Source organism: Clarias gariepinus, chromosome 24 (assembly GCF_024256425.1).
Source record: "Clarias gariepinus isolate MV-2021 ecotype Netherlands chromosome 24, CGAR_prim_01v2, whole genome shotgun sequence".
NCBI lineage: Eukaryota > Metazoa > Chordata > Actinopteri > Siluriformes > Clariidae > Clarias > Clarias gariepinus.
The window spans coordinates 10,490,706-10,561,810 of record NC_071123.1 but is presented as its reverse complement, the minus strand read 5'-3'; the positions used below and the strand labels follow the sequence as shown (position 1 = coordinate 10,561,810).

General features: G+C 37.7%; 1 protein-coding gene and 1 pseudogene across 3 annotated transcripts; one reads left to right on the top strand and one right to left on the bottom strand.

Moving 5' to 3' along the window:
• Positions 1 to 38,263: 38,263 nt before the first annotated feature.
• Positions 38,264 to 56,512, bottom strand: tbcelb (tubulin folding cofactor E-like b). Of its 3 annotated transcripts, none has more exons than XM_053484887.1 (9): positions 56,422 to 56,512; positions 54,221 to 54,388; positions 53,846 to 53,998; positions 53,533 to 53,672; positions 52,460 to 52,641; positions 51,956 to 52,212; positions 48,229 to 48,355; positions 47,923 to 48,039; positions 38,264 to 40,912 (listed from the first exon to the last, which is right to left on the bottom strand). In XM_053484887.1, exons 3-9 carry the CDS (start codon positions 53,982 to 53,984, stop codon positions 40,588 to 40,590), a joined length of 1,287 nt encoding a protein of 428 aa, XP_053340862.1. In that variant the 5' UTR covers positions 53,985 to 53,998; positions 54,221 to 54,388; positions 56,422 to 56,512; the 3' UTR covers positions 38,264 to 40,587. The 3 variants fall into 3 exon arrangements, with proteins under 3 accessions (XP_053340862.1, XP_053340859.1, XP_053340860.1); XM_053484884.1 differs by having other exon boundaries at positions 54,267 to 54,388; XM_053484885.1 differs by having other exon boundaries at positions 54,272 to 54,388.
• LOC128512584 (tubulin beta-4B chain-like) lies at positions 55,748 to 69,119 on the top strand (annotated as a pseudogene).
• The last annotated feature ends 1,986 nt before the right edge of the window (positions 69,120 to 71,105 follow it).

Sequence of the window (71,105 nt, the reverse complement as noted above, 5' to 3'; positions counted from 1 at the left end):
ATGATCAATTAATGAAGGACTGATGATTAGCAGCACCTGGCTGCAACGTATCCTCTTAAATCTGGTGGAAGCAGTAAGGGGGTACTCAGTATTGCCCACATGTTTTTGTTTGTTTGTTTGTTTATTTTTGTCTTCAATTTTGTTCAATAATTGCTAAATATTCTTGAGATCTAAAAACAGAGGTTATATTTGCCTGATACTAAGACCCACTATGATCAAACGATTTTTTTATGCTTTTACACAAAAAGACAGAAATAAAAGATGGGGTACTAACTTTTACACATGACTGTTAATATGATCATATGACTTGGCTCAAACAGTTACAAAATAGTATAAAACCCAGTTTCTCTTTATGTATCACAACACAAATTATATATTAAGAATTTAAAAAAGCGTTTTTTTTTTTTTACGTTTAAAACGCTTTTTTTTGTTTTTTGTATTCTTTTTTCTATCTATCAAAATTTTCCCCTTTCCTTTTTTTCATTCAGTTATTTAAAGTCTTTTAAATCCATAACACTATACTAAACCATTAAAAAGCATTTTTGTTCTCAATATGTGACTTAACATACTGAGCTGCAGCCTAACTATATTGTGGATACTGTAATTAAAACTTAATAAATAATTTTCCTTAGTTGTAAATTAACTAAAATTGCAGAAGGACTGCATGTTAAATTACAGCTCTTTTATTTATGCTTGGCCCATTTTTTGGTATGTGCCAACTTTGACGAACATGAACTAGGCATATCAAGTCTTACTTGTGCGCCAACATAAAAGGAAACTGACCGAGAGGACAAAGAATCGTTAAAAAGCCTCAACGGCATTTCTGCATAAATGGAATAAAAGGAAGGTTTCTTGGTCAAATGAATATCAAATGACTAGATTCTCATGCGATGTGAAGCTGAGTTCCACCCCATTGCAATCATTAAGTGGTCTTAATAGGCATGAGGATGTGAAGTGCATGTGAAGAGACACATGAACCCAGAAAGGTTTCAATGTGGTGGGTGACCCTATTGTAATCTAAGCAGGGAGAAAGCTGTCCTGGCTGTGTGACTGAGACGGTGTGACCACAGCCAAGAATTGGTGTTTTATGCAGGAGTCAAAAATAAACACATTGTCGATTAGGCCAGTCCTGGTTAATTTATTATAAGGTTCTAGGAAAGACTAAGGCAACATTTTCTTCTCCAACTACATCTTTTATTATCTGAATGTTAAAATGGGAAAGGAGGTTTGTGAATTTTATTTCTTTTGGATTGGACTTTTGGACCACCCTATGTAGACTGAGATACAGTGCTTTGAACAATACCAACGATGCTAACAGCGGTGCTAGTGGGTACAGACAGAAAAGGGCTGGTCAGAGACTTCACTATCACTACCTGACACACTTGACCTGACACACTTCCAAACCGATCAACAGATGATGCCATTTCACACTTTCTTCACATAACACTAACCCATCTGGACACTAGAAAGGGAAATTATGTTAAAATGCTGTTTGTTGACTACAGTTCTCTGTGTCAGTGGATATCCAGCTTCCTAAATGACAGACCACAGGCAGTAACGATGGGCAAACATTTCTCAGCCTCTCTCACCCTCAGCACTGAAGCCCTCCAAGGTTGGCCACTTCCAACTCCACCACCATCACCAAGTTTGCTAATGACACCGTGGTGGTGGGTCTGATCACTGACAACAATGGGATGGCCTACCTGGAGGAGATTACAAACCTGGAGAACTGCCAGAGAAACAACCTCCTCCTAAGACAAAGAAATTGATAGTAGACTTTATAACTAAGCAGGAGAGGAACTACCAGACTCATCAACACAGTGTAGAAGAAGTACGACAGTGTCTCTACCACCTTAGATGCCTGAGAGACTTCAGACTAGACTCCAAGGTGCTTAGAAACTTTTACTCCAGCACCACAGAGATTATTCTGACAGGAAACATTATAACAAGAACACCACACAAGGCTTAACTAATTGGACTTGCTTTGTGTTGGAGCATAACAGACTAATACTAGTGCACATTTGCAAATTTACTGCTATACCTACAGTACATGCTATATCTTTCCTTCTAATACCCTTTTTATTTTGCACATTCCATATGCAAAATAGGCTAAATTGGCAACCATGGGAGAGTTTCAAGGAGAAAGTCACTGCTGACCAAAAAGAAAACAAAAGCTTGTGTCACATTTGCCATAAAAAAAAAACATCTTGATTATCCCCAAGACTTTTGGGCAAATATTCTGTGGACTGATGAGACAAAAGTTTGGAAAGTGTGCATTCTATTACACCTGGCATAAAACTAACACAGCATCAAAGGCTTGTCAAAAGTGCATTTTGTATTTTCTTGGGTCATCTTTGTGAGACTGTAAAGATCAATTTCTTAGGAATGTGTATTGTAGCCCATAAGTGGTAAAAATACTATCTAGAAATATACAAGATTTTTTATTTCTGAAAAGCAGTCTCATGCACATATGCATAACGCAAGAAACAATATGATGAGTTAAAAACTTTGAAAATCTTGATGTGGAAAAATACCACTGACCCTTCTTTTCAACAGTAATAGTGTAGCATACAAAAAAGTAGCCGTATTCCAATTCAAAGACTTAATCTTTTTCTGACTTGACCTACTGTATCTCTAAAATGATCTTTTGAAATAACTTTTGGAAATGATTATTTCTTTTTATTGCAGGTTCAACGGAGTAAATGATCAGCTTGTAGGTGACACAGCTCTTACAATATGTCTCTGACCTCCCAAAAGAGAGTTATACACTCACTCACTTATCATCTATACCGCTTTATTTTGTATTGCGGGGTTGCGGGGGCCTGAAGCCTATCCCAGAAGGCTTAGGGCACAAGGTGGGGTACACCCTTGACAGGGTGCCAGTCTATCGCAGGGCACATATACATACACTCACTCACACTGATTATCACACCATGGGCAATTTGGGAACGGCAATTAACAGAGTACTACAATGATTTATAAATTCATTTTATAAATTAATTTGATTTATGAATTAACCTATTGACATACAATTCACTGGCAGATTTTTATTTGTTTATACCATACCATATCAACTGGTACCTTTTATTTGTAAACAGATTGCTTTATTTACTGACACTTTGACAACAGGATCTCATCTCCATCCCGTATGCTGAAGGAATGGTGGGCTTGGGCTCCGTACATACCCAGCTCTCTGTCAATGTAGTAGATGTGCATCTTATTAACTGGGAGCTGCACAACAGGCCTGAGGTGCTTCTTAAGATCATCCAGCTGCTTCCTGTCACCCCCAAAATGCAGGTCAACCATGGCCGAGCTTAGTGAACACAATTCAATATCTGCCAGTCGTGCTAGACGCCTGTAACGGGCAACAAGATTGTGAAACCTTTAAGGGGCAAAAAAACAAAGCAACTTAGTCTTTTAAGTCTGTTAAGCATTTTCAAGTTTAAGTTCAGTTCAAGTTCAAGTAGGCTTTATTGTGATTACAACCATATACAGTTAGTACACAGTAAAACGAAACAACGTTCCTCCAGGACCAAGGTGCTACATGCAACATAAATTTACAACATAAATTAACAGAGACACTAAACTAGCTAACCAAGAGGCCTAGTTAACTGGCTAGCAGAGACAGGACAGAGAGACCTAACATAAATTACAACATAAATTAACAAAAACTAACTAGCTAAGTATAACATTTTTATAGACAACATAAAGTGCACGTGCAAATGGGCAAACAAGAGCAACAACAAAGTGACAGTGCGCAACCACGACATAACAGAACATAAAATATGGTGTTGAGGTAGTGGGTAAACATAAACATTCCTTAAAACAGCAGCAAGAATTGAGGAATTAGTGCAAAAAGTAGTCCAGTAATAATCATTGTGTAAAAGAGATAAACAGTGAAGCATTTACAGGTTGGTGGGTACGATAACTTGGTGGTGAAGGTCAGTGGGTCAGTGTGTCTGTTGATTAGTCAGTCCAGTCCCAATATTTTGAGGTAGTTGAGTTAAGCTGTGTGATAATGTTTGTGTTTATCAGTCCAGTCCCTTTTTGTTGAGGAGACGGATGGCTTGTGGAAAAAAGCTGTTGCACAGTCTGGATGTGTGTGCTCGAATGCTTCGGTACCTTCTTCCAGATGGCAGGAGTGTGAAGTGTGTGTGAGAGGGGTGTGTCCGATCAGCCACAATGCTGGTGGCTTTGCGGTTGCAGCGTGTGGTGTAGATGTCTTCAATAGAGGGCAGAGAGACCCTGATGATCTTCTCCGCGGTCCTCACTATCCGCTGTAGGGATTTGCGGTCCGATATGGCACAATTCCCAAACCAGACAGTGATGCAGCTGCTCAGAATGCTCTCGATAGTTCCTCTATAGAAGGTGGTCAGGATTGGGAAGCTGGGCCTTCCACCACCTCTTCTCAGAAAGAAGAGACGCTGTTGGGCTTTCTTGTGTAGGGAGCTGGTGTTGAGGGACCAGCTGAGGTCCTTCTCTAGGTGGACACCCAGACATTTGGTGCTTTCGACGATTCCCACAGAGGAGCCATTGATGCTCAGCGGAGAATGGTCGCCTCGTGTCCTCCTAAAGTCAACAACCATCTCCTTTGTCTTGTCAACATTAAGAGACAGGTTGTTGTCTTTACACCAGTCCGTTAGCCTCTGCACTTTCTCTCTGTACGCTGACTCGTCGTTCTTGCTAATGAAACCCACCACGGTCGTGTCATCAGCAAACTTAATGATGTGGTTCGAACTGTGTGTTGCTACACAGTTGTGAGTAAGCAGTCAGCATTTTAAGTATAAAATTAAATTTATCAGTGGAACAGGTGCTTTGACTATGTTTATTGTTGAAGTGACTTTAAATTGTAACACGGAAAATACATTATGGACAGTAATGTCCATAATGTCATATGTTCTAACCATTCAGCATTCAGAATCACCAGCATACTAATTATGTCCTGATTATCTCTCATCATCTGCAACTGTTTCTCTCTGGTTCATGTCTTATTTTTATTGCTTGAATGATTCAGAGGTCGCAGTGTGACAAACAAAAAAAAAAACATTCCTTTGAAACAGGTTGGATACAGAGACAAGAATAAAAAATGAGAGCTAAAAACTTGCCAAAAATGAGAGCCAAAATAAATCCTTTGGGAAGCATGGAGAACTATTCCTTAAAAGTAAATGTACAAGAAGGTCTGGCTCTTTGGAAGCAATACCGTGGAACCTTGGATTACGAACATAATTTGTTCCGGAAATAGTATATTTAAAACCAAATTGTCCCATAAGAAATAATGGAAACTCAAAATTTTCGTTCCACAGCCCAAAAAATAAATACATACAATGCATCCAGAAAGTATTTACAGCGCATTACTTTACTTTACTTACTCCACATTTAATTTTTCCCCCCTCAGAATTCTACACACAACACCCCATAATGACAACATGAAAAAGTTTACTTGAGATTTTTGCTAATTTATTTTTTAAAATATTTTTGAAAAAGCACATGTACATATGTATTTATAGCCTTTGCCATGAAGCTCAAAATTGAGCTCAGGTGCATCCTGTTTCCCCTGATCATTCTTTTTTTCTCTTTTTTTTCTTACAGAAAAAAAAATCTGCTGCTTTGAACGTCCCAATGAGCACAGTGGCCTCCATCATCTGTAAGTGCAAGAAGTTGCACCACAAGGACTCTTCCTAGAGCTGGCTGGCCATCTAAACTGAGCAATCGGGGAAGAAGGGCCTTAGTCAGGGAGGAGACAAAGAACCCTAGGGCAACCATCTCTGCAGCAATCCACCAATCAAGCCTATATGGTAAAGTGGTCAGACAGAAGCCACACTTTAGTAAAAGGCACATGGCAGCCCGCCTGGAGTTTGCGAAAAAGCACCTGAAGGACTCTCAGACCATGAAAAACAAAATTCTCTGGTCTGATGAGACAAAGATTGAACTCTTTGGTGTGAGTGCTAGGCATCACTTTGGAGAAAAAAGGAGGCCAATACCATGCCTACAGTAAAGCATGGTGGTGGCAGCATCATGCTATGGAGATGTTTTTCAGCGGCAGAACCTGGGAGGCTGAACAAGAGTTTTCCCGATGGGCTGCTGGCCAATGTAAGCTGGCCCAGTCAGTACGCAAATATATAAAAAAAATAACGTAAACCATAATATTGCATCTCTTTCCTTTTCATATGGATGAGTGCGTCGATTGCACGGCCGCCGCTGACAAAAAGTGTGTTGTTGCGGGAGAGGTTGATTTATGACAGCTGTTTACGGGAGTGTAGTCAAATGGAGGAGATGCATTGTGGGTAATGCGGTCCGGTGTGTGTGTGTGTAAACGCAAATGTGAGATGTAAGCTGGGTTATATAGCTAGATATAGAGTCTTTCTTTTCTTTTCAGTAGTTTTCAGTCCGATTTAAGTGCGGGATCCACCTGAAAGATTGTTCTATAAACTGCCAATGCAGCAAATAAAAGAACGGGCATGGATCGACCAGTTTGTCCATTTCATCATTACACAAGCATGAATTAACGGGCTGTTATGCTGCTGCGAGCAACATTAAAAATAGAGTGGAGAAGCTAACAGTGTGTTTATGTTACCGTGCATGCGGCTGTATTGCCCTCCCTCAATATTAATTAAACATCTTCACTTTTAATTTACAGGGGGAGAGATATTGATTCTTTCTCAATGCAGCGAATTTCTCTGAGCAAATTAATAATAATTTACATGAATGAAAAGGAGAAAAAAAAAGGTGGAGCTGAAAATAAGAAAGTTTTGGAGGTAAAAGCTTTAAAATGCTTTAAATAAACAGATTATGGCTTTAGCGTGAGGGGAAGTTACAGTTCTGCAGGCTCTAACGACTCTGGGATAGCGAGTCTGGATCCAGCAGCCCACTGCATCTCACATCATAATACATTGGCTCATTAAAGTGGAGGTTAATTTTTGAAACTACTTACTATTAAAAAATATATAACACAATACAAAAACTTAAAAAAGTATCACTGAACATACAGTATATTGGGTCATATTTGTAAAACAAAGAAACAAAGGAAGGAACAATAAGACAAATAACATTTAAAATTACGTATAAAGACAATATTTTTAGTGTCCAGTAGCACCAGTTTCTTAGAGACCCAGGAGGCTTATAAACAGTTTGACAGCAAAATGAGACAATTTGGCAGTATTGCGATTTATTTATTTATTTCAAAAGATGCAAGAAAATACTGCCAAAATGTATCATACATGCTGTTAAAAATTTTTTTTGCATTGTCTCTTATTGAGTCACAAGAGCGTTAAAAAGCATTCATCATTCAAGTTATTCAGATCAGTGTAAAGTTAGTATGATTTTGAAAGTGCTGTAACTCCACCTGCCACAGTGTCATCCCAGTGAAATGTCTCGGATTACTTTGCTGTAACCCTGTTCCCTGAAAAGGCGGGAACGAGATGCTGCATGAAAACGCCATGGGAAACATCTTGTCATGTTGCCAGTTGTGAAGCATCAAACACGCCAAATTTTTGGCTTATATAACCTCGGTCGGGTGACGTCATCTGATAAGACGCAACTGCAGGCCGCACTGCATCGCCGCCGCACTGCAAGGGTCTGAACTCCAAGGTTGTGTAGCGTGTGCGCACAAGGCCGAGAAGGTCTCAGAACTATGTCTGGCTAGCTGCCTCGAGGACCCGTGGGCCCGGAGTAGCATGAACATCCAGACTATAAATGTAACAAATGTGTGCGGAGAGGACAACCCTCCACATCACACACTTGCTGCAGGGGAATACCTCTTGCTAGTGCAATAGATGAGGCAATCCCCCTGGTTGAATGAGCCCTGATTCCTAGAGGCGAAGTGAGCCCACGCGCCTCATAGGAGAGGGCAATAGCCCAGTGTAGTGGCGGCTGCCCCCTGGTTGCGGCCCTTGAACATGTAAAAGCTTGGTTCCCAAGAGAGACAGGGGGCTGCGTCCAATTTTAGATCTTCGCTGAACCGCTATCTCAAAAAGTACAGGTTCAAAATATTGACTGTCAAAATTTTTGTTTCACAAATCCAACCAAGAGATTGGTTTGTGACAATAGATCTGAAGGACGCATATTTTCACATAGAAATTTTGCCACAACACAGAAAGTTCCTAGAGATCTTTGAAAGTGATGAACAGTCACTCTCTGGTCTAGCTTGATTTCCTTTAAGGTGTTGAGAATAGATTCGACACAAGTGGGAGACAACTGTGCCCGCATATTGGTCGAATCCCATGTGACACCCAAGGACGTTCTCCTCTGAACTGGAAAGAGAACGCTTTTTGTGGTGTTGAGTCTCGAGGTTCGCTTTGGGGGGCGACGCTTACCAGTATTGGTTTGTTTCATTTGGTCTAGCCCTTTCACCCTGCACATATAGTATTGTGCATTCGTATTGTGAACTACATAGACGACTGGCTGATTCTGGCCCAGTCCCACGAGCTAGCGCTTCGACATCGGGATGTCGTCCTAGCTCATCTCCGTTCCTTAGGATCAAGACTCAACACCACAAAAAGCATTTTCTTTCCAGTTTAGAGGAGAACGTCCTTGGGTGTCACATGGAATTCGACCAATATGCGGGCACAGTTGTCTCCCACTTGTGTCGAATCTATTCTCAACACCTTAAAGGAAATCAAGCTAGACCAGAGAGTGACTGTTCATCACTTTCAAAGATCTCTAGGCCTCATGGCAGCTGCATCCACGGTGATACCTTTGGGTCTTCTGCACATGAGAGCATTTTAGTTGTGGATGAGAGCCAGGGGATTTCACTTAAGGGCCAATCCCCGAAGGAAAATAGGTGTTTGTGGGCTTTGTACCCTTTCTATGTGGTTCAGACCCCGGTTTCTGACTTTGGGACCCACTCTAGGTCCGTCTTCTCATTGAAAAAGTAACGACAGACGCTCCCCTTACGGGCTAGGGCACGGTCTTCTCAGCAGTTGAGAGGCTACCATGTCCTAGTGCGGGTGGACAACACTACGGTAGTCTCATACATAAATCTCCAGGGCGGACTGCGCTCGCGCCGCTTAAACAAGCTAGCGCACCAGGTTTTGCTTTGAGCACAGGACAAGTTCCTGTCCCTCAGGGCGATTTACATTCCCGGGCATATGAATGTGGGAGCAGACTTGCTATCCAGACAAGCTGTGACACACGGGGAATGGAAACTCCACCCCGAAGTAGTCAGTTAAATCTGGGAAAGATTTTACGTAGCAGAGGTGGACCTCTTTGCCTCCCGTGGAACAGCACAATGTCCCCTTTACTACTCTCTGACTCCTCCAGCTCCCCTGGGTCTGGATGCAATGGCCCATACATGGCCCAAATTACGCCTTTATGCGATTCCTCCAATAGCTCTGCTCCTGGGAGTCCTGGAGAGGGTCCGTCGACAGGGTTTGCACCTCTTATTGATAGCACCTGTTGGCCGACCAGAGTGTGGTTCTCGGACCTAATTTCTCTCTTTGACAGCACACCCTGGGTGATTCCAGTGAGGAGGGATCTGCTGTCATAGGCGCAGGGGATGCAGCACAGATGCTGGTCTTCCAGCCAGCATAATTAAAACTATTCTAAGTGCTAGGCCTCCCTCCACTAGAAGAACTTATGCCTTTAAATGGAATGTATTTAAAGGTTGGTGCATGGCAAAACATGTAGACCCAGTCCACTGCCAAATTGTTTCAGTGCTAGAGTTTCTGAAAGAAAAGTTGTCCTCAGGCATATGCCCGAGTATTCTCAGAACATACGTAGCCGCTATTTCGGCTTGCCATGTTCTGATTGATGGGGTTTCCGTGGAAACGTCTTGTGGAACACTTGCAAACTGCGTAACTCGCAACCCAAGGGTCTACTGTATATAAAAAAGTGAGGGGGCGTAACAAAAATAAACAAAAATAATCCTAAATTTTTATTTAATACCATAGCTAAATTAACTAATAACAAGAACACTGCAGAAGTCTCCACAACAACAACATATAGTAGTGAGGAATTCATGAACTTTAAAATCATAAATATTAGGCCAAAAATTCAGGCTTTGAAACCAGACAATTTAAGTGATACAGATGATAAACTAACCACATCACATTAGAACCTAGAATACTTTACTCCCCTTGAATGATTTTTAAATTATTGCTGCTACTTTAAGAATGTCAAATGTTTACTGTTTCTCCTCCTACCTCAACTCATACCTCATTACTACAAAAAGTACTGAAACATGTTACGTAGTTGTGTCACTCTGTAGCTTTTTGTTTGCACATTTGCATAAGCACTTTGCTGTTGTCTATTGTTGTCTTTTTTTTGTAGAGAAATAGTTTTAGGTTAACTTGTAAAAAAAAAATGTAAATCTGTCATATCTGCACTAGTCAGCTAATTAGGTCTCTTAGTTGCCTAGCTGGTTCCGGTAGAGTTGTGTTGTCAATTCATGTTGTTTCATTCAACGTTGTTTCGTTCCATTGTGTACTGAACTGTATATGGTTGGAATGACAATAAAAGGCCTACTTGCCTTGACTTGACTACTTGACTTGAAGAGAGTCAATTAATTCCACTCATCTCTTCTTCAAAATCGTCAACCTGTGTATTACTGTATATCCTATACTGACACATTTTCTCAAGCAGAGAGTACCAGCAATAACAGAACCCCTGTTGAAAATAACAGTTCACTCAACAATTGGTATGTTCCAAAATCCTTTAAATTAGCACTTATTAAACCGCTAATTAAGAAACCTGACTTTGACCCCTGTCAGCTGTCCAATTACAGGCCAACATCAAACCTCTCCATTATCTCTAAGATTCTGAAAAGGGTAGTAGCGCAGCTGTTTATATCCACATGAAAATTGTATAAACGAACTGTATCAGTCAGAATTAAGGCCACATCACAGCACAGAGACAGCCCTTGTTAGAGTAGTAAATTACCTCCTTTTGGCCTATGATAAGGGTTGCGTTACTATACTTGTGTTACTCGACCTCAGTGCAGCTTTTGACACTATTGATCATACAGTATAGTATTCTCCTTTGCAGATTAGAAAATGTAGAAGTAATTAGGGGAACAGCCTATTTGACTGATAATCAGCTTGTACGTTTAAATGGTGACCATTCTGCATGTCAAGTGGAGTTTGGTGTTCCACAGGGTTCAGGTTTATGCCCACTGCTTTTTTCTCTTTACATGCTTCCTCTGGGCAACATAATTCGTAACCATGGTATTAGTTTTCATTGTTATGCTAATGACACACAGTTATACAGCTCAGCAATACCAGATGGAAAAAACAGCTTACTAAAATTGAGCAATGTGTGCAGGACATAAGAGACTGGATGTTAATTAACTTCCTTCTGCTTAATCCTGATAAGACAGAAGTTCCAGTCAAAGGACCACAAGCAGCTAGAAGCAAGCTTTCTGATCACATTGTAATCAGGACAGATTTGTTCCATCAAGTGCAACAGTGAAAGACCTTGGTGGTTTTATAGATTCATTTGAAGCTCATGTGGAAAATATTACCAGGGCCCAGTTTTTAAAAATTTTTAATCTGGGTCAAATTGGTCCAGATTTGGAAACCCATCTTTTGCTATCCAGGAATAACTGATCTATCTTACTTATATGACAGTTGGGTTGGATCACTGTTATCCAAATATCAAATTTCAGGGTTGCCAAATCCTGTTTACCATAGCCTTAAATGAAACTAACAGTGTACCCTACTGGCTTAGCGAAAAAACAACAGGTAGGCAAAATACCAGTGGCCACAAATAACCATTGTTTGTTTTAATTGTAAGAAACAGAAACACTGCAAAAAAAAAAAAAAAAAAAAAAAAAAACATTTCAATTTTTTTTAGTTTGTTCTAATGTTAAATAACAAAACTTATGACCAAAAAATAAAAAATCATTTACAGGACAGACACCACCACTTTCCATCTTTGTCTTTAGGAAATGTATCTCCATCTTCACTTTTTTTTTGCTGCAGTTGGGCAAGCAAGATTTGTTCTTTGCCCAGTTCAATTTCTACTTCTGCTCTCTCGGTTTCCCGCTTAAGAAGTAACTCATAGCTGTCACCATCCTTGTATGTAGCTAAGGTATGTTTGCGTTTACTAGGACATCTTGGACTGTCTTCACTACATCCACTGAGGATCTATCTTTCTCCCAAGTCACTGTGGTTAAGTCTAGGACAAACATTTCCTCTGCAGGAGAATTTTGCTTGCATTCTTCTGGAGTCCTAGTCTCTGTAATTGTGGCCTCTCCATCTGCTTCTATGCCTTCAGTGCCATGCAGAGCCTCTGATTTTTCTTCTCCGATGATATCAAGTACCATATCAGTGAAATCACCCCTTTTACAGTATATGGCTTGTTACCTGTTTGGGGGTTCTCGACTTCAGTAAGGTCTTTTGTCGCCTTGGCCCTAAGGTTCTTTCTTTCAACATAACTTGTTTTATGGTCCTCCTTTGGCCAGATCCCATGGAATTGACATGAATGTTTATGTCCTCCCAAATATTGTTTTACTTTTTTAGTCACTTCTCCACCCTTTGCAGAACTAAACCTCCTACTATTGAGGCAAAATTGGCTCGAACACCCTCCAGCAGTGCACAGGTTTCTGCCACTGTAAAAATAGGCCCTTTTGATTGGCTCCAACTCTTTGGTGTAGCAACACTGATCTTAAAAGCCTTGAGCATGATTGCTTTGGCTTGTGCTCAATTACTGTAGGCTCATTGCTTGTTAATGGGTGACACCATTTAAAGACATCATGTCTTTGCACTCACTTCTCTTGCCTACAGATGCATCCACATGGCGGGTATTTTTCATTGTTACCGTAGGAGAAGGTACCGTCAAAGGGTGGATGCTGAGCATGCAAAACCACTTGAGCAATACACATCAGAAGAACTGTATGGACGTTTTCGTTTTGGGAGAGATGACATCAAGTACATTGCAGATCTTGTCAGGCCAACACTCCAACACCAAACCCAAAGGAGTCATGCTTTATCCGTGGAGGAACAGTGCTTAATCGCTCTGCGCTTTCACGCATGTGGGACTTTCTGCCAAGTAATTGGCGACAATATGGGAGTAAGACAAACAACCGTGAGTAATGTGGTGAAGGCTATGTCTGTAGCACTGGGCAGTCTGATCAATTAATTTTTTTACTTTCCCAAGCAGTAAGTTTATTTAAATAGAGAACATGCCTAGCACTATTGGTGCTATTGATTGTACTCATGTGCATATCCAAGCACTTTATGAAAGGGAATTGGAGTATGTCAATCGAAAGGGGAGGCACAGGGTTAACATCCAACTTGTGGGCAACGCTGACCTCATAATAATAAACTGTGTTGTGAAATAGCCGGGTGGTCTGTTCAAGCTGCACATATTCTAAGAGAAAGTGCACTATACAGAACACTACAATCCAACCGACCAAATGGCATAATATTGGGAGACAGTGCGTATCCCGCCTACCATTGCTAATGACCCCTTTTCCAGTTGCAAACACAACTAAGGAGTCTCGTTTCAACTTTTCACATTGCAAAACAAAATGTGCCATTGAATGCTTAAATGGAGTCCTGAAGTGAAGGTTTGCATGTCTTAACTACTTGCGAGTGCAACCCAAGGTGGCATGCAACATAATCCTTGCATGCATTGTTTTACATTCCATTGCAACCAGGCGTCATGTCCCTCTTGATGACAATTTTGATAACCCTGAGCCTGATGTAGAACCAGAACAGCTGTGGACACACTGGACATGCAATTAGAGATGCAATTTTGAGAAATTACTTTTGATATAAAATGAATATATCTGTTGTGGTCATTGTCATTAATATACTGTTGAGCCATGAGCAACAGTGACATTTATTTGACATCTGATAGCTTTGATATTATTTTGTTGTTGTTGTTTACCATATCTCAATATCATTATATGTGACATGCTTCATATAGACTTCAAATAAGTTTGTGTTCATTTACTTAATAAACATATAAGTGTCCTAGTTTTTAGAACTGTGACCTTAAATGCCTACTTTCTGTAAGCTGTTAAAGTCTTAACGACCATTCCAGAGGTGCATGTTAATTAATTGATTATGGTTAATTGAACATGCATGGAAAACATTGTTTAAACCCTTTACAATGAAGATCTGTAAAGTTATTTGGATTTTTACATTTTTAAATTTTGGTTAAAATACACAGTCCTGAAAAAGACTGGAAAAATTTGGTTTATTTGGTCAAAAAAAATCACAACTGAATCCACCCTTCTGAGGGGATCAGGATAATCCTGTTTTTTTTTTGTTTGTTTGTTTTTTTGGATCGAATAGATCCCAATCTGAGTTCAAAGTCATTAATAACCCAAAGGGCAGGTTTCATCCAAATCAAATGTAAGATTGGATTAAATGGTCTAATTTTAATTCAGAATCCCTCTTTTACTTTTGAAAAACCCGTTTCCAAGATTTGATCCATTCAGTGATCCCCTTTTTTATGCTCCCATTTTTTATGAACAAAAGACCCATTACTCTCAAATATTGTTCAGAAATCTGTCTAAATTTGTGTTAGTGATCACTTCTCTTTTGCCGAAGTAACCCATCCCACCTCACAGGTGTGGCATATCAAGGTGCTAATTAGATAGCATGAATATTGCACAGGTGTGCCTTAGACTGCCCACAATAAAAGGCCACTCTGAAATGTGCAGTGTGATCACACAGCACAATGCCACAGATGTCGCAACCTTTGAGGGAGCGTGCAATTGGCATGCTGACTGCAGGAATGTCTACCAGATCTGTTGCCCATGAAATGAATTTTCATTTCTCTACCTTAAGCCAATCTCCAAAGGCGTTTCTGAGAATTTGGCAGTACATCCAACCAAGAAATAAATTGTTAGTAGACGATGCAGAATAAGTAGTTCATGCTTTAATTACACCTAGGTTGGACTATTGTAATGCCTTGCTGTCTGGTTGTAGGTGCAGAAACAGGCTACAGTTGGTCCAGAATGCAGCAGTCCTCATTAGAACCAGAAGATACGAGCACATCGTCCCTATCTTATCCACACTCCATTGGCTCCCTGTGAAATTTCGCATAGATTTTAAAATACTACTATTGACATATAAGGCAGTAAATGTTCTCGCGCCGCAGTATCTGAGTGAACTGCTACTGAGTGTCTTACGATCCGCCACGCCTACTTTAATCAAAGGATGCAGGCTGCTTGTCAGTACCACTACAAAGCCCCAAAGTTATGGAATAGTCTTCCAATTAATTTTCGGGACTCAGACACAGTCTTAGTGGTTAAGTCTAACCTAAAAACTTTTTTTTTTTTTAAATAGATTTGCCTTAGGTAAAGGAGCAGATCTGGGGGACTCATGGATGTAGAGTATTATGGTAAACCGGTATACCGGTTTAGATGCTGTCTTCCCAACTCTCACTGATCACTCTGGTTTGTTGACGGTAAAGTGATTGCTCGCTTTACATCTCAGGACGCCCTCATGTTTGTGTTCCCTTCTGGCTCTCCCTTTTAGTTATGCTGTCATAGTTAGTCCTGCCGCAGTCCCTGATTGCAGTCTGCACTAAAATACATTCACATTATACTGTACATTGTTTGACTGTGACCATACCTAACTGCGTTCTCTCCATCTTTTCTGCTCTCTTTTCTCTCTTTCCCTCTCCCTGTCTCTCTCTATCTCTCACTACACATGTCACTCCTGAGCTAACAATGATCCAGATGTGAGCTCTGCCCTGTGAAGCTGTCTGACTCGTCCTGGTGTCCTGCTTCTGGTTGGCGATCTCGTCGCATGGATGCACCATGTGGTCTGCCTGGGATGTGTGTGGTGACTGGAGGCGGTTCCACTTTCCCATGAAGACGGTCCTGTCCTTAGCTGATAAAAGCAGGCGGTTCCCTAAAGGCCTTGTGACTGCAGTCGTTCGATGAACTTAAACACGTCTCCTGTTATACTGAACTTCCATTGACACACAATATATGACTGCAGATCACTCCCTGCCATCCATTATCACCAAAATGAGGATGGGTTCCCTGTTGAGTCTGGTTCCTCTCAAGGTTTTTTTCTACTACCCTCTCAGAGAGTTTTTCCTTGCCACTGTTGCCGTTGTCCCCGGCTTGCTCATCAGGGACAATAGTCATACACATTCACATTTCATAAAAACTACAATAATTCTTTTGATTGTGTAAAGCTGCTTTGCGACAATGTCAATTGTTAAAAGCGCTATACAAATAAAATTGAATTGAATTGAAATAAAGAAAAATAATTGTGCAGTAATTGTGCAGTAATGTACAGTGTATCTGGAAAGTATTCACAGCGCATCACTTTTTTCACATTTAGTTATGTCACATCCTTATTTTAAAATGGATTAAAATCCTTTTTTTTTTTTTCAGAATTCTACACACAACACCTGATAATGACAACATGAAAAAAGTTTACTTGAGATTTTTGCTGATTTATTAAAAATAAAAATAATTAGGAAAGCACATGTACATAAGTATTCACAGCCTTTGCCATGAAGCTCAAAATTGACGCATCCTGTTTTCCCTGATTATCCTTAAGATGTTTCTGCAGCTTAATCGGAGGCCACCAGTGGAAAACTCAGTTGATTAAACATCTTTTGGAAAGGCACACACCTGTCTATATAAGGTGCCACAGTTGACAGTTCACGTCACTTAAAAAAAGTATATTACAGTAAGTCCCCGACATACAAAAATTTGAGTTCCGCAGATACAAAAGACCTCTATGATACATTCGTAGATGTAAACAAATCGTAGACGAAGCTCACATGTATTGTACAAAAAATAGCCAAAAAAAGTATGATTTTTTAAAATGTTTTTTTATTTTTTTGTCAAAGATGTATAATTCAATTCAATTCAATTTTATTTGTATAGCGCTTTTAGCTATTTTTATTGCCGCAAAGCAGCTTTACACAATCAAAAGAATTATTTAAGTTTTTATGAAATGTGAATTTGTATGAATCAAAATGGTCAGTTTGTCCCTGGTGAGCAAGCCGAGGGCGACAGTGGCAAGGAAAAACTCCCTGAGATGGTAATAGGAAGAAACCTTGAGAGGAACCAGACTTAACAGGGAACCTATCCTCATTTGGGTGAAACAGAAAGCAGTAGATGATCTGCATTTATACAGTGTGTAGGGTGGGAGGCAGTTCAGCTATAATAGCTGATGTTAATTGATGTATAAGACTTACTTTGTCGAACATACTAACAAATCCAACTTATAAACGTGATTTGTACAAATGTCTGGGACTTACTGTATACAGAAATATTTTTCAGTGTCCAGAACAGAACCTGGTATTGCCCTTAATAATTTTAGATTTTATTGATGTAAATTGCATACTGTATGTAATTTTTTTTTTAAAAACATCCAAAAATGTGGAGAAAAACATAGCTCTCAACAGAGATCTTAATTTTAAAATTAAGATATAGTTGCAAAGCAGGCCCAAGAACATGTTAAAACCTCCAAAAAGCCCTGAATGCTGGAAAAATATCATCACACTTTAATATCACCTAATGAGATGCTACACAATATGATGCTACTCAGGAAAATTTACGACATAATTTTAAGGTATCGTGACGGCTGAATCGTTTGAGATATCAAAAATTGCTTTGCATTTTTGCATCCTCAGTGTCTTGAGATTACACTGGCCCAGTTTGGTGGCGATAATATAAATCCCCCAGAAGGAGTATATCAAATTCCATTGGGTGCCTTTTGCAAACAACCCAAAATAACTGACTTTCTGTTAGGTAGAGCTTATAAGGGGCATAGCGAAAGTTGTTCAGCTCAGTGAGATCTAAATGTGTACCAGCTTTCGCATGTATACGAGCAAGAGTGTATAAGCTATGCAGCAATATCTTGTGTGAAGGCCCTGTCCCACACCTAGGGCTTAGCTGCTCAGCAGATTCCAAGCTGTGTACTGAATTTCAGGACTTTTTGAGCATCTTAGGAGTCCCCAAAAAAATGTTGAATGCTGGATAAAAGAAAGGCCCCTTCACACACAATGATATCATAGGGCTGTTGCCATGTTTGGATCCAAATAAATCACATTTATATCTTATACCGGTATCACATTTTGGTTAAGTGCTATGCTCATTTACTCTTATAACATGCTCTAATATCAATTTCCAATAATCATAATGACAAATTTTTGAGTATGTTGTTGTGCTAATGAGCATATGACAGGGACTGACTGTGACCTTGATATATTTTCTAATTATTGATGCCAAATAAAGCAAAACAGATGGCAAACCATGCTCATGCTGGTCCTACAATTCTATACTCTTAACAATTTCTAAAAGTAGCATGATAAAATATTGTTTTGTTTTTTAAACAGTATATTTAATGAAGAGCATAGAGGTGGCTGACCTAGGAATTCAGAGCAGTATTAATGTCATTGTCAGTATGAGTACATGGTACGGGGAATTGTGTACACACAAAGGCTAAAAGTGGTATTGATGCATACTTTGTTAAAATCCCACTTAATAAGATTACAACCATAATAAAAAATATATATGGATGTTATGAACCAAAATACAACTTTCAAAAACATTTCAGAATATCTTTTACGCAGTTACTAAGGAAACAAAGTGTTGTTTCAGATGACCATACCAGCCTATTTTTACCCATTGGCTTCAGATCAAAACACAAAAGCAGGAAATCACGAAAAATGGTTAAAGAAGATGAATCTATAAATGATGATGCATTATATTAATAATCCATGTATAAATACTGTAGGTTTGAAGCCACTAATCTGCTCCCACTTGTGCCCTGCTTACGGCCATTTCACAAGGACATACTTTTTCTTGGTTTAGCTACAGAGTCTGTTTAAATAAACCAAAAAAATAGCACGACCTGATAACAAAATATAGGAGAGCAAAGAACATTTGTCCTGTATTAAAAATTCTTACCATACACAAGAAGCCACCCCATTCAATATTTTAAAATGGCTGCCTTAGATTACAGAAAAACATTTTTGTTTTTGTGTAGTAGTAAAGCATACTTATGTTGGTGTTCATACTACATTGCGGATTGTTTGGTTGTTTGACTGCTTTGTAAAGGACATGTGTTCTCTTGCCATGAGAAAGTTCTCCCTAACCCCCACTCCAAGTTACTAAGGATTTGTGGGAAAGATAAGAGGACATCAGGCAGGAATGATTCAAAAAATCTAGGTAGGGGGGTTGGTCAAGGGGGCTCTTTTTTTGCTTTAGAGTGCTACTGTACCAACTATGCCAATCAAAGTAATTTCCCTCAAAGCCTGCCAAAAAAAGTGTCCCCACAAAGCGGAGGCTGAGCGTGGGTAGGTGCCTGCGGCTCCGAACCTTCACCATGGGAATACCGCTACTTCCATACAAAGTGCCACTCTGTCTAGGGAAAAAAGCAAGACTCACTCAAAGGTCTCATTTAGCCAGAGCTAAGCTTTCTTAAATGCAAGCGAAATCACATTGCCGGTGATAACACGTCCGACCTGAATTCCATCGGCGCGCTGTTCTCTGATCAGCCCCAGAGATGAGACTGGACAATAGTTGGTGGAAAGTAAAGCAGGTTCATAGGAGGAGATATACAGTGAGTCTACTGTATGTACTGTAACACTGTAAGTGACTAAACTTACAGAATGAAATCGCAACATAGACAGTGACTTAAGGACACAACAACGACCTAAATGACTGCATTGTTTTTTTTAGATTGTCATAGCAAACTACCTACGTGCAACTGATTCAAAGTGTGACTTGTGTAGTATGGAGTCAGGTCAGAAGACAAGAGAAATAAACCTTGAGAGAAACAAGTCTCTAAATGGAACTCTAGTAGTGGGTACAGTCTATTTGTTGAGTTTGATTCTTTAAGCATTACAACATTTTTAGGTATACTGTGTATACTGGCTATACGGTCTTCACGTACCTAAGTGAAATTATCCACTGAAGTGCAGGAGGTCATTGAGTAACTACTGTACAATGTTCAGGGTATCCAAGTGGGACCGTCCACAGTAATCTTTAAGTTGAGCACAACTTGGGGTTGGGTTTATGACAACCAAGGGTATAAAGACACAAAAACTACTTGAATAATGTTGAAGTAATTGGGATTTGTTTGTGGCAATTGTACTACATACAATAATATGAGGGACATTCATATCAAACAGGGGCTTGTGATAAGATTTCTCATGAATGAAGGTGCAAAACTGATTGACATTTACAGAAGACATTGTAAAGTCCATAGGTCCTAGAATGATGATCCTGTCTGAGGTAGCTCAGAGCCCCCTGCAGTCATTGCTGTGAATGTGCAGAGAGTGTCATGTATTATCCTTAAAAAACTTAGACGGTTTCCAAACACTAGTAAATTGTAGCAGAAGGTTATATTAAGGATTTTTTTTTTACTATGTTCTGTTATTCTGCACACTCAGTTCCAGTTTAGTTTACATCTAAAAGTCAGTGTTTATGCAGACATAAACATATTCTCATATTATTATATATATTTTTATTTTTATATTAGATAATATTATTTACAGTATAATGCTTCAGTGCAAATTGTTAAGGACATTTCCATACTCTCTTCTAGCCCCCCTAAGTTCTTTCTTATTCGAGCTGCTGGTTACTGTGAAGCTATAGTTACTTGGTTGACATAAAGCCCTGAACCTGCTTTCATTTCCATCATATTCTCCTCCACAGAATCCTTTCTTGTTCTGCCACCTACTGTATTCCATCATTCATCAACCTCATCCCTCTTCTCTTTCTCTTTACAGATCTATCTGTGATGTCTATTCCCACAGTTGGGCTTTGGATTCTCAAAGGCTGGTGAACATGTGGAGCCCTTTATCTTTAATCTCATTAACTTCATTCAATCACTCTTTACCTCTTTCCCACCTCTATCACGCAATCAGCATTTACTGTGCCGACACAAACAGGTCCTCTTTTGGACCATCTCCACCATTCTCTCCTAACAAAATCTCTCTTTTTGTTAGCAGAGAGACTGGCTGCAGTAATCTGGGTAGTACGTCTGGCAGGTCTTATATCAAATTGCGTTTCCATTACTACTTTCAATTCTCAGTTCTTGTTTTTCCACATAGTGTAACTAAATTACTTTGCTTGGGAAAATCTATGGAGCAAGGGCTTGATCTGTGCTACCAAACAAGTGACTGAACAGTACTGACTTGAGCCAGAACACCACTCACTGTATCTCCTGAAGTTTAGAGAGATAACATTGCTGTGGGTCCAGGCTTCGACTAAGCAACCATGGCAGTGGCTGAAGTTACAGTGCCTTTAAAGTTTTCTACATTTTCTTAAAAGTAATTTTTACAGAAGATCAGCTTCTACAGTGAAGTAAAAGTCGGCACGTTTTAAAAGTCACTGCTTTTAGTAGTCTTCAACTACTAATCAGTTTATAAAGTCATAAGTCAGATACATATTATAGTTTAAGATACATATATTATATTTCTAGCCAGCTACAGAAGTCTGTATATATATATTTTTTTTTACCAAAGTCTGGAGGATTTTACCCCAAATGTTTGCCCTTGATTAAAGCTTTGTCCTGTGCCATAAGCAGAGGCTAACCAGTCTGAGGCAACCTAAATTCACCCCTAGTGTTTTCCAAACTGCTACCCACTTAGCATCTGCCATCACTTTGCCTCTTTTTACTAAGTTTATCCTCAACTCCCCTGGGAACCTGTCCATGCTGTGGGACGGAAAAGAGAGAATGTCAGAGGAAGAAAGAGAGATGAAGGCCAATTAATCTATTTCTGTGCTTGAATGTCACAGAAAAGTTAACGCACAAGAAACTGGTAGGAGACTGAACACAGCCCTTTCACTTGCACTTGTACTAATTACATACAAGTAGAAATAAACTGATATGTTTAACTGCCAAAATAAATCAGATGATATGACTAATTGTTATCCGCATTAACAGCACTGTCTCATTTGCTTTATTAAATAAAACCTACCATACTCACTCTGTACAGTATGTGGTTTAACACACTATTGCTTCATGTAAATCTTTCCTGAGGACTTAGGGCCATTCAGGAGGGCCATGTCACTCCTCCCTCTGCCTACAGGAATCCCTGTGTCAGAATGCTTACACATCGTCCTCAATTCATTACATGAGTCAACCGTTCAAAGAACTGAGAAACAGCGAGAGAGAAACAGAGTAAGAGGAGAGAGACAAAAAGACAGAATCACTAATCTACCTTTCTTTAAAAAAAAGCCACCTGCCATTTCAGTCCCCTTAAAACCTTAGAAAAAGACTGCGGAGAAGAAGGAAAGGTGGACAGGAGGATATAGAGAAGAAAAAAAGAATCAAGCTGCCACCTCATATATCAGTTTCCTGGCAAGTGTATTCTGGCACAAAGGAGTCTTTGAGGAGGCAGAGACTGGACGCATTGTCTCTCAAAGGTTAGCCTCCTCTACAGGAGAGCAAGCCCGAGAAACGTCCTCTCCCAGGTTAAGCACAACACAGTGTGCTAAGGAACGTGGGGGATCCCTCTTCCTCTGGCTTGTGCTGGGCATCAGAAAAATACCCCCAACAAAAAGGGTCAGGATGAAACAACAAAAAGGAAGAGAAATAATATATGAAGGACGAGCACATGGAAATCACTAAGATGACTGGAGCACCAATCAGTAGATGATGGCAAGAAGGAAAAAGAGGTCAATGTACTAAATTGCAAGCATTTTTTTTCAGACACAACCAAGGAGGCAAAAACACATAGTCAAAGTGGTAAACGATATTGTATTTGTGTGTCTACATTACGCCGGTGTTACTGATCTCAGGCCTGCTTTGAATGGATCAGTGGACACACAGAGCGCTGTGCTGAACAATAGCCTTTAAAGCTTTCCATTTGGAGGAGATGTGGATGGAAACTGATCCATCTGCACTTCAACTCTTCTGGAGTGGAGCTGTCACATTTATGGTCAACCATGTTCTGGGTGTATCTGTAAATGTATCAGCCAATAAATCAAATGTCTGGACATAAGCATCGATGACACAAAAGACCTGATTAGACAACATTATCTCTTAAAGGATTTGTCTATCTATCTATCTATCATGATGAGGGTGGTCAAGGAAATGACTGACAACAAGAACTTGTTTCGTAAGGTATCGTCTCCTCTGATCAGTGTAAGGCTGCAGTAAGGGGATGCCCATTAAGACAAACATGCTGAAGCTTTGGGAAGAAATTGAGCTCCCAGCAGTTTAGACCTGAAACACACACAAGAGGAAAATCATCAATCATCAATCTTTCAATTTATTCAGTTGCAGTTCCATAAATATGAACATAAGGAATCCATCAGGATTGGACTTGACTTAATTACTGACAAGTGCAGTTCTCACACTGATTTCATTCTGCTTAGTTGAGGATTTTACTTTACTTTCCTAAACACCTAAGAATACCCTGCAAATCTTAATGTTCCTAGTTACATTTTACTCATCTAAAGTCATCTTGAACACTTAAAATAATGAACTAGTTTACAGAATTTTGCAAACCTGAAACAGAAATTAGATTTCTGTCCCAGTCAGTTGCCCTTCAACATTTTCAGATCAGATCTCCAACAATGATAATGGTCTTTCTTTGTTCCACAAATTATCCTTACATTATGAATAACTATGCTGATAATTTTAGATGACATATTAAATATGTAAAGGATAAAACATGATGGCCTACACTGTTCTAGAATAAAATGATCACAGACATGGCCTGACGTGAAACAAAGTTTAAAATGATCATATAACAGCACGACCTGACAGGATTTTTTTTCTTTATTTTCTATTTATGAATAAATGACATATTGCACTATTTGTCTATTTTAAGTTAAATTTAACAATTTAATAACAACCTGTTTCACTGTTATTGCCTTAATGCATGTTATCACTATAACATGAATGATTTTTTATCTCCACCACCAGCCTTAAACACAAGCACTTGAGTTTTTAATGCCGAAAATATCAAAATATTGGACTTTAGACACAAATTGCGTCTTTTCTGTCAAATGTGACACAATGCAACATCTAAAGTAAAGCAATTTGTAAAAAATTAATTAATTAATAAAAAAAATGTGAAGGTGGCAGGCATTTTAAAAAAAGGCATATAATAGAAGTCTAGTGTATTACCAATATATTGTTGCATGCAATAGTTATAGTTGGAAGTCCAGCTTGTTCTGAACAGCTATCAAAGTTGCTGAATCAAGCTTGTCAAACTAGTAGATGGAAAGATTGGGAATTATATTAATAATACTAATATTTCATTAGTTACAGGTAAAATAAGAGGCCATGATCAAGCAAACAAAATAAAATCACAGTTTTATTATCACTCTTTTGTATTGCATCAGAAGAGGAAAGACACAGTTTAGTAAACAAAACAGATATTAGAACACCAACAGGCCACAAACTGAGCTCCCCCAGTGGCCATACCTTTATCAACATCTGCCCTTCAAGCAACCTGAGCTTTCCCAAAGGGTCACCTTACTTTATCTTATTACTACTCAGAACATCAGTTATAAGCATGATAGGTGTGTACTGCATTGTGATCATAAGCAGTACATATGCTTAACACAGTCATCTCTTCCCAGCCTTGAACTGGTTATCAGACAAGTCCAGCATGACTTATTTCAGCACTATTCAGAACCAGCACATTGGGCAGGTTAACATGATTTGACAGGGACAATACAAACAACTAATAGAGATTAACTCCTCAGCAGAAACATCAGAATATTATTTATTAGGCTCAAATAAACTTTGGTACAAAGTAACTTTTCCGTGGGATCGGACTGGACTTTTTGTCCCCAGGCATCAGGGAGGATTTGGTGCAGATAATCCTATCAGCGTGTAAGAATTCTTTAGGTTTAAAGATGATCAGCTTTAATGTAATCAGTGATATTATTTTAGGTTGAATCCTATATACATATCTGTCTGTCTTTCCATAAAGCAGCACTCTCTTTCTAACTTACAGTATTAATACAAAGAAACAAAATTTTGTAAGGTTGAGCATCTTACGCCTTGTTTACACTAAGTTGTAGTTCTTCAAAATACACTCCCTGTTTTAAGTATTAAATACATTACGTAACTGTTCATAACATCACTGTTGTTGTTAGTCTTTCGGCTGCTCCTGGCAAGGGGTCGCCACAGCGGATTATCCAGTCCGCACAACAACTTGGCACAGGTTTTACGCCGGATGCACCTTCCTGGCGCAACCCTTCCATTTTATCCGGGCTTGGGACCGGCACTGCATCCAGTGGATGGGGAGTTTGGGCACTGGCTGGGAATCGAACCCGGACCTTCCGCATAACGGACTATTTTTATTTTAGCTTATAAAAAATGCGCCCCTAGTTTGCATAGTTTACACGTCCCCACCTCGGACTGCTGTGGACATGTTTGCTCTCAAGATCCATGTTTTATCTCATAATGACGTTCCACATGCTTTCCTTTTATTAGCACCACGGTTTCGGGAACATATGAGACAAACTGGTTCAAAACATCCGACAGTAAGAATAAACACACGTTGATCTTTCCGTTTATTTTGAAGATTCAGTTTTCATAGTGTACTTGCTTTTTTGGAGTATTGAATGCTGTGTCACTTGTTTGTTTCTGTTTTGTGAGGATTTGGGCGCTTTGTAGATGCATTATAGTAGTTTAGTAGTATTTGTGTGTTCCACATACACTGTGTATTGATAGTTAACGATTGCGTTGATTAGCTCTGTTCAGTAAGGCGTATGGCCACACACACACACCTTTTGATTTAATTTATAGTGCAGGTTTAACAGCTGGCAAATACAGAAGGGTGGGCAAAGTTTCATAAAATTCTGTCTAGCCAGTTTTGCATGATGCTGACAAAAGAAGACAAGACAGAAATATTTCTGAGACAAATTTCTGGTCCTCCAAAGTATGAAATCATTGGAGAATGTACAGACAATATATGCATATAGGGAAAGAGTACAGTGTTTCAGGTCTTTGTCTGTGAAAATCACTTCCACATTCCATGACCTCTTACCCGCTTTATTATTATTATTATTATTATTATTATTATTATAATACAGTAATTAAATGGCTTTTCATGTTTTATTTATCAATGTAATTGTGTTTTAAATTGTTCATTGAAAAAATTTTACAGTCGTGACCACTATTTCAATTATTTTTTTGTTTGTTGGTTTTACTGTATATAAAACCAGCCTCTTACTTTGGATTAAATGGGCTTAATAGGCAACAATTAAACTAATGCACTGTTTTGTAAAAACTTAATAAGTATTAGACACATTTATTTGAAAAAAAAAACAATAATGAAAGAGCTACTATTATAAACACTATTACTATATTACATCATTGCTATTTTCAAATAAGAGTAATTCCCAGATCTAACACTAGGAATTACTTATTCCAACCACAGATCGCTCGCACCTTTACATAAAACTCTAAAACCTCAATGGTAAAATTAGCCATGTTATACTGTTCAGACACCAACAGTATTTATGTTTAAGGGTTTAAGTAATTTGAGCTTAATGTATTTATGCTTATAATTCTAGAATGATAGGGGACCTAAAACAACAGCTGTAGTTAGCACTGTGGCCTTGTAATTCCAGAGTCAAGAGTTCGAGCCCCTTTTTTGGGCCAATGCTCCAATGCCCAGTCATAGGCACCAGACCCACAACCCCGCACAAGATAAGAGGTTTAAAAAATAAATAAGTGGAAGAGTTACTTATTGTGCAGAAAATGCATATAGACAAAACATGATTTCCATTTAATATTTAAAAGACATATAAAAAACAAAAAGGTCCTATAGGGTGTGTCAGAATGCCATCTAGTGGTAAATATAAGACCAGAGCAATGATTTGAGATCTTGATTCATTAATGTTTTAAAGCTTTCACATGGCTCACAATTAAATATTGTAGGTACTGCAAGAAAAAAGCCATGTGATCACTTATAGGTAATAACTTGTATGGTCACAGGTGACTGGAGCACAGGCACAGGCACACACAAACTCACACGCCATACACTATGGGTAATTTCTTTTAACTACTTGCTCTGAGGCAGAGATTAAATGGGGTAAAAAGAACATGAAAAGAAAACAACTATTTACCGGCTATTTTGAGAGGATAAAAAAAACTTGTTTGTTTAAATTAGTTTTTTTTTTAACTTAATTAAACAATGGTTTTAACATTAGCTACCATGTTTGGTAAAAGCACTTTAAGAGCATACAACAGAAACATCCAAATATCAACTATGCAAAGAAGATTATTGAATATTTTAAATGCCTTCAGCATTGTTTTACAATGTAGAAAGACAAAATCAGAAAATTAAAAGGTACGTCCAACCTTTTGACTGGTAGTAGTAGCACGGTGGCTTAGTGTCTAGCACTGTCCCCTTGCACTTCCATCTCCATCCACGTTCGATTCCTAGCCAGGTTCAATTCGCCTTTGTGTGCATCGAGTTTGTATGTCCTCCCTGTGGTTGGTGGGTTTTCTCCGGGTACTCTGGTTTCCGCCCATAGTCCAAAAATATGCAGATTAGGCTATTTGGCGTTCTTAAATTGCCCGTAGTGTGTGTACTCTGACTCATGCCCTAAGTCTCCTGGCCCCCCACGACCCTGTATACAGGATAAAGCGGCATAGATGATGAGTGGGTGAGTGTTACACTAGGAGCAGTTAAAACCTCTCCAGGTTAAAGTGAGTGAAATGCCATTGTGGTGACATAGAAAACAGCTAGGGGTTAATTCCCAGAATTAACACTGGGCATGAGGGCATCCCCAATCTAAGAGGGCATGGAGAAATCTACCAAACGAATAGGGTGCTAAAAGATGGTTGGGAGAAGGAGAGGGTTCCGAAAGAAAGTTATCAGATGGGTGTGTATGGTAAAACTTAGCAAAGTGTGACCTGTCAGGTCCCACTGGATATTAGAAACACCAAATGTTAATTTGGAATTACTAATGATCAAACATATTGACAAGAAAACTGATCTATCTAGCGAATACTATAGATATATTGACCAGAAATACCAAGAGTGTTTAGGATCTATGCAGTAATAAGAGAAAACTATAGCTGTATTTACTATACCTAGTTACAATTTGGAGAGAGCAAGAGAAGGTCTGATTGTCTGATTGTATGTTCTGTGGAGCTGTACGCATGACTGATAGCATTAGAATGGGCTGTTTAGTCACCAAAATAGCAACAGCATTTATAAACATTAGTACACGTACAGCGAGAAGCCATCAGGATTTGGTCAGTTTCCTGGCCAAAATTTCGATGTTTTGTTCCCTGAGCCATTACATTTTTAAGCCTCATGGCAAGGTGCTCCATCTTACTGGAAACGGCATGGTTCATCACTATGTTCTTGGATAGAAAGAAGGAAAAGTGAGTGCTACCGCTAGTCCACATAGTCTCTTAAGCAGCAATCTGATTTTACTTGAATAAAGTTGAAAAAGTAATAAAAATGCTTATTTCTATTTGTTGAATGAACTTATAATAATAGGCATTTATTTTGAGATTTCCAACTCAATCACGTGTGATTTTTAAGGGATCTTATTAAGGTAACATAACTTTTTTATTATTGTGGTATTTACAAGTCCACAGAATATTTTTTTACAGTGTAGGTCATCACTGATTACCTCTTAAAACTAAAACAGCATCAAAACTGATCGTTATGATGGTCAACAATTACTAGAGCTTGTTTTTAAGGTTAGTAAGCTAGTCTGAGCAGAACAATGAAATGATTGGCAGTTTGTGGTTAACCGTGCATAGACCCAATTAAATAACCTGTTAAGTTGACATGAATATAAATAAATAAATTATTTGATTAATTAATTAATTAATTAAAGGAAATCGGTTCCTAATATTTAAAACTATTTTCAACTTCCGTTAGCACAATTGTTGCTAAGTATCCAATTAGCAACAATTTACTCTTTACACTTTATACAAATAACACTTTACAATTATTGCTCACTGAGTTATTTCATGACTTCAATCCAAAGGATTATTACTGTTGACCATTGATTTTTTTTAAATGATTAAATATTATTATTATAATTGGATGAGGTGAAAAAAGATAATAAAATTTTTTTACCACACCCTAAAAAATACTGGGTTAAAAACAACCCAGTTTGGGTTGTTATTAACCCAGCTGCTGGGTAAATATTGGACTAACTACATGCTGGGTTAATTTAACCCAGCAAAATGGATTATTTGTTTAACCCAACATTCTATTAAATGTTCTTTTCAAAAGCACAAGAGCAGATAATCAACAGCGACATCATTACTATACTATTACTCACAAGGGCAGAATGGAGTAATAACACAAATAGGCTGAGGCAGCTTCTACAGAGCCGGATCTCTCTGTGACTTCAGATATCTTTTCTGCAGAATAAAACTATCCATCCCTGGTCTCATTGTAACATACAAACACTGTCTATGACTTTTCAAATAGGCCCCGCTATTTCATAGCAACATTACAAAAAGTCCTATACTGGAGCACACTTCTTTGAATAGTTAATGTCAAAAATATAAAATGCCTTTAAGCACACATCAACCGCCCCAAGTAGTGTGCATTGCTCCAGAGCCTGTCCCACCAGAATGACAAATGCCTGAGAGCAGCGCTGGTCATCATCTTCCAACGTCAGGATGTAGGGGTACGGCCTTGACACTTCAGCCTGCTGGAGGTATTCCACCATGTTGGTTTCAACCTTAGAAAGAAATTAAAGAAAGTAACAATTTTGTTAAATAGCAAAAATTAAACTGAATAAGACTATTAATTTAGTGTATAATAGGATTTATACTAAATAAAAAATGACAAAGCTGTCCATTAAGATAGGATATACAGTAGGTAACCTGAAACAAAAACATGGAGACAGCTACTACCAAAATTAAAATAGCAAAATAAGCATGGCTTTTAGAATAAAGCTCCAAATTTTTTTTTTGTCAGACTAGTTATACACAGGTGGGGTTCTTTGGCTAACTAGCAGCTATTGTCAGCTAAATTATCATACATCTGTTATGCACTAAAATGCCCCCCTGCCATGGATTGTCCCCCCCCTACATAATCGCTATCAAATATTGTATTAGAATATAAATTCATAGGTTAATGGCTCACAAATTCCAAATTACATGAAACAATAAAAAAATAAGGAATATGAAAATAAATATGTTGTATATGAAAAAATAAAAATATTAATATTTTTCATATACTGTATAAACAACATGTATACTTTTGGATTGTTTATTTTATAATAAAAATAGTTTAGTCAAATTTTTCATCATAAACAATGATTATTTTTATTATATATAAATGTTTATTTGCATATTCATGACAAAGCCCTAAAAATTAAATGTACCACAAAATAAACATTATACAAAAGCTTGTATTAATTGTCTTGACGGCTGTCACGTAACTAGGGTTTATTATAATATTAATATCATATTTGATAATAATAAACCTATGAATTTATGTTCTAATATAATAATATATTAGGGGGGCAATCCATGGCAGGGGGGCATTTTAGGTACTCAAGACCAGAAGGTCATTCTTGTGCCTCACTGCTGCTTCAGTGAGCTCCAACTAATCCACTTTTTTCTGTGTACCAATGCAGGTAGGCCCTTCTTCTGAAAATGTGAACTGCTTAAAGATTTGTATGAGCAGCTCCTGGGTGGAGGTTACAGTCATCTTAAGCCCTCTTAGTAGGATGTTGCTGGGGATTCACTCTATCCCTGGAACTCCGCAGCCAGAGTCAAGTAGCGGCCTTGGCGCAGGTCACGCGCTGTCATCATGCTCTTGGTGCCAAATATCTGTGGCTCCCTCTTCTGGTGAGATGGGCAAAATCAGAAATCAAGAAATGCAGAAATTTTTTAAATAATTGAGCCACCATTGCTCTAGGCGGAAGGGCACCATATTCACAGCTAGTTTTTGCAGGTCAGCACTAAACATTTTTGAATAAATGTAAGTACATAAAAAATGTTATATATAAAAAATGTATCATATGTGGCAAAATCTTACTTATGCTACATGATGGCAAGTATTTCATATTAGTATCGGTGCATTTAAACAAACAAAGAAACACTTTTTTAGAAGCCATGTAACATTAAAATAAATAGCTGACATTTATCTTGTCTGTTTTCTTATACCTCTTTCTAAGTGGTGTTGGTGCTGTAAAAGATATACTGTATTGAAAATATTTACATGTTTATTGATACTGTATTATTGTAATGTAAATTTTATTCCCTTTAGACATAATCACAACATATAGTTGACTTAAATGTTTGCACTTTTACTAAATTAATTTCACAGCTTTAGTTACTAGTTACTTATTGCACAATCATATTTATAGTTATTTATAAAATAACCTACAGTAATAAACTGCTATCTTAATAGAAGTCTGTTGTCCTAATATGGATGAAGCAGTTGTCAGTACACAAAGTGGTTAAAACCAGTTCATTTGCTCCAGCTGCCTTTTTTCTATCTGTTCTTATCTGCTGTGTCCTTATTTTTTAATTAATTATTAGACTTTTTTCCCCATATTATTCACCTTTGAAAGTTTGTCAAACAAACATGTACTAGCACATTTATGTTGTCAACAGCAAATTCAATACAGTTTAAGTACATAGTTTTCTTTGTGGAGTACTTGTAGTACTTGTAGTAAATTTTAGAGCATCATGTACTTAAAATTTCAGCTTGAATAAAAAGCATTGGGGTAATCCTAAGCTATGCAACATTATGCTGCTAATTAAACTCAGAATAGCACCCTGCTGTCTTCTGCCTGCCTCTTATGCTGTAAAACATAATTGGACTCTCTGCAGTGTTACTGCTAAATGCACAGCTTTTATTTATTAACATTTATGTTTTTCATTTTCATACGTTTAACAATGTTAAAAATATGCACATAATGTAAGCAGGTGGGTCGGAACCTCAGAACTGGCTGCAATGAGCGATGGAGGAAGAGAGCATGGCTGAGACAGTATTCGCCATAATACACAATATAAAGTTGCGTATGCATACAGTCATTATTTCACTAACTACTGCTACTCAGCAGAATTTGTAAAAAGTGTTTTAGGTGCTCCTTGTCGCCGATGTTGCATTAATAATAATAAATAAATAAATAAATAAATTAATATATATATATATATATATATATATATATATATATATATATATATATATATATATATATATATGTATATTGGTTAAACATAAAGAATATTGATGTGGAATAAGTAATGATTGCATAATTAATCCATATAATTGTATACTTAGTTCTTTCTCAAATATTGTAATTGGAATGCATCAATAAAGAATAAGTGTATGTTAAAAATAGAATGATTTAGTCAAATGCTATTTTTTATTTGTGAAAGGAACTTAAATAGTGTTAATAGTTAATAGTGTTTAATATGATATTAATCTAAGACCAAATTAAAAGTTGTTTTTTAGCCATCATGTATGTACATCTATAGGAGTCTGCACAGCACAGTAAAATCATTGATAGTTTTCTGTTAACCATCCATAATTCAAATCAAATAACCTGTTTAGCTGACATATACATACATACTGTACATATTTACTGTATGTATTTATACGAAGATCTCCATTATTCTAGATTGCTTACTGAATCTCTTCTAATTCAGGAAATTATTACTGTTGACATTATTACTGTTAAAATTAAATATTTATTTTAAAAAGTGATAAAGGCTACCAACATTTTTTTATATGTAAATTTATAATTATATTATTATATAGAATATTGAAATAATTATAATTAATATTATATATTGAGGCAAATTTTATTAATAATATACCAATATTATTAATATTGAACATTTTTAAACGTACATTTCCCATATTAAGCCATTAAAGGAATTCCTGGAAGGCCAGCTTTTCAGATATTCCAATTCTCGGAGCCATCAGCGTATTGAGAAAACTTTCTACCTTGATGGTATTCAAATACTACTGAAGCACTGGCATAAGTGCATTAGTGTAGCAGGGGATTTGATTGAGAAGTAAAAGTAGTTTTTACCAAGTTTGACATGAACGACCATCATATAAAAATTATATCCAAATTTATTTACTTGTTAATGTCAGCTACTGTATAGCTTATCCCAACTAGTTTATGGAAAATCTATCCCTACCCTGGCAAAACTGTCAATCAATCTCCCCTAGAGTCATATAACTTACCTAAAAAACTTTAAATTTTGTAAAAGGTTAAGTATAAAACTCATATATTATAGAATCATTACATTTAAAGTTAAATATTTCAAGCCTTTTTTTATTTACATGATTACAGCATACAGCTTCTTAAAGTTAAAAATCCAAAATATTAGAATATTTAATTCGAGTTTAAGCAAATTACTAGTCATACATTATAAACAGCCTCGTTAGCGCAGTAGGTAGCGCGTCAGTCTCATAATCGGGGGCGGGGGGCGGGGAAGGTCGGGAGTTCGATCCTCACACGGAGCAAAATGCTTTAAGGGCAGTGGTGGTTCAGTCGGGTTACTGGGTTACTGATCAGAAGGCCAGCAGCACCAAGCTGCCACTGTTGAGCAAGGCCCTTAACCCTATCTGTTCCAGGGGCGCTGCGAGCTGGCCGACCCTGCGCTCTGACCCCAGTTTCCTAATTGGGATATGCAAAAAATAAGCAATTGACCTCTGGGATTAATAAAGTTCTAAAAATAATAATAATAAAATACTGTGTAACTCTCATTCTAGTTCAGTACATGCATGGGGAGACTGCTGTCAGTCAGTTGTCCAGAAGATGATCATTAACACCCTCCACCAACACAAAATGCTACGTATGATAAAACTGAGCACCGCTATGTCCTATTAAAAGTATAGGTAGTAAATTGTCATTAAGTAAGACAGACCAATAGGCGTAATTATGTATTGTGATACCGACAGGAAATTGTGACAAGTGGGAAAAAATAATAGCACTGCATCGTAAGTCACAACCAATGAGAAGCACATTCTTTATTCCCTGTTTTGGTAAAGACCATGACAGAAAGGCTAAGGGAGAAGAGGGGTTTCTTTTTATTAGCTGACTTTTGCTATCTTATACAAATCACTATGTCTCAGTAGTCTAACCTGTAATATTTCTCTCCAGTAGACTTAACTGGATTAATTCACAAAAGTACAGAACAAAGAACATCTTGTATCGGACAGAACAAGTCTTCATTTCCAATTACAGGACGATTCCGTATTTTACTAAACAGCGGGCAATTCTACTTAGTACAGTACCTCACTTTCAGCTAGTCAAAACTGGTTTGGTCTGTGTGTCCTCCTTAAAGTGTCCGATGAAAACAAGCAGACTCAAGATATTTAAAAATTTGACTCATCAGTCCAGAGTCCCTGCTGACATTTTTTGCATCCAAGTTCGTATGGTTTGCACAGTTGAGTCGCTTAGCTTTGCTTCCACGTCAGAGGTATGGCTTTTGGCAATTCTTTCATGAAGACCAGTCAGTATCTCCATACAGTAGATGGGTGTACCTTGGTCCTACTGGTTTGTGCCAGTTCTTTGCTAATGGCACTACAGGATATCTTCTGATGTAAAGCATTTGTAAGTAAGCATTTGTCTTTTATCTGCTGCATTAAGCTTCCTTGGCCGACCAATGGTATGGTCCTCAACTTTGCCCATTTCTTTGTGCTTCTTCAAAATAGTCGGAACATCACATTTTAGTCTACTTTAAAATCATTGACTGGGAGATACATGCACTGTATAGTATAACTACCTTGTTCAGTCATGGTGTATGACCTGCGACATAAAACTCTCTTCCACGACCTCACCTTAGTAGCAGAATTTCAAGCCTCCCACACAGTTTTTGTTTCAGTTTATGACTGTGTTTCAACCTGTGTGTGGGGAATATTGGCACCAAAGTTTTGTTGGTCTCTTCAGTTAAAGATGTTTTTCAATCATTATACCCTGCTGTATATTTTAAATTAGGTGTATAATAGCAGGAAAAATAATAATAAATATAGTTGCAAGTAATGATAAGTGGGCCCAACTACCTGTGCCATCGCCACTCGGACGCACCACACCACCTGTGCGCCTTTTGAGCATGCTAAGACCTCTAAAAAGCCCATGACGCTGATGTCACTGAATATGGCATAAATTTTAAGGCATCGTCACAGCTGGACATTGTGATCGGTCCAAGCACCAGTGCGAAACATACTGGCTGTGTGCCTTTTGAGCATGTTAAAGCCTTTAAAAGGCTCTGGGTGCTGATGTTGCTCAATGTGGGCCGGGTTGGGTGGCAATCCTAATGGCGCAGGTGCTTGGGGCCGGTCATCATTTGTGTAGGATGTGCGTGTGTTGTATGTAATGTGCGTCCATTGTGTGCATCTTGCAATTGACCCAAAGTATCTGGCTATGGACCCCCAAAAGAGCCCAGATGTTTGGGGGGGGGGATCCTTAAAAGAACAAGAGGACCCTCACATTTATGACATCAGCACTATTAAAACAGTATGCATTTGGTATATTTGGGACGTCTTTTCTAAGAGGAAGTCAAAACCATTTGGGGTTCTTTAGTTTGTCCTTGTGATTGAGAAGCTTTTTGTCTGGGATCAAACAGCACACATTTATTGATGGCTTAGAACAATAGCAAGTACTTGAATTAATTCATTGCTTTAGTTGTGCATACATTCAAATCTGAAAATGTCAGTTTATAAAGTGAACGAATTTAAGGTCTAACAAATAAGTGCTTGCTGTATTTGGTTTTCTTTGTATCTATGCAGATAATCAAACTATCACATGACAGCAAAATAAAAATAACACCACAAAAGTGTATGCAGTTGAGGCAACTATTATTCCACACACTGAGCAAATATCACAAAAGACTAAAACGATCTGTTTATAAACTGATCCTTAATCAAAAAAATGGGCATGCAACATAGAAAAATATCCTGAAAAAATTAAATAAATAGACAGAGACTGAATTAGGACCTATATGGTAAGTCTGACCTGCATAATCAATGGATTATGGAAATATTATTTTAGAAGGAACTCAAAGGGGCAGTGGTAGGACATACCTTAAACTATGAACAAAGAAAAAGGTGTAGCGCTAGGGAGATGTTTACATGGGGAAAGAATTAACACTTGGTAAATAAAATAGCAATAATGTTTTATCTATGAGACAAAATATGCTACACTGAAACCTGAACCATGTAACAATGTCTAATTCCCAAATTTATGTAATAATAGGGCAACATACATAGTCCATCCATATAGCAATACTAGTTCAGCTATATGTTTTCTATTAATTACTAGAGGGTCAATGCGTGGTAATACAAAACATAGAATGTAAAGACAAACAGGAACTAACCATTTTAAAACAGACATTGTGTGCTATGATGTGCATTACTGTCTGCACATACATCTTCATAAATGTTCCTACAGCTGTACAACATATAACAAAAAAAGTGTTTTCCTTACATAAAATAAGTTAGAACACCTTTTAATTCTGTGTTTTTGTGTATAAACATAATTAAAATAATCTGATCGCTGCGAGTCTTAGTATTAGTTTTATATAACTTTTTTTCTCTGTGCCATTATATAATAAAAATCAAGCCAAAAAGAAATAAAAATGTTGCCAATATTAAGTACCCCAATGATTCCATAGCTTGTAGATCCACCTTCTGCAGCAATAACTCGAAGTAATCATTTTCTGTATGTATTTGTCAGTTTCTCACATTGTTGTGCAGGAATTTTGGCCCATTCTTCTTTACAACATTGCCTTAAATCATTGAGAATTTACTTATGCACAGCTCTCTTAATGTCCCAAAAATTTAATTGGGTTAAGGTCTTGACTTTAACTAGGCCATTTCAAAATCCTGATTATTTTATTTTCAGCCATTCTGATGTAAATACACTCACCTAAAGGATTATAAGGAACACCTGTTCAATTTCTCATTAATGCAATTATTTAATCAACCAATCACATGGCAGTTGCTTCAATACATTTAGGGGGGTGTTCCTGGTCAAGACAATCTCCTGAACTCCAAGGAACTGTTTTGAGTGTGGCATGGTTGAGTGTGGCATGGTTGTTGGTGCCAGACGGGCCGGTCTGAGTATTTCACGATCTGCTCATTTACTGGGATTTTCATGCACAAACATTTCTAGGGTTTACAAAGAATTGCAGTCCTGTGGGTGAAAATGCCTTGTTGATGCTAGAGGTCAGAGGAGAATGGGCCGACTGATTCAAGCTGATAGAAGAGCAACATTGACTAAAATACCCACTCGTTACAACCGAGGTATGCAGCAAAGCATTTGTGAAGCCACAACATGCACAACCTTGAGGCGGATGGACTACAACAGCAGAAGACCCCACCGGGTACCACTCATCTCCACTACAAATAGGAAAAAGAGGCTACAATTTGCACGAGCTCACCAAAATTTAACAGTTGAAGACTGAAAAAATGTTGCCTGGTCTAATGAGTCTCGATTTCTGTTGAGACATTCAAATGGTAGAGTCAGAATTTGGCGTAAACAGAATGAGAACATGGATCCATTATGCCTTGTTACCACTGTGCTGGCTGGTGGTGGTGGTGTAATGGTGTGGGGGATGTTTTCTTGGCACACTTTAGGCTCCTTAGTGCCAATTGGGCGTCGTTTAAATGCCACGGGCTACCTGAGCATTGTTTCTGACCATGTCCATCCCTTTATGACCACCATGTACCCATCTTTTAAAGGCTACTTCCAGCAGGATAATGCACCATGTCACAAAGCTCAACTTCAGATCATTGTCCTGTTGCATTCCAATTTCAACCAAACTTGAACCAGGTCCTGTGGCTGCAAAACAAGCTCAAATCATCATGTCTCCACTGCCATGCTTGACAGTGGGTATGAGGTGTTTATGCTGAAACGCTGTGCTTGGTTTTTTTCCCAAACATGGCACTGGGCATTTACTGTAGGCCAAACAACACTTTGGTCTCATCTGTCCTTAGAATGTTGTTCCAGAAGACCTGAATGGTCAGATCTTGGGCTGAAAGTGCTGGGATGTCCACTTCTAGTAAGATTGGCAAATTTCATGAATGCTTTCCACTTGTGAATAATCTTTCTAACTGTAGAATGTTGATTGATGATTCCAGATTGATGTGTACCAACAATTGCTTCTGTTCCCTCTTGGCATTGTTTACCACACACCTGAATGCCAGACCAGCAAACTGCCAAAACTTCCTCTTTTATAGAGGTCTGCACACCTGATGATGATTAGCAGCACCTGGCTGCAACTTACCCTCTTAAATCCTGTGGAAGCAGTAAGGGTGTACTGAGTATTGCCCAACTGTTTTTTGTATTTTATTTTTATTTTGTATTCATTTTTGTTAAGCAAATAATGGCACAGTGAAAGTATATATATATATATATATATATATATATATATATATATATATATATATACAGTATATATATATATATATATATATATATATATATAGTTATTCGTATTATTTTTTAATGTCTTAACAAAAACACATAGAATTAAAGGGGGTACTAACTTTTACATGTGATTGTAAGTATGATCACACAACTTGGCTCAAATGCATACAAAATAGTATAAAGCCTGGATTCTCTTTATATATCACAACAAAAATCATATATTTAAAAATATGAACACATTTAAAAGCTTTTTTTTTTTTGGTTCATTTCCTTTTTTTCCCTATTTTATTCAGTTTGTTCTTAAAACTCTGTAATATCCACAACACTATACCATAGCATTAAAAAGCATCTTCTGTTTTTGATATGCGATTTACTGAGCCTGCAGCTTAACTATACTGTAGATATTGTAATTATGTTAAAAACTTTAATAAATAATTTACCTTAATAGCACATTTAATACAACTGCTGAAAGATTGCATGCTAAATGACTGCAGTTTTATTCATGCTGGCCCATTGTTCGGTGTGTGACAAACCCAAACTGGGCATATCAAGTGTGCCAACATAAGACAAGAAACTGACCAAGAGGACAAAGAATCGCTAAAAAGCCTTAAAGGCATATCTGCATTAATAGAATAAAAGGAAGATTGCTCAGGCAAATGAATATTAAATAATTAGATTCTCAGGCGATGTGAAGAGTTCCACCCCGTTGCAATCATTAAGTCGTCTTAATAGATGCCTATTAAGACGACTTAATGATTGCAACGGGGTGGAACACTTCACATGTGAGGATGTGAAGTGCATGTGAAGTGACACATGAACCCAGAAATGTTTCAATGTGGTAGGTGACTCTATTGTAATCTAAGCAGGGAGAAAGCTGTCCTGGCTGTGTGACTGAGTCGGCGTTACCACAGCCGGGATTGGGACAGGAGTCAAAAATAAACACACTGTCGACTAGGTCAGTCCAGGTTCATTCATCATAAAGTGCTAGAAAGGGCTAAGGCAACATTTTCTTCTCTAACCAGCACTGTGGCATGACGTCCTATTAGTATGAAAAGTAAGGGGAAACTGAGGCCAGACCACTATGTAAGCTTTTATTAGCTGGATTTGAATTTTAAAATGGAATGAGAGGTTGGTGAATGTTATATAAGGTGACTTTTTAGAGTGGTGTTTTGGCCACCCTGTATAGACTGAGATATGTATAGTGCTGTGAAAAAGTATTTATCTGATTTTTTTGCATATTTGTCACGCTTAAATGATTCAGATGATGAAACAAATTTTAATATTATACAAAGATAACCAGAGTACATACAAAATGCACTTTTTAACCAATTATTTTATTTATTTGATGGAACAAAGCTTTCCAAACCTACAGTACCTGGTGAAAAAAGTCATTCCCCCCCTCTGCTAAATCATGAATCAACTGTGATTTTTGGAAAGCCGAGTTAAATTTCACTTGCCACACTAAGGCCTCATTACTGCTGTTGAATCAAGAAATCACTGACACTTTTGTGGTGCAAGCTCAAAAAAAGCAGTACGATCCAAAGAAGTTCAACAACAGATGAGAAACAAAGTAAATTACATGTAGCGATATGGAAAGAGTTAGCAAGCCATTTATAAGGCTTTGGGACTCCAGCGAAGCAGAGTGAGGGCCATTATTAACAAATAAAGAAAACTTGGAACAATGGTAAACTTTTTCAGGAGTGGCCAGCCTACCAAAATTACTCCAAGAGCACAACGATGACTCACCCAGGAGCGCTTAAAAAGTGCATTTTGTATTTACTTTGGTTATCTTTGTGTAATATAAAAATTTATTTGATGATCTGAATAATTTAAGTGTATTCAAATATGCAGAAAAATACAAGTTCATTTAAAATTTTTTCACGGCACTGCATATGTGTGAGATCCATAAGTGGTAAAATGCTATTTAGAAATAAACAGGATTTGAGGTTTCTGAGAAGCAGTCTCAGCAAATATGCAAATTGTATGTGTTATGCAAGAAGCAATCAATGTGATGAGTTAAAATCTTTAAAATCTTGGTGTGAAATCTCTTAAAAACAAAACAAAAAAAACCCCACCACTGACCAGTCATACAAAGGAGTAGCTATATTTCAATTCACAGTCTTTTTGGAAATAATTATTTCTCCTGCTCGCAAATTTAACAGCGTAAATGGTCAGCTTGTAGGGGACACTGCTCTTATCTCTCTGACCTCCCAAAAGACAGAGTGCTACAATGACTCATAAATAAATTTGGAACTCATTGTTTACACTAGATTTACTGGCAGATTTTTGTTTGCTTTTACCATATCAACTGGTCCCTTTTATTAACCACTGTCTGTGTGATCAGATCGCTTTATTTACTGACACTTTGGCACTACCAGGATCTCATCTCCATCCCGTATGCTGTAGGAATGGAGGGCTCGGGCTCCGTACTTGAGCTCTTGAGGTGCTAGTGCATAACCCAGCTGTCTGTCAATGTAGTAGACGCGCATCTTGTTAGCTGGCAGCTGCACCACAGGCCTGAGCTGCTTCTTGAGATCAGCCACAGTCTGATCCAGCCGGAGCTCCAGCTGCTCGATGTCGTCCCCAAAGTGCAGCTCAACCTGGACACAGCTTAGTGGACGCAAATCGATGTCTGCCAGTCGTGCTAGACGCCCATAACGGGCCACAAGATTGTGAAACCTTTAAGGGGCAAAAGAAACAAAGCCATCTGATCATACCATGGAATAGAACTAAGATAAATTTGGTAATTTTAAAGACATAGTAGCCTTTCGTCAAGCATTTTAAGAATAAAATGCAATTAACCAGTGAAACAAGTGCTTTGGCTATGTTTAGTGATGAAGTGACTGTCTTTGTATGTAGGGGCACTTTATAATGCTGAGCTCTAACCCCAGTCCCCAAGCTGGGATATGCAAAGAAAGAATTTTATTGTGCAGTAATGAACATGTGACAAATGTATTGGCTTAAATTAACTTAATTTAAAACATAATTTAACTAGTTAGGAACTAGTTAGGTAAAAGAAAGTGCTTCTCACAAAAACATGCTTCACTTCTTCAATAGAATTATTATGAAAACATGTGGCAACTTATTTATAAAACTATATAGCCAAAAATCTGTGGACACATGACCATAACACGAAGATATGCTTTTTTGAACATCCAGTTCCACTACATCAAAATTTAATAACCTTAACTCTTCTTGGAATGGTTTTCACTAAATGATGTCCCTTAGTTCTAGTAGAGAAAACTCTTATAGCTAGAGCATACAAGGACATCCTGTACAGGTGCCCACAAACTTTTGGCCATATAATGTACCTCTAAGAAAATATGAGAAATAACATGCAAATAAACTGTCATCCTTGAGAAAAGTATATTATACAGAAATCGCTTTCAGTGTCCAGAACAGAACCTGGTGTTGCCCTTAACCATTTTAGATTTTATTGAGGTATAAGTAAGTTGCATATATAAAATGAAACAAAATCATCCACACATATGGGAAGAACCATAGACCTCAACACAATGAAAAATTAAAACATTAAATATCATATTAAAACATAAATAGAGACGTGGATGTCTTTTTTTAATTAAGACAAGTAGCCTGATAACATATCTTTTTGGTGTTTAAATAGTATCTTTAATAGAGCGCATAAAGGGGGCTGACCTGGGCATGAAGAGCAGTATTACTGTCATTACATATGATTACAAGGTACAGAGAATTGTGTGCACACAAATAATACAAATAAAAAGTGGTATTGATGCATACTTGGTTAAAATCCAACTAAACATGACTACTGGATGTTATGGACAAAAACACAACATGTATGGTTCCAAAACAATTCAGAATGACTTTGAAGCAATTACTAAGGAACCAAAGTGTTGTTTAAGATTACATAACATGTGCTGTTTTGTTTTCTTGCTGAAAGTGCTACCGTGACTAGTTATGAATGTGGGTTATAGCAGGAAGCTGTTCTACAATCTTTCCGATACCAGAACGTACCAGCCTACTTTCACCATTGGCTTTACGTTAAAACTTAGACACGGGAAATCAGGAAAATGGTTACGGAAGATGAATTTATGAATAATTATGTTTTATTTTAATAATCAATGTATTCTTATCACGTAAACTGGTCCCACTTGTGTTCAGCCATGTTCATGGCCATTAAGGGAACATACTTTTTCTTGATCTGACTACAGAATCTGTATGAAGGAACCAAAGGTGCAAAAAAACTAGCACGACCTGACAACAAAAATCTAAATAAAAATAAAAGAAAAGCAAAGAATATTACTTTGTATTAAAAATTCTTGCCAAACACAAGAAGCCAACCAGTTCAACATTTTAAAATGGCTGACTTACAGGAAGGCAAAATGTACTGGAATACATTTTGGGCACATTGAAGCATACTTATGTTGTACCCAACTATAACAAAACTGCTTTGTGTTTTCTCGCCATGAGAAAGTTCTCCCTAGCCCGCACTTCAAGCTACTACGGATTTGAAAGAAAGATAAGAGGACATCATGCAGGAATGATTTGAAAAGTCTAGGTAGGGGGGTTGGTCAAGGGGGCTCTTTTTTTTGCTTTAAAGTGCTACTATACCAACTACACCAATCAAAGTAATTTCCCTCCCAGTCTGCCAAGAAAAGTTGAGGCTGAGTGTGGGTAGGTGCCTGCGGCTCTGAACCTTCACCAAGGGAATACCGCTACTTCCATACAAAGTGCCACTCTGTCTAGGGAAAAAAGCAAGACTCATTGAAAGGTCTAATTTACCCAGCGCTACGCTCTCGTAAGCAAAATCACATTGACGATGATAACACAACCGACCTGAATTTCTCTGCTCTCTGATCAGCCCCAGAGATTAGACTGAACAATAGCAGGTTTACAGCAGGAGATAGAGTGATACTGCTGTATGTACAGTAACACTGTAAGCACCTGACCTTACAGAATGAAAACGCAACATAGACAGTGACTTAAGGACACAGCATGTATTCAGGGTCAAGATGGGTACATCAAGGACAGGGTACCAATCCATAGCAGGGCACACACACACACACACACAGACTACAGGCAATTTTGGGAACGCCAATTAGCCTAATTTGCATTGGTTTGAATTGTGAGAGGAAACTGGAGTACCCGGAGGAAATCAACCAAGCATGGGGAACTTGCAAACTCCAAAAAAAATTAAATTTAGCCTGGCTGGGAATCGAACCCGGTCCCTGGAGGTGCAAGGTTATAGTACTAACCACTACACCATTGTGCCAGCCTGAATAAATTAAAGGACAAATTATTTCTATTAGCACTTATCTGTCCTTGCCAAAGTTTTTGTTTTACATTCTGAATAACAATATTATTCAGTACATTATGTGATGGAGGGCGGCACAGTGGCGTAGTGTTAGCACTCTCACCTTGCACCTCCAGAGTCTGGGTTCGATTTCCGGCCAGGCTCGATTCCTGTCTTTGTGTGCATGGTGTTTGTTGGGTTTCCTCCGGGTACTCCAGTGTCCTCCCATAGTCCAAAAACATGTAGGTTAGGTTAATTGGTGTTCTCAAATTGCCCATAGTGTGTAAATGTGTGTGTGAGTGTGTGTGCCCTGCAATGGGATTGATCGCCAGGGTCCAGGGTGTACCTCGCCTCGTGCCCTAAGTCTCCTGGGATAGGCTCTAGGCCCCCGCGACCCTGAATACAGGATTAAGTGGTAATGACGATGAGTGAGTGAGTGAGTATGTGATGGAGTCAGGTCAATTATATTTAAATAGCTCTTTTAAAAATACACAGTATACAGGAATCTGGAAGTAGATTTAAAACCCCAATGAACATGTCAGAGGTGACGGTGACAAGAAAAAAACAGAAGACCTAATGGAGACCTTTGAAAATCTCAGAAGACAAGAGAGATACTGTACACCTTGAGAGAAACAAGGCTCAAAATGTGACTCTATTAGTGTTGGCAACATCTCGATGTTGGGTTTGAGTCTTTAAGCATTCCAACATTTTAGGTAGATGCCTTTCCTGACGCAACCCTCTCATTTTTCCAACCAGGCTTGGGATTGACACTGCATGCAATGGCTGGGTAGTATGGGGTGTGGCAACCCACCGAATGCACGACTTGAACCCAGGTCCTTAAAATCATTAACCTGGAGCCCTAGCTGTCTGAGCCAGCTCTTAAAGGATCTACATAAACTATCCACTGAAGAACAGGAGGTCATTGAGTATAAACTACAATCTCAAGGTATCCAAGTAGGACCATCCACAGTATTCTCTATGGTCTGCATATGGGACATACGGTCTTATGTACGGCAGACGTTACATACAAAAGTTTATGACATTATGGGTGTAAAGTCACTGAAGTCACTTTTATATTGTTGAAGTAATTTGGGTTTAGTTTGTTTGTATATATACTACAGTCAGTATATATCCTTATATGACGGGCATTTAAAACATACAGAAAAGCCTTTCTTTCATTTCCATCATATTCTCCTCGCCAGAATCCTTTCTTTGTTCTGCCACCTCGTCCATTGCTCATCAATCTCATCCCTCTTCTCTTTCTCTTCACAGAGAGACATCTGTGATGTCTATTCCCACAGTTGGGCTTTAGATTCTTAAAGGCTGGTGAACATGTGGAGCCCTTCATCTTTAATCTCATTAACTTCATTCAATCAATCTTTACCTCTTTCCCACCTCTATCATTCAATCAGCATTTACCGTGCCGACACAAACAGGTCCTCTCTTGGACCATTTCCACCATTCTTTCTAGACAAAATCCCTCTTTTTGTTAGCAGAGAGACTGGCTGCAGTAATCTGGGTAGTACGTCTGGCAGGTCTTATATCAAATTGCATCTCCATTACTACTTTCACTTCTTGGTTCTTGTTTTTTCACATTGTATAACTAAATTACTCTGCTTGGGAAATCGATAGGGCAAGAGCCTGATCTATGCTACCAGAGCAAGTGACTGAACAGTACTGACTTACAATTACTTGTAAGTAAGAGCCAGAACACCACTAACTATATCCCCTAAAGTTTAGAGAGATAACATTGCTGTGGTTATTCCGGCCCAAGCTTCGACTATGCAACCATGGCAGTGGCTGAAGTTACAGAGTTTTTAAATTTTTCCCCATTTTCTTAGAAGGAATTTTAATAGGAAGAGCAGCTCCTACAGTGGTGTATAAGTCGGTAAGTTTTTGAAAGTTACTGCCTTAGATTTCTAATGTTCAACTACTACTAATCAGTATCTAATGTCATAGTCAGGTACATTATGGTTATATTTGTAGCCAGGTTGAGAGGTCAATAATATATTACACTATTATATTATATTTATATATATTAACAATATTATAAAGATCTTTTAGTGTCAGTCTCTCTCATTTTTCCCCCTAAGCTTTGCCCTTGACTAGAGCTTGCCGTAAGAGGGCAAGCTGTCTGGAGCAACCTAAAATCACCCCTAGTGTTTTCACCACTGCTACCCACTTAACATCTGCCATCCCTTTGCCTCTTTTTACTAAGTTTAACTTTTACTCCTCTGGGAACCTTCCCCTGCTGCGGGATGAAAAAGAGAGAATATCAGAGTAAGAAAGAGAGATGTAGGCCACTCAATCAATTTCTGTGCTGAATGTCACAGAAAAGTTAACACACAAGAAATGGCAGACTGAAGATAGCCCTTGCACTTGCACTAATTACATACAAGTATAAATAAACTGATACGTTTAACTGACAAAATAAATCAGATGATATGACCAGTTGTTAATGGCATTAACAGCACTTTCAGATTTGCTTTGTTAAATAAAACTTATTCTCTATTTTTTATTTTTTTGCTTTATATAGATCTTTTCTTAGCACTTATGTCCATCTCTGAATCAAGCTGCCACCTCATATATCAGTTTCTTGGTAACATTATTCTAAGACATCTTTGAGGAGGCAGAGACTGGACGCATTGTCCCTTAAAGGTTAGCCTCCTCTACAGGAGAGCAAGTCCGAGAAATTTCTTCTTACTCAGGGGGACACAACAAAAAGGAAAAGAAATAACATATGAAGGACATGATAAGATAATCACATGGAATCACTAAGCTGACTGGAGCACCAATCAGATGATGATAATAAGAAAAATAAGTGCAATGTACTAAATTGCAAGCATTTATTTCAAACATAGCCAAAGAGGCAAGCACACAGTCAAAATGGTAAACAATATTGTAGTTGTGTGTCTGCATTACGCCAGTGTTACTGATCTCAGGCCTGCTTTGAATGGATCAGTGGACACACAGAGTGCTGTGCTGAACAATAGCCCTTAAAGCTTACAATTTGGAGGAGATGTGGATGGTAACTGATCCATCTGCACTTCAGCTCTTCTCAAGTGGAGCTGTAAAATTTATAGTCAACCATGTTCTGGGAGTATTCTGTAAATGTATCTGCAAATAAAATGTCTGGACATAATCATCGATCACATACTTCGATGACGAATGAGTCCCCAGTGTCAGCACCTGTATTATTAACTGGCGAGGTGTTATGAATTTCCTCCCACATGCAGAGCACTGTATGCACTTTCTGTGTTATCAGTTTAATTTATGTCTGGACTTACCCTGTCATCCCTTGCACACCATATTTTCCTAAATATGTTTCACCTTGTTTCTAGGCTTAGCATTTTTCCTGTAAGTTAAATTCATGATGCTTATAAAAGTTCAACCTGAACCTGCATTCTCCCTTTAGATTATTTTTTTATGAGCAACAAGGAATCTATCTATTTTAATCTATTAATGTTTAATCTATCTACCTATCTGTCCATCCATCCATCTATCTATCTATCTATCTATCTATCTATCTATCTATCTATCTATCTATCTTCGCCTCCTACAGTGTCTGGCGTGGTGAGGGCTGTCGAGGAAATTACAGATTAAACCTGCTGTAACATAAGTGACAACAGGAACTTGTTTCACAGATTTTGCACAGACTTACACGTAACTATAAATTTATTAGAAATGTGTCGTCAATTAAAAGTTTTATTCATAAATCATAGTCCAGCCATCCATCCAACCATCAATCCATCTAGAAACCTTTGTAGTCCAGCTAGGGACCATGGAGGCCAGAGACCATTGTATCTATTCCCATCTTTGCGACCGTGGTAGGACCTCCGGTCATAAATCATGGTCATTGGCACTTAAGTACTAAAAGAGAAATAAAACACTTCAGGATATGCAGTTATTAGAAAATAATCAACTTTCAGGGCATGTCATCATTATATCACAAATAATTTTATTTGAATGGCTTGCTCTATCATGTGTTAATCCTTACATATTCATTATGTCATTACAAAACCATTAACTTAATTACTGGCCATATAATGGTTATTAATGGGCATGCAAAAAGGCTCCTTGCTATTGTTTGAGATCCGATCCTGATGTAAAGTGTGGGTGCAGTACCAGAATAGATGGTGAAGGAATGATGGTTTATTGCTGCTATAAAGTGACAATAGGAGATTGTTTCACGAAGGTTCTTCAACATTAAATGGAACTGCAAATGGTTAAAATGTGCAATGTGCCATTTATTTAAAAAACACAGTCAAGATGCATTGTTATTACAAAATAAATGTAATTTACTTGCTATTGTGTTTGTTGTATTGGAAATATTCATTCCTGAAATTCACCTGTGTGTGTGTGTGTGTGTGTGTGTGTGTGTGTGTGTGTGTGTGTGTGTGTGTGTGTGTGTGTGTACCTCTGTGGTAACTCATCCTCAGGATAGTCCAGGTGATAGCGGATGTAGAAGCGTTCAGCATCCTCTCTTTCACTGTCTGTCACCACACTTCCATTCAGAACTGTCACAGCAGGCAAACTGCAGCCCACAGGAGACATGTTGGGAATTGCATTTTACAGACAGTACTAACTGTCATTACAATTTTGTCCATAGAAGAACATTATGTAAGTGCCTTATGAAAGCATGCCATCTTTCAAAGGAAGAATCATATGTGAGGGAATATTGTCATGTGTACCAAAGTGCATGTGTACAAGAGTGTATACCCACTGGGCTATTGTAAGGTATCGTCTCTCCTGGTCAGTGTAAGGCTGCAGTAAGGGGATGCCCATTAGACGAACCTCCCGAAGCTTTGGGAAGAAATTGAGCTTCTCAATGTCTTCCCAGCAATTCAGACCTGAAACACACACAAGAAGGTAACATCAAACATCAATCTTTCAATTTATTCAGTTGTTATTCAATAAATATGGAAATTAGGTATCCATCCAGATCTGACTCAACTTAATTACTGACAAGTTAAGTTCACCCACTCACTTTCCTAAATACTTCCAACATGTAGACAATCCCAACCAAGATAAAAACAGATTAAATCACGTTTACAGCCATGTACACAGTGCATACAGGGCTGCACCCACCCCTATTTCGGACACTCAGAAAAACTGAAAGAAACAAATCCTGTTACCAAACAAGTCAAACTCTGGACTCCGGAGACTAAAATCAGCCTGCAGGACTGTTTTGCTTCAACAGACTGGCATGTGTTTAAAGCTGCAGCCACTCTGGAGCAATCTTCTATCAGCATACAAGACTATGCTGAATATGCGACTGGGTATGTTAGCACTTGTGTTGACTACATTATGCCCACCATACAAGTTTCCCAACAAGAAACCCTGGATATATAGTCAGGTACGCCACATGCTTCGTGCTCGCTCCCTTGTGTTTCAATTGGGCAATGTGACGGAGTACAAAGCTGCAAAGTATGGACTGAGGGAAGCTATAACAGCAGCAAAGAGACAGTACAGAGAGAAGCCGGAAGACTTATATTTCACTGCTGACTCTGGGAGGATGTGGCAAGGCCTGCAGCACATCAAAGACTAAAAGACCACCATCACCACCAACACCACCATCAGCTCCATAGCCTGCTGGATGATTTCAACATCTTTTACACACGCTTTGAGACCTCCAGCTACAGTACAGATAGGAGGCTTACACACCATCCAACACCTCTCCCCTCCCCCAACGGTCTCATCAAGCCAGATATACAAGACCCCCCCGCAATATGCCTACTGGCCAAACAAGTAGACCTCAGATGCTATAGCTGCTGCTCTCCATCACTCCATCTCCCACCCGGAAAATAAAGACTCTTACATCAAGATGCTATTTGTAGAGTACAGTTCTACTTTTAACACAGTCATGCCCAACAAACTTACCCATAAACTATCCACACTTGGCCTGCACCCTACACTCTGTAACTGGCTTTTATACTTTCGACACTGGCAGGCGCCAGTCTGTCAGGATTGGAAATGGGACCTATCTTCAGCCCTATCCTCTACACCCTGTTCACCCATAACTGCATCGCTTCGCACAAGGACAACTTCATCTTGAAGTTTGCAGACGACACAGACAGGAGACTTGTGAGGATAAAGCAGCCTATGATATGGAGGTGGCCAGTCTGGTAATATTGTGTGACGATAACAACCTCTCCCTCAACACAGACAAGACTAAGGAGATGATAGTGGACACAAGGAAAGAGAAAGGACCTCATTAACCACTGTTCATCCAAGAGCTCGAAGTGGAGAGAGTGAGCAGCTTATCTAAATGTCTACATCGATGACAACCTCACTTGGACACTTAACACCACAAAGCTGGTTAAGAGGGCTCAGCAGTGGCTGTACTTTCTTAGGAGGCTGAGGATATTTGGTTTGTCTCTTTAAGATCCTCTTCAACTTCTACAGCTGCACGATTGAGATCATCCTGATTAACTGCATCAATTCAATTCACTCACTCACTCACTCACTCATCTATTCCACTCTATCCTGTATTCAGGATCGCGGGGACCTGGAGCCTATCCCAGGAGGCTTAGGGCAAGAGGCAGGATGCCAATTAGCCTAACCTGCATATCTTTGGACTGTGGGAGGAAACTGGAGTACTCGGAGGAAACCCACCAAGCACAGAGAGAACATGCAAACTCCATGCACACAGAGACGGGAATCGAACCCGGACCCTGGAGGTGCAAGTCAACAGTGCTTATTTATATAGCACTTTTAACAATTGTCACTGCCGCAAAGCAGCTGTACACAATCAAAATAATTATTTGAGTTTGTATGAAATGTAAATGTGTATGAATCAAAATGGTCAGAGCGACAAGCCAAGAGCGACAGTGGCAAGGAAAAACTCCCTGAGATGGCAATAGGAAGAAACCTTGAAAGGACCCAGACCATGGGTAAAAGCCATGTGGTATGGCAGCACCACTGTTATGGACCGCAAACGCCTGCAGAGAGTGGTGAATACAGCTGAAAAGATCACAAGGACTCTGCTGCCGTCCCTGCATAACATTTACTAACTGCAGAGTCTGCAGGAGAACTGCCTCCATCCTATAGGACCCCACCCATCCTGAGCACAGACTTTTCTTACCTCTTTCCTCAGGCCGGAGGTACAGAAGTTTGATATGCAAAACTCCTTCTTTTCCACTGCCATCAGACTCCTGAACAGCTCACAGGAGTTTACAATCATTGTCTACCATCTATATCTGACTGTTGACACTGATCTTTGAACATTCATTGAAGAATTTGCACAATCATTTGCACAATAACAATCATTTGAACAATCATTTGCAAAATAATTTGCACACCCATGGCAGCCTAGCACACTCACTGCAGACTAACTCAAACACATTGCAGACTTTTTCACACACTTTGCACACTCCGTGGACTGTTTACAGTGTGTATTTTTATATTTCATATGCTGCTTTTAAAACTGTGTTTAATATATTTTTTTTATCTATTCTTTTTTATTAACCTAATCTGTGTGTCTTTGGATTGTGGGACGAAACCGGAGTACCCAGAGGAAACCCATCAGCCATGTGGAGAACATGCAAACCCAAGACAGAAATCAAACCCAGAACCTGAAAGTGCAAGGCGACGGTGCTAACCACTAAGCCACCATACCACCTACATAGATTATGTTCTTGGCTGAGGATTTTACTTTAATTTCTTAAACACATAATAATACACTGTGAAACTTAATGTTCCTAGTTACATTTCTCTAATCCAAAGTCATTTTGAAAACTGTAAATAATTATTAATATATTATTATTATTATTATTATTATTATTATTAATATAATTCATTTTTTTAAATAAATCAATTAAGTTATATTTAACCTATTGATGAAAACATTTCAATGTTATCACTTTGGTTCATGTTATCACAATAAGTATAGATAGTATAGCCAAATAACCAGATAACCAAAAAATGGAAAAATCACGAACTCCTCTGTCCGGAAGACTTTTCAGTGGTGGAAAAATTACTTATACTTTAACACTGGAAACTTCCTTTATAAATGAAATATACATGTCACCTCACAGAAAACTTATGTACATCACCATATAAATGATTTTACATACTTGTTTGTTAAATAACAGTGTGCTTATAATTTGTGGTGTAATGGATTAGAGTTGATCAGTGATCCATGTTTGGTACTCTGTAATGTTTGGCATGTATGTGAAACACAAATTAATTGCATGCTTTATCATCATAGTGAAATAAAATTTTACTCCTGCTGTATAGTGTTACATTTGGTCCAAATTATGAGTGAAAAACTTTGTTTTCATGCACACAAATTATGTTTTCACTCTGTTTTGAACTGTAAGATTTGCAATTCACTACACTCCATTCATAATTATTTTTACATATGTGATATAATATTAATATTGTACATATTATCGTAGAAGGAATAGCATTTTAAATCCATTACTTTGTTATGAAGTTGCTTAACTAACCTGAGTTGTGCAGGTTGATACTGTGCAGGTTAGGGAATAGGTACTGCAGTGACTCCTTAGGCTCATGGATGGAGGAGAGAGAGTTATTAGCGAGGATGAGCGAAGTCAAACGAGGATATAGGAGGCCCAGCTTGCGCACCTCACCCCAGTCCTGCAGAAGATTATCAGTGATGTGCAGCAGGCGCAGCGATAGGCAGGGTACGCGTGACAAGTTCACACACTCGTACTCATTCAGGCACAGGAAGAGCTCCTCCAGTCTGCGGCAGAGATAACATGTGATCAAGAAGCAAACAGGAAACGCAGACTTAAATGAGTTCTTATACTCTGTACATTTTTTCCGTACACTAGTCTAGAACTGAGATACAGTATAAAAAAAAAAACTCTCGCACACACAGTTTGACATATACAAACAGGTATAGTCAGTAACATAATGTAATGAAAATAGATTAAATTAATTAATTAAACTTTAAAGCTCTAAAGGTTTTTTAGTGCACACACACTTACTCAGGTATTTCTTGCGTGACTGTGTGCACCACGTCCCAGGAGACATGTGTGCTGTTAAGGACGAGGCGGCGGAGGCCTGAGAAGGCTTCAGCACAGCCACGATTCAGGATGGAGCCCTTCAGAGGATTCATGCTCAGATTGAGAAAGTCCAAATTAGGGATGTTTGACAGAATCTTGCTGATCTATGAAGGAAAACATAGATAACAATAAAATCACATTTAGAATCCGTAAACCTAAACACCTTTTTATTATTGTATCCATATCCTTTGCTCCTGTTTCTGTCCTCTTGCTTCTTTGTCTTGCAAATATTTGCACTTTTAAATTAACTTTCCTGATGCATTGAATATGTATTTACTCATACCTTACCTGCATTTCATACCATTTGCTTTATGGTTCTAGGTGAGCTGTGGACTTGATTCCAGATTCTGTACGAATTTTCCATGTACAGAGTCAGGTAATGCATATAATTGTCATGACAGCCCATACAAAGATTATTAAAATGACCTGCATGTAGATTACACCTTTAAGATTTTTTATGAACTGAGGTGTCTGGTATAAGGGTTTTTAGTAGTGCTATCAAATGTTACACAATGTAACAATATATGAATGAGAAGCTGGCAAGCATTGAAAAAAAAACATCTAAAACTAGCATATAAAAATCTAGAATATTACCAATACTTACAATACAATACAACCAATACTTGTTGAATTTGTGGATGAAAAGATTGTGAATTATAAGTACTAATATTTCATTAGTTACAGGTAAGATAAGTAAACCGTGTTCAAGCAAACCTAAAGAAAACCAGAGTGGTTGCATTCCTTTCAAACAAAAATGTGCCACAGTTTAATTGTCAGTCTTTTTTATCTTAACAGGAAAGACATAGTTTAGTAAACAAAACAGATATTGGAACACCAACAGGCCACAGACTGAGGTCCCCCCAGTGGCCACACCTGAGCTTTCCCAAAGGGTGGCCTTAGACTTCATCTTAGCACTACTCAGAACATCAGTTACAAGCATGTTAAGTGTATACTGCATTGTGATCATCAGCAGTATATATCCTGACTGCCCTCACCTCTCCCCAGTCTCTGAACTGGTTGTGAGACAAGTCCAGCTCCACCACATGAGCGCAAAATGTTGCCACTTCCTCCTCATCTCCGGCGTGACTTATTCCAGCGCTATCCAGAACCAGCACACTGGGGAGATTAAGACGACCTGACATGGACAATTAAACAAGTTCAACTAAAAAATCAGGACGACATTTAATTAGCTCAAATATTCCTTAATACAAAGTAACAAAATGTTACAGGAATATTTACAAAAAAATATTTTCAAGATTTAAAAAAAAAATGTGATTTTGCAACAAAGTTGAATTTGAAATAGCTAACCTTTGACAGGAGAACTCTGAGGACTGGTGCGGATCACCACCCCGGCTCCAGGCCCACGGCTGTATGGGAAGTCGTCCGGGTTGTACTTCTTACTGATGACCTGAACCAGAGTGCGTCCCATTTCATCCCCCATGTCCATCTCTTGACCTTTGCCTGTTAAATAATGACCACCAACACAGTTTAATTTTTGCATTTCAATGCACAGGGATTTGTTTCCTGGTGACTAGTTTGACATTTGCAGAGTAAATGTATTTAGGGCCTTGTCATTTACAGGGTCATAGGTCAGGAATGTTGTACCAAAAATAGTGAAGCAAGGAGAAAACAGGCATGAGCAACTTTAAAAATAAAAATAAGGAAATGTAAAAAGGTACTAACTCAAGCTTTATTAAAGGGTTAAAGGCAAGTAGGTGAACTTAGTTACTTTACACTTGAAGGTTGTAGTGCTGTCCACCTCCACAACTGCAACGTTATATTTCTGCCTCCAGTTGTTGGAAAATGGGTCACATGGAACATTACCAGTCACAGAATGGCCATTCTTCTTTCCTAATTTAACATGAACAGCAATGAGGTAACAGAAAGAAAGGACTGTCCTTGATGAGTGCCTGCAATATTTACCCTATGGCTCCAAAACATTTTAATTGATTAAAAAAAAAAAACACAATTAGGAAAAAGATTTTTTTAAGACTATAGTTTATTGTTGTGACATTTGCAAAACAGGTTAGTTCCTGTCATAACTTGTTACAGCAGCTTTAAACAATTGTTCTGTCCTAACCCTTGTTTTTACTCATTCATCAAATAAATAAGCCAAAAAAATGCAGCTTCTCATGTTACACAGAACTCAGACACAAAACATAAGAGCTGCTAAATTTTTTTAAAATAGAAACCCTACTGACTTTTACACTGCAGACTTTTTAATGACTTTGACATTGCCGATTGCTTTTATTATTAGTCAGTGTATTTCTTAAACCATTTATCATTATTGTAAATTTATTAGATTACCTATATAGTATAGTCATAAGTGACAGCAACTACTATACAGACAATAACAGAAAAATCACTGTGGTCCGAGTTGCAGGTTGCATTACTGTCTGCTGCTAGAGAAAGTTAATAATAATCACCCTCTGTATATATAGCATATATAGCTGGGGTCAGAGCACAGGGTCAGCCAGGATACAGTACCCCCCCTGCTCAAGGGCTTAACATTGAAAACCTTGTGGTGCTTGGCAGTGATCATGTCACTTGAACATTTAAGGATCTTGGCTGCTTAAAAAATTTCAGCATGATGCTGATGAAGAGGTGTAGAGTGAAAGCAAAGTCTCTCTGTGTGTGTGTGTGTGTGTGTGTGTGTGTGTGTGTGTGGGCGGGGGGGGGAGGGTTAGTTAATATAAAACTTCAAAACCTAGTACGGCTGTAATATTAATAATGTTAATTTGTGATCTACGGGAAAGGACTGTGCACAATCTACTTATTAAGTAAACTTAGGTTCTTTAATGTCTGGGCAGCAGCATCAGAAGCAGTGACTCTAAGAAACTCAACAAACTCATCAAAAAAGCTAGCTCAATTTATGCCAAACCCCTGGGTTGTTTGCAGTTGGTAGTGGATCAAAGGTTGCCTCACTAGTAGAGGAATGCTGCCTTACTGCAATTCTTGCTTATTTGTTGTATAATATGTGAACTAGCTCCTGTAAAAATAAAGTAATCTATCTATCTATCTATCTATCTATTAATCAAAGGCCATTAACACTTCATTATTAGAGATGAGCTTTGTTGTGCCATCAACGCTTCTGTAATCACAAAGTCATCTGTACATACGCTGTGACCCCTAGGGATTCTTGTGTCCCTTTAAATAGACTCAACCAGTGAAGTGTCGACTGCGCATGCGCACACACAGAACAGCTGCGGTATGCAGCTCAGTGTTGTCGAGTTCGTTGAAAACTGTGGGTGCCATGACAACGTTTGTATTCGACTATTCCTGTTTGTACAGGCATTCTGCCAGAATAAATAGCTATTAAATATAAAACGAAGAAAATAAGATAACGTGATGCTATTTTATGTGACAGTTCTCTGGTTTAGATCACCGGAAGAACCAGACTTTGTTTTTGTTTTCCACAAAATGGTTCATGCACTGACAAACAACTCACGGGATTTTGTTAATACAATAGAAAAGTATACACCTTGGCGAAAAAATACTTAATGTTAGATAAAAAAACAAAGCCTTAACGTTGACCCTTATTCATAACACGCGACGGTGAAACGAGCCAATGAGCGCAGTTGTTTATGTTGTGCTTTTGCAGGAAGCGAGCTTCACACACACACACACACACTGTATAAAATCCAAACAAAGCACTTAATATCCACCCTAATGGGGGAAAAAAAAGATATATATATATAAAACTTTAAAACGTATTGTAATTACCGGATAACATACAAATATTTTTTTGTTGACTATATTGTTTACATATTAAATATATATGTCGACAAACCCTATTTTTTATGCACGTTAAAATAATCACATTGCATTAATATCGCGAGCTGACATGCATGCGAAACGTTATATTGCAGACAGATTGTTCTTACCGACACCGAGAGCTCTCCATGTCGCCCTGCTTGTTTTTGTTGCTGATCAGAGGACAGTAGCGAATCAGAGGGTCGGTTCAAACCGGAAGTGATGCAGGTGAGCGTGGCTACATTACACAGAGAGGGATTTTTAAAACAATGTAAAGTCTAATATTCTTGTGCTGTTTCCCCCTATCTTCTTTACAGTTATCATTGCTTTTATGCTTTCTTGCATCCGAGCAGTAAAAAAAAAGCACCAAAAGAGGATACCAGGACAGAAACTCAGCAACGAAATGCAGTTTAGCATCTAAAGTGCTTATAGTCGTGTCTATTAATCAGTACAAATATAGGAATTGTGCAAATTATAAGTTTTAAGTTGTTTATATATATAGTGAGTATATCTAGTATCTACTGTAAATAGATAATGTCATAAAATAAAAATGAGGATATAAGCAAGTATATAAGCAGATACAGCAAATAATTTGTACGTACTGTATGTATAAATATGTATGTAAATAAATATATAATTTATAATAATCTAAGATATATTATGATAATTATGATGATAATAATACATATAGAGATAAATCTATATAAAGAAAAGGTTTTGAAAATTTTCTCTGTTTGTATGTATGTACCTATGTATGTATGCATGTATGTATTATAATAAAATCACATGATTGCATCTCAGAGCAGGTAAATTGTTGGCTTAACTTGATTTTTTTTTTTAGTTTATTCAGTCTGTGTCTCCAAAGTTTTCAAGAACGCAATGTTAATTGTTGTCTCAACAAATACTACTGTAAGAAGTTGGGCCAAGAATACAATATTAATTCATTCAACAGTTATCTAGTTGGATTTTTTTTTTTTTTTTACAGTGTGCGCCATAAATGAAACCAAAATGCTGAGTAGAAGTGAAGTTATGAGAAGTTATGTGCAAGATGGATTAAGCGCCTAAAATGCCTTTTTAGTTAACCTGGTGTGGTCTAGAGCGCCATCTAGCGGGAATGTATTTATTACAGTTGAAAAAATTATTATTCGCTTCCCTGTAGATTTTGTAAGTTTGCTCACTTACAGAAAAATTAAGTGTCTATAATTAATTCATGTTTATTTTAAGGGATAGGGAGAGAACATACATAAAATTCCAGAAAAAAAAACACATTATATGAAGGTTATAAACTGAGTTGCATTTCAGTAAGTAAATTAAGTATTTGATCCTACTGTACCAACCAACAGTAATTCCAGCTCCCACAGACTTGTTATTTGCTCATGGATTAATTTAAGAAGCTGCTCCTAACAACGATTCCTTATGTGTATAAAAATCTGCCCACAAAATCTTATTAAGAGATCTTGAAATCTTTTGTCAAGACCAAAGACCTGTCATAAGACGCCAGGGACAATATTGTAGACCGCACAATGCTGGAAAAGTAAGGAATCAGCTTGCGAATGATCTCAAGAAAGTTGGGATCACAGTCACCAAACAAACCATTGGTAACACAATACACTGCCATGAATTTAAATCCTTTAGCACCCACAAGGTCCCCTTTTGTAGGAAAGCACATGTACAGGCCCATCTGTAATGTGCCAATAAACAGTGAAGGATTAAGAGAACAAGCTGTGTTCAGATGAAACCAAAATTAAGCTCTTTTTAATCAACTCGACTCACCGATTTATGGATAAATGAAAAAAGCTGATTATAACCCTAAAAGTTTCCTTCGGGTTTTCTGGTTTACCCCCAAGAAATAGAAGATGTTTATATTTTAGAGTGTTATAGTAAACAGTCAACGCACGCACAGATGTTGATTATACCAGTAAGAGACCACTAAAACCGAGCAGGGGAGATGATTACTCACAATTCCGCAGTGCAAGAGAGAGAAAAAACGTTGGTTCAGCTGTGATCACATGACGCTCGGCGTCAAAACAAGAAGCACATGCGTGATACATGATACTCTGTACTCGTACACCAAGACTTATTCATTTTCCAAGTCAAAATTCATTAAAAATCTTTGCTCATCTTGCGGAACACTCGCAAACCGCGTTACTCACAATCAGAGGTTCCATTGTAAATACTATGGTCACCATTGGCCTCCACAGTGCCTGGTTTCACTATAGAGGTTCCTAATTGGATGGATGGATGGATGACCCTAACAACACCATTCCTACACTCAAGCAAGGAGGCAGAAACATTATGGTTTGTGGCTCTTTCTCTGCTAAAGGATTAAGGCCAACTTTGCCGCATTGAGGGTCCAGTGGACGGGGATTGTAAAATCTTGGATAAGAACTTCCTGAAGATGGATAGGTCTTCCAGCCTGACAACGACCCAAAATACAGCACAAAGGCAACCACCAAAGTGGCTCAAAAAGAAGCATATTAAAGTCATGAAGCGGCCTCATGAGATACGGGCAAACCTGCTAACCAATTACAAGAAACTTCATACTTGTGTGCCTGCCAACAAGTGTTCCTCCACCAAGTACTAAGTCATGCTTTGCTTGGGGATCAAATACTTATTTTACTAACTGAAATGCAATACAATTTATAACCTTTGTATTATGTAAGTGAGCAAACTTACAACATCTGCAGGGGATTAAATAATTCTTTTCCCCACTGTAAATAAAAGAAATGTTTTGTTTGTACTTTACATTTCGTACATTGGAGGACCCGAAACCATTCTCAGATAACTTTCTACCCGTATATCTGTCTGTCTGTAAGTATGTGTCCAGCAAGATTTTGTGTATTTGAAACTAATTCAAACATTACCTTTGAAAAGAATCGCGACAGAGCAGTGTTTCTGTGTAGAGCAGAGTGTGTGTGTCATTTTGGGCCAGGGGTAGCACAGTGGTTAAGGCACTGGACTACGGTTCGGAAGATCCCAGGTTCAAACCCCACAACCATCAAGTTGCCACTGTTGGGCCCATGAGCAAGGCCCTTAACCCTCAACTGCTCAGATGTGTAATAAGATAAAAATAAATAAATGTAAGTCGCTCTGGATAAGAGCGTCTGCCAGATGCGTAAATGTAGACAAAAAGATGCACACGCAACTCATTTGCACTTTGTGTATTGTTTAGCGTATATTTAAAGCGCATAAACACAATAAAACAATGTTTTAGGCTAACATAAATTTTTGTATTCTTTGTTGTACTTCGTCTTTTTGCACACATGCGCGGGTGCGTTACAATAATAATAAGTATAGTAACAATAACTAGATAAGGCACATTTCCTTAAGAAAATGTGCTTGCTGTAGCATCATAGACATAGCTATGATGTCATAGCTGATGTTGGTCTATGGGACTTTTTGGGGCTACTACTATTCAGTTTTACTAATAATGATACTGAATGGAAAAAGAAGTATTATCATTGAAGCAGAGAAGAAAATGAAGAATAAATACATATTTGTATTTACAGTTTGAGCTTGACACGTTTATAAGCGCTGTCGCTTGCTGTCAATAGCCGCCTACCCCGGGATCCCTTTTCTTGAAACTTACGTTCTAAAGGCCAGATCTGTATATATTAGAGCCTAAATAATCGGTTGTTGATGGTCAGTTTTTTCTGGTGTCAAGGGTGGTTTATTTGTTTCCTATACTATTGTTTGCTATTTTCAAGATGAGAGAAATTGTTTTGTTTTTTTGCAAGTTGCTCAGTGTGGGAACAAAATCGGTGAACAAGTAAGTTTAGTACATAATCATTACATAATTGTGACACTTTGCGTTATCAGTCGCTTAATTAAAAAAAAGTGGTCTCAGTCTTTGAAAATTTCTGGGTTCTACTTAGCAATAAGAGTGCTAGCGGGAGTTAAAAAATAGCTTTAAACATTTTAAAAACTGTTTTTCTCATTTATTTACTTATTTAATCATATTTATGTCAACTCAACATGGTATTTGATTTGAATCATACATGGTTAACTGCAAACTATCAGTGACTTCAATGTGCTGCTCAGACTAGCTTGCTAACGTTACAAACTCTAGGTAATGGTGACCATGCTAACGATCGGATTCCATGCTGTTTTAGTTTTGGAAAGTGATCAATAAAGAGCATGAAATCGACCTGACCGGGACCATCTACGATCCCAGCAACCAGGAGCTGGGAATTAATGTGTATTACAACGAAGCCCCTGGTAAATCCAACTCTATTATAGCATTACCTGTTTTTTTTAATAAGGTTATGGTTTAATTTCCAAATGTAGATGAGTGTAGTGAAAGTGTGTACTCTGGTGGACCAGGGACCTTAAACTATGTAAGGTCTGGTCATCTTGGTCAAATGTTCAATCCAGACAACTTCGTCTTTGGTGAGTAAAATTGACTAGAAAAAAAGCATTTTATTTTTAATAAAATCAAAGCCAAACCCTTATCTTTGTTTTGTTCATTTACACAGTATGCATAATTCATCTGTATTTATCTACTAAAATTTTTTATTATTGCTGCATTTTAGTAGACAATTTTTTTTAGTCATCTACTCACCTATTTTACTCACCAAAGACGAAGTTGTCTAGATTGAACATTTGACCAAGATGACCAGACCTTACACAATATCGCAATATGATAAACTCATCTCTGTCACGTTTTCACTACGTGATAGGGACTGTTAGTAGTTATTGTTCAATAATATTTTATGACACTAGTGTTCCCACAACTCAAGATAAGTTCCAAGTGCAATATCTGATTACCAATACATTTGTGCAATATTCCTTTTCATTTACACTACATTTTAAGTGCAATATGTAACTTACTGTGTGCTACATTTAATTATATTTTTACTTCTATTTATTGTTAATTTTCTATCTCTATACTTTTTTTCCTGTCTAATCTATTTTTTTTTTTCTTCCTTCCCGGTAAATTAATCAAATCAACTGTATAACCAAGACAAAGCAATTTCCCTCTGGGATTAATAAAGTTTTTTGATCTTGACAAATTTATCCTGGTCATGTTGTAATGATAATGGGGATTGTAACAGCCTTCAAAATGGTTTGTTTTAATCTTACTTTAAATGGCAATATAGCACTCAACTGAACGAAACAAATTGGATAGTTATAAGTTGACAATGATCATTTTGATATGAACAATTCGATCTACAGTAAAACATTTGATTACAAACTTACATCCTAATACCTCATCACATCTAATTCTCTTGGGCTGCCTTGATGTATGACTGTCACTCTTACTCAAATACACAGAGAGGAAGCTCCCAGGAGATGAGGATTGTGGCCTGGACAGAAATGATTGAGATGTGCCTAAACATAAAAAAAACCAACAAAAAATTTACCTTATTTGCAGCATTGTTGTGCATCAGGACATGCCTTAAACTCTGTTTATATCTTTCTTTTAAGAGTTAGAATCCAAAGAGAAACGTCTGCTTTGGTCATATATGAACTGCCACAAACAACAGATGAAAAAATCCCAATATTGTCCTATTTGTTGCCCAAAAGACATTGGTTGTTTTTAAGCAATCAATCAATTCTCACTAAAAGTTAAACCTATTCTAACAGATTTATAATTATTTTACATACTAAGGGTAAAACTGCATGCAAGATAATGAAATCAAGACAATGCATCCTAAAATAAGCACGGTTGCTGTTAATGCAATGTAAAACAACTTTTTTTTGTTTTTACCTTCGTTATCCACCTCAGTGCAAGAATCATCTTCAACAGTAATCTTGTTCACAGGGATAGAGAACTTCTCTCTTACTAGAGTGCACAAAGGCAGCATAATGTTTTAAGGATAAAACTTGATGGCCTACACTTTGAATTACTAATTATAGTCATACAGTTATTTAGAAATTTGAAACTTGCCTTCAGAAATGAATTTTTTTAAATCAGCAGTCTGTAATTTGATGTATTTTTTGCGGTTTTGATAATGCACCTTAATGATCATTTTGCCATCTCTAACATGTGTCTGTAGTGTAAGACAGGACAAATTGCAATTTGTTAGATGTACGTAAATAGAATTGAAATGATAAGTAATTGTTGTCTTTCAGGTTCCTAAATAATTTAAAATACTTTAAATACAGTATTTAACCAAAAATACTTTTTGGGACTGAAGCTTGCAGGAAATAAGTTGTTCTCTTTCTGCCTGACAGGTCTGTAACTTTATATACCAGTCTTCACACTTCTTATGATGATTGCTATACTTCTGTATCCTGTCAAAGAAATGCCCAAAACACAGAATACTCCCTCTATATACCTCTGAATATGTTTTATATTAATCCGTATTCAGTTATAATTCCAGACAATTTACAATGCCCATATATATATATATATATATATATATATATATATATATATATATATATATACACACCCAACAAAAATATAAACGCAACACATTTGTTTCTGCTCCGATTTTTCATGAGATGGACTTAAAGATCTAAAATTCATTCCAGATACACAATATTACCATTTCTCTCGAACATTGTTCACAAATCAGTTTAAATGTGTGATAGTGAGCACTTCTGCTTTGCTGAGATAATCCATCTCACCTCACAGGTGTGCCACATTAAGATGCTGATCTGACATCATGAGTAGTGCACAGGTGTACCTTATACTGCCCACAATAAAAGGCCACCCTGGAATGTGCAGTTTTTTGCTTTATTGGGGGTCTGGGGACTCAAAACCGGTCAGTATCTGGTGTGACCACCATTTGCCTCATGCAGTGCAACACATCTTCTTCGCATAGAGTTTATCAGATTGTCAATTGTGGCCTGTGGAATGTTGGTCCACTTCTCTTCAATGGCTGTGCGAAGTTGTTGGATATTAGTGGGAACTGGTACACGCTGTCGTATACGCCGGTCAAGCACATCCCAAACATGCTCAACGGGTGACATGTCCGGTGAGTATGCTGGCCATGCAAGAACTGGGACATTTCACAGTTCCAAGAACTGTGTACAGAACCTTGCAAAATAGGGCCGTGCATTATCTTGCTGAAACATGAGGTGATGTTCATGGATGTATGGCACAACAATGGGCCTCAGGATCTCATAACGGTGTCTCTGTGCATTCAAAATGCCATCAATAAAATGTACCGGTGTTCTTCGTCCATAACAGATGCCTGCCCATACCATAACCCCACCACCACCATGGGCCACTCGATCCACAACATTAACATTAGCAAAGCGCTCACCCACACACTGTCTGTCATCTGCCCTGAACAATGGAAACCGAGATTCACCCGTGAAGAGAACACCTCTCCAACGTGCCAGACGCCATCGAATGTGAGCATTTGCCCACTCAAGTCTGTTACGGCGACGAGCTGGAGTCAGGTCAAGACCCCGATGAGGACGACGAGCATGCAGTTGAGCTTCCCTGAGACGGTTTCTGACAGTTTGTGCAGAAATTGTTTGGTTATGCAAACCAATTGTTTCAGCAGCTTTCTGAGTGGCTGGTCTCAGACGATCTTGGAGGTGAACCTGCTGGATGTGATGGTCCTGGGCTGCGGTTGTGAGGCCGGTTGGATGTACTGCCATATTCTCTGAAACGCCTTTGGAGGCGGCTTATGGTGGAGAAATAAACATTCAATGCACGAGCAACAGATCTGGTTGACATTCCTGCTGTCAGCATGCCAATTGCACGCTCCCTCAATGCTTGTGGCATCTGTGGCATTTTGCTGTGAGACAAAACTGCACATTCCAGGGTGGCCTTTTATTGTGGGCAGTATAAGGTACACCTGTGCACTACTCATGATGTCAGATCAGCATCTTAATGTGGAACACCTGTGAGGTGGGATGGATTATCTCAGCAAAGCAGAAGTGCTTACTATCACACATTTAGACTGATTTGTGAACAATGTTTGAGAGAAATGGTAATATTGTGTATCTGGAATGAATTTTAGATCTTTAAGTCCATCTCATGAAAAATCGGAGCAGAAACAAAGGTGTTGCGTTTATATTTTCGTTGAGTGTATATATGCGTATATATACACAATGCTTTTATATATATATATATATATAAAATCATTCCTGAAGAAATCCCTCAAAACTGGAGGGACTTTGACACTTCGCTATATTTTTGGTGACAAATTCAGCCAACCTAACATTTCTCACCAGAGGGACAACTTTTTGAATGGAAATCTTCCTGACCGTCTTGACTTCTATGAATCAAGAGTTAAAAAGATTAAAAGCATTATCAAGATTGCAACCGAAGGTCAACAACCACAATTGACATTACATATATTAAACATCAATGCATGTGTGAATTATTGTTACATTAATTAAGACTTTTATGGAAGTATAACAGTGCCAAAATTCCTCAAAGCAAAACAGCATACTGAATCACATGAACTGAAAAAAAACTTGTCCCAAAAAAGCAGTTTGAATTTTTCTGCTTTGAAATTTGATCTGAATGAAAAAATTCTCACAGCATTTACACTGCTTGAAATTTTAGACACTGCAATGTATTGTGGTTGTATATTTCAACTGAAAATGTAATTTAAGCATTTAAAATTCAATGCAAAAATATTCACCTTACTAAATTGCTGTTCAAAAATATATTTAATTGTTAAAAATACAATCTTCATTATTTTTCAGCCTCACAAATTCAGGTTGAAAAAATTCAGGTCTTCAAATCCGGGATATCACAGGAAGAGCAGTGGATTGCCGATTTCTGGGGTCCATGTCACAGTGCACTTTAATGTGTGCTCCCTGCTCCCAAACGCGGCACTTGTAACTAACTTGCAGCAGGAGAAACGGCTCTGAGTAAGATTGAGCAGGAATTGCGTGCTGTGAAGAGAATGGACCAAGGGGTAAGTAGAATTAGTTTTATTAATTAACAGAGCAATACGAGTTATTTTAGTTTACTGTTTATTTTTTTTTTTTGTCTTGTTTTCCTCACAGTACAATAAAATAACTCGTACTGCCCTGTTAATTAACCCCAGAAACTTAACATTGAAGTTAGCTAACGTTGTCACTTACCAGTAAGCAAACAGGAGTGGAAACTTGCTAATAATGCTACAGGTTTTCATTATAAACGCTTTGAAACAAGCTAACATACGTACATTGAGAAAATAGCTAGAATACAATAAGAATTATTTATTTAAAATAATTATTTATATTAAACTCGCCAAACTATCCTTTTCATGCTCGAAGCAAGACCAAGAAAATGGCGAAAATCTCCACAAGTGTACCGTTATGCTCTACAATGCCCGGATGTTTAAAGGAGCACTCTTTGGCGCTGAATACCATTAACACTGTAACGTTACACCACCAAAGTTGTTTTCTTTATTGTTTGCTATTTTCAAGATGAGATAATTATTATTATTATTATTATTATTTTGCAAATTGGTCATTGTGAGAACAAAATCGGCGAACTTTGGAAATTTCTGGGTTCTACTCCGCAATAAGAGTGCTAGCGTGAGTTGAAAAATAGCTTTAAATATTTAAGTTTTTCTCGTTTATTTACTTATTTATTCATATTTCTGTCGACTCAACAGGTTATTTGATTTGAATTATACATGGTTATACATGTATGTACATGTGCTTTTCAGACTAGCTTGCTAATGTTACAAACAAGCTCTAGTAAATGGTGACCATGCTAACGATCAGATTCCATGCTGTTTTAGTTTTGGAAGGTGATCAATAATGAACACGGCATCGACCTGACCGGGACCTCCAACAATCTCCACAACCAGGAGCTTGGGATTAATGTACTTAATACTGTATATTACAATAAAGCCCCTGGTAAATCCAGCTATTTATAGCATCACGTTTTCCAATAAGGTTATGGTTTAATTTCCAAATGTAGATAAGTGTAGTGAAAGTGTGTACTCTGGTGCCTCAGGTGGAAAGTACTTTCCTCGGGCTGAGCCAGGAACCTTGGACTTGGACTGTAAGGTCTGGTCATCTAGGCCAAATGTTCAATCCAGACAACTTAGTCTTTGGTGAGTAAAATTAAAAAGAAGAAGAAAAAAAAAACCATTTTATTTTTTAATAAAATCAAAGCCAAAACCTTATTTTTGTTTGTTCATTTACACAGTCTGCATAATTCATCTGTACTTATCACTTATACTTACAATATTTTTTTAATTATTGCTGCATTTTAGTTAACTACTGTTTTTTTTTAGTCATCTTCTAAAATGCAGCAAAAAAAATATTATTAGTATTATTAGCAGTAGTCGTAGCAGTAGTGTTGTGATTATAATAATAATAATGCTAATTATTATTATTATTATTATTATTATTACTGTTATGATCTTCAGGGGTTAGCTGCAACAGAAAAAGAGAACTGAGTGAACTCACACCAGAGAGATAAGTTCAATAGTTTATTGTCGGCTTTTTTTTCCTTTTTTTTTTTAACACGAGTTTTCTTCAGGGGTAGACAAGGCCAAAACAATAAACAAAACAGACTTGGTTTTGAACCTAAGTAACCTGAAAAGTAAAGTAAAAGTAAAGAAAACAAGATACAAATTAGCTTACCTACCTCCCTAAACAATAAATAGAGCAAAAAGATATTTGAAAGAAATGGCGTCTAACCCCCTACTCCCAGTATGTAAAGAATTAACAAGTTATTTACAAAGTATTTACAAAATGTCAGTGCTTACATTCAACCGAATCCACATCATAGTCAAACAGGCAATGTTTCAGATAAACAAGAGGGTCAGTACATACAGAGTTTTACAAAGACAACAAAGATTAGTAGAACAGACACAGGTTCAACACACAGGAGCAGAGAGATATCTAACAGATACCAATAGAATCTCCGAATCATAACACCCCCACCCATAAAATAAAACATACAATGTTTTACTGGTTAACACGTGACAGTGAATCAGCAATTACATTTTCAACACCTTTTTTGTGACATATCTTCAAATTGTAACTTTGACAAATCAGAGACAATCACATTAAACAGTGATTGGCATTAGACATTTGTTGGAGAAAGGTAAGAGGATTATGATCTGTGAAAACAGTAACAGGCTGTACAGTAGAACCAATATACACCTCAAAATGCTGCAAGGCAAGGATTAAGGCAAGGGCTTCTTTTTTAATAGTACTGTACCTTATTTGATGTTGAAGGAGCTTTTTTGAAAAGAAAGTGATTGGATAGTTTAAACCCGTGGTTCTCAAAATGTGGGGAATACAGACATGACAGGTGGGGCACAATCAGCGGGAGGAAATTAGTGGAAATTTATAGGAAAGTACCTATTCTAATCCATGCTTTTCTTTATTAACAATAAAGATCGGACACTCAGAATTAAACAATCACACGCAAAAGAAATGGATCATTAATACAAGTAAATTAAAATAACATCAGAGAAAAAGTGGAACCATAGTGCAACAATAACGGTTTAACATCAGGATGTTAATTGCAATAAAATATAGGGAGGAACAATATAAAAGGAAACATTCGGATATTGGAGACAACACACCCCAGTCATGTGAATAAGCCACTCGACTTCTTTGAAAGAAAGCGCTAGATAAGTGACAAAGTAAGCCTGTTATAACAATTGCACATGTCTTTTATCTGTTTTAAATTGGTGTTATTTGTTTAGAAATTGATATTTCAATAAATAGTAAACTGGCTGATTTTGTTATCATTTTGTTGACAAGTGGGACTTGAAAATTCGTCCACCCCCTTAAGTGGGGAATGACAAATGTTTGAGAACCACTAGTTTAAACCAATGTCTCCGGTTTGCAATAAAACAGCACAGACACCTGTACCACTGGCATCCACTTTCAACAGAAATAGTTTTTCAAAATGAGGGACTACAAGCACCGGAGCACTACAGAGCAGGGTTTTTAAAGCGTCAATAGCAGTCTGACATATGAAAAGAAATGGCGTCTAACCTCATACTTCCCGTATGTTAAGAGTTAACAAGTTATTTACAAAGTATTTACAAAATGTCTGTGCTTACATGCACTGAATTCACATCATAGTCAAAAGAGGCAATATTTCAGATGAACAGGAGGGTCAGTCCGTACAGGGTTTTACAAAGAGAAGAAAGCTTAGTATTTTTCATCCGTAGTGTCATTATTTTTGACTGGACAGTTAAATGTGTATATATTTTTAATCTGTGAAAAAAAATACTTTAAAATATTTCTAAGTAGTTTTGGTTTAAAATGGCATGTTACATTTATATTAAAACCATAATTTATCCTTATTGTCCTCTCTTTTTACAGGTCAGCATGGGGCTGGAGGCAACTGGGCCATAGCCCATAATACAGAAGGTGGTCAGCTGGTGGATTCGATGCTGGAAGTGGTGCGGAGAGAGGCTGAGCGCTGTGACAGCATACATAGCTTCCAACTCACTCACTCTCTGGGCGGGGGCACTGGCTCAGGCATGGGCTCGCTACTTATCAGCGAGAATTATCCTGACCGCATTATCGACACCTTTACTCTCATTCTGAGATTCAGACACACTGTATTGATGCAATATGATGCCACTCTCTCTGTACCCAAACTAATAGAGTACAGTCATATGACATACTGCATAGACAATGATGCATTGCACAACATTTGTTCTCACAATTTGAAGATTGCTAACCCTGTGTGCAGCGATCTCAATGAGCTTGTCTCAGACACCATGAGTGGTGTGACCAGTCCTTTTCGTTACCCTGGGGAGCTTAATGTTGATCAACGCAAACTAGTAACAAATATGGTCCCCATCCTCATTTGCATTTCCCTCAAATGGCTAGCTTAAAGAAGAGGAGCTAACTGGCCACAAGTTTATTGTTCATTTCATTGTTTAAAATGTTTAAATATTGAATGTTTATACATAAACAATATTGTCATGTTATTAATGTTGAGATAATAATAGTAATAATAGTTAGACATGCAATAATTAGCATTATTATTATATGTGCGTCAATATTATTAATATTTTTTATGACAATATTGTTTAGGTATTACAATATTATTAACATTAAATATTTAAATATTTTGAACAATGAAATGTTGAAAAAATAAACTTGTGGCCAACTAGCTCCTCTTCTTTAAGCTATCCCTTTGAGTGTGGCAGACAGAATGTTCAAAACGTTTTCATTGTTCAAAATGTTCAAATTGGTCAAAGGTTATATTACATGTTCTATTACATGCTGTTGCTAAGTCACTATAAATCACTATATTTCTGTGACTTTTTAATTTATAGCCATTATTGGTAGCAGGGATGAGAAATACTAAAAAAACTAAAATTAAACATTTTTAATAAATGCATTTGAAAATGAGAAGAATTTTTTTGTAAAATGATCCAGTGTGATTTTATTTGTAGGAGAATTTCACCAGTGTAGTGTCTCTAAATACTCTTAGAACATCATGGGGATAGAAGAGTAATTTATCCCAGACTGGCTGGGGTGTAGTGGATCAACTGTCATGGAATAAGGATATCTGATCAAATTAGACCCAGAAAACTGATTTATTTATCAAGTGAACCTGGCTGTTATTATTCAAGACAAACAAATTACTAGTTTTGAGTATGATAGAAAACTTGAATCAGATTTGTATAAGAATGGATATTAAGGGAGGGTGCTACATTTTAACTTGCTATTTATCATGTAGACTAATTTATTTCACAGACTCTTGCAGAATTCAGATCAGGCATATTGTATTTCTGTACAGTTGAAAGTAAAAGGTCCTTTTCAGAATTTCTCAGAACACTTTATTAATGCCAGGTGAGTTTTCTCTCTATCTATAAGTCTCCAAGAAAACTTACCTGAGAGTTTTGCTTCCAGTGAAACAAATTTAAATTTACAATAATTCTTGTTCTCAGTGGTAAAATCATTCAGTTAGACTTGAAGGGAATTCGTTCAACTTATATGGCAGTACATTTCAACCTAACTTCTATTTTTATCAAGCATGGTAGCCAATGTTAAAATTGTTGTTTCATTAAGTTTAAACTAAATATGCATTTTAATTCTCTCAACATAGCTGGTACAGTATTTTTCTTTTTAATGCTCTTTTTACCCTATTTAATCTCTATTTCAGAGCAGTATGTTGACAAAAAAATAATCTTTTCTTTTTTAATTATGGGAGTAATGATAGATAAAATTATACTGTACACATATGAAATGTTTATTTAATTGTTATTAAGAATAGCACAATAACTTCATATAATTATAAGCATTAAGCACGTGTAAGGAGATAAGAAATAAAAGATAAAAAGAAACTTACACACAAATAACCACTACAAACAAAATCTGTTGTATATTCATGTCTTGCAAAATGCTCAGATGAAAAATATAAGTGTTTATCTCAATTCCCAGCAGAATCCAGTATTTTTGACCAGCTGTGACAATGCGGCTGATGTGGGCTCTGTGCTACTTTGCCATACAAACCATACCTGCTCCCATTAGAAGCAGACCACTCGGGTGTATGGCCAGTGTATTTTTCAAAGCAACATACAACACAGTCCTGGACAGCTGGGAGCACCAGAGCTTTCACTTCGCTATTTAAGGCTATCTGAGGCAAAGTTAAGCATCAACTGGAGTATTAAACAGTGAGTGAGGGCAGTGATATAGTATTATCCAAAGAGGGAAATACATGTCAATATTTATTTCTATTATATTGTGGTTTGATTCTGAGTTTGGGCAATACTAGTGTATATACAGTAGGAACATCATACATTACACAATATTGTGCGTGTTTTATTGGATTCTGTCTTAATCAAGTGTACTGATTATAGCATGGGAAGACCTCCCTGTTTAAAGATAGCGTGGGATTATTAATTAAACACTAAAAAGAAAACAAAAGAAAATTGAAAACACAAAAACAGAGCTCCTCAGTCTCCTCGAG

Coding starts and splice junctions, on each gene's coding strand:
- tbcelb (XM_053484887.1), bottom strand. CDS start 53,984: ATGGACATGGGGGATGAAATGGGACGCACTCTGGTTCAGGTCATCAGT. Junction 48,356..51,955: donor TATCAACCTGCACAACTCAG/GTTAGTTAAGCA, acceptor TGTGTGTTTCAG/GTCTGAATTGCTGGGAAGAC. Junction 48,040..48,228: donor CGATACCTTACAATAGCCCA/GTGGGTATACAC, acceptor TGTGGGCTGCAG/TTTGCCTGCTGTGACAGTTC.